The sequence below is a fragment of the Pleurodeles waltl genome, chromosome 4_2, assembly GCF_031143425.1.
Source record: "Pleurodeles waltl isolate 20211129_DDA chromosome 4_2, aPleWal1.hap1.20221129, whole genome shotgun sequence".
Taxonomy (NCBI): Eukaryota; Metazoa; Chordata; class Amphibia; order Caudata; family Salamandridae; genus Pleurodeles; species Pleurodeles waltl.
This window is the reverse complement of record NC_090443.1, coordinates 1,025,196,928-1,025,269,016: the sequence shown is the minus strand read 5'-3', so window position 1 is coordinate 1,025,269,016 and position 72,089 is coordinate 1,025,196,928. Positions and strand designations below refer to the sequence as shown.

At 47.5% G+C, this 72,089-nt stretch overlaps 2 protein-coding genes across 2 annotated transcripts in view; both read left to right on the top strand.

Annotated features, from left to right (window-relative positions):
- The window catches only part of LOC138294002 (olfactory receptor 5AP2-like), a 948-nt gene extending 376 nt beyond the window's left edge, over nt 1–572 (top strand). The window contains exon 1 of the mRNA XM_069233256.1: nt 1–572. This exon is cut by the window's left edge and continues 376 nt beyond it. Coding sequence (XP_069089357.1) covers nt 1–572 — 572 coding nt within the window.
- Nucleotides 573–39,872: 39,300 nt separating this feature from the next.
- LOC138294253 (olfactory receptor 5AR1-like) lies at nt 39,873–66,164 on the top strand. Its single transcript, XM_069233372.1, has 2 exons — nt 39,873–39,962; nt 64,699–66,164. Exon 2 carries the CDS (start codon nt 64,717–64,719, stop codon nt 65,539–65,541), a length of 825 nt encoding a protein of 274 aa, XP_069089473.1. The 5' UTR covers nt 39,873–39,962; nt 64,699–64,716; the 3' UTR covers nt 65,542–66,164.
- Nucleotides 66,165–72,089: the final 5,925 nt, after the last annotated feature.

Sequence of the window (72,089 nt, the reverse complement as noted above, 5' to 3'; positions counted from 1 at the left end):
CTGCTATCTGCCACCCTCTACTGTATCCACTTATCATCAACAGCGACGTGTGCATCCTGCTGGTGACCATCGTCTACTTGGGAGCCTTCTTCACTGCAGCAGTATACATTGGGTGCATTTTCAACACCTCCTTCTGTGGACCTAACATCATCGACCATTTCTACTGTGACCTGATGCCACTGATGAATCTCTCCTGCTCTGACACATTTGTACGAAGGACAGTGATTTTTTCAGTTGTGTTTTCCTTTGGCCTCACCTGTTTTGTAGTCACATTAGCATCATATGTCTATATCATTGCCACCATTATGAAGATCGGCACCGCTGTGTGCAGACCCAAGGTCTTCTCTACCTGCGGCTCCCACCTGGCTGTTGTCTGTCTGTTCTATGGCACTACTCTCTTCACATACCTTCAGCTTCCTTCCAGTGATTCTGTCATGCAAAATAAGGTGGTGTCTGTGTTTTACACGCTGGTAAATCCGATGCTGAACCCCCTCATCTACAGCCTGAGAAATGAGCAGGTGAAGGGGGCAGTTTTGAAGTGTCTGTATGCAAAAAGAAATGTAATTGTGTAATCCGATCCTACCAATGTTTTTGAAATTCATATGATACTTTTGGTTAAATTACACCCCCCACCCCAATGAATATCTTCATAATTGTGTGCCTGTCACTACACAGCTATCAAAGACTATCGGAAGGGCACTGTTATAAAGTCTCAGTTGTCCGATTATGACATAATTGTGTATACATGTTATGATAGGTGCAGCCTACAGCCTATGTGCATGTACTTCACAAATACAGCACCCACACAATCAACAATCTAAATTATACCCAGGGGCATCCACGTCCATGCTGTTAACTTACTTGGAAAAGGCATTTGACTGTATGCACTGTTGCTTTCCTCAAAGAATTCCTACTGAAAATGGGGTTTGGCCCCAAATTATGAGCTTATGCTCGGGTCCTGTGCGCCTCCCAGTGTGCCCAAGTGTGCATAATTAGGGTCCTATCACATAAACTCCCAATTTGGCGAGGGACTAGACAGGGTTGCTCCCTGTCTCCCCACCTGTTCGCATTGGTCATTGAGCTGCCGGCAGTCTGGGTCTGCTGTGATGCCCAGGTGTGCGGCTTTGACTGGGGCCTGCCGGCTGAGGAACGGATAGCCCTGTATGCAGATGATGTTGTGATGTATCTCATGCGCCCAGCAGAGATGGGCCCCCGCCTACTTCACATGATTGAGAACTTTGGACTAGCCTCAGGCCTAACAGTTAACCGGACCAAATCCCTTTTGGTCCCCATATGAGGAGACTACGGAACGATAATTGCCACCCTAAGCTCCCCATATGCATACTCAGCTTCCTGTATTTGGAAGTTCACATCTCCTGGGAACCTCTCCTTACCTGGAGTTTAACTTAAGCCCATTTTAAAATGATGGCGTCCCCACATTTCCTATATGCCCTTCAGAACTACCCACTCCATATCCCACAATCCAGATTCACCTCCCTAATAGCAATGGGGGGGAAATTCATATAGCCGGCAAACCCCACATGTAGCCCTGGGGAAATGTGTAGGCATGGTATATGAAGGTGGGCTAGGGATGGTTTATATATGCCTCTATCAATGGGTCGGCCAACTACTGACCATTAATGACTGGATGCATGGGGGACGAAGGGGTTGTCACATTTCCGGGAGAGCTGGCTCTTGTAGATGTCAACATCATAATGGGTATCCCAATATGGCGCACCCATTCCTGACACTCTTCCAGAGCCAAACCAGATTGTGTTCGGGGTGTGGAGAGCGGCCCTATGGATCAGGTGGGAGCGCAGACTCACCCTGGAGAGCCCCTTGTGGGATAGCAGGACCCCATCCACCAGGGCCATTTTTAAATTAAAGGGGAGGGGATCAACATTGTCCCCTCTTTCACCTTTGTTAGGCTCCTAGGGATGGGCCACATCCCCCAGGCCCACAACAAAAATTAAAGGGAAGGGGGACCGTGCTGCTCACCCCTAAGCCATGTTAGGCCCCATGGACCCTATCCCCAGGGGCCTCCTATTTAACTAAAGGGAAGGTGTGCCTTGGGCCCTCTCCTAAGCCATTATTGGCCCTGTGGACCATCTCTGTCAAGGCCCCCATTTTTTAAAGTTGAGTTGTTTGATGCCTACCTAGGGCACCCACCATATACTTGTTGGGGGCCGCAGGGGGAGGCCAAAGGCCCCTGTGGTCCTAGCTGGCTCCCCGCTTATTGGGGGTGGATCAATACTTTGAAACAGATAAAAAGTCTGCTTTCAGCGGGCAGGAGCATTCTCAAAGCTTCTACCTGCTTGCAGCAGACTTTGGCCCTCATTACAACCCTGGCGGTCAGTGTTAAAGCGGCGATAATACTGCAAACAGGCCGGCGGAAAAAGAAATGGGATTACGACCGTGGCGGAAACCGCCAGCATAGACAGCCACTTTAACACTCCGACCGCCACGGCGGTACAAACAAACACCGCGGCGGTAACCGCCAACAGCAGGCGGAACACAATGTACCGCCCACACTATTATGACACACCAATCTGCCACCTTTTCCGGGGCGGAACCAACGCTATCAAAAGCACGACAGAAACAGTACACAGAAGGGAAAACACTCACCACTCCACACCCCACGAGGAACCAGGACGCCATGGAGCCCGAATTGCAGATATTGCTGATGCTGGTCTTCCTTCTCTTCTATCAGGAGCACCAACGACAGCAGTGACTACCACGATGAGTACTGCACCTACAACACAGGGGAGGTAAAAGAGAGTGACACACACACGCAACACGCAACACCCCCGCCCCCATCCTCACCCACAACACCATACACACAAATACATGCTGCAACATTACATATACAGTACCCCCACCCCTTGGGAGAACGCAAGGACAAAAGGAAATTATTTGAACGAATGTAATCATGTGAAATATCATTATCAAAATTCAAAATCCAGTATATACAATTACGTACACCAACTACACAAGTGCGGATAGTGCACCAATCATTGTCCGTGGACCTCTGGGCCCAAAATGCATGGGTGAGGCCCACACATGATACCTGACTGGAAACGGAGAGAACACTGTTGAGGCATCAGATAGAAAATATAGAGGCACCTCAGTGGGAGCGGGAGGGGGGGGCACATCAGCCTGATGAACGCACGTCGCCACTACTGCATGAGGGGGCTTCATGCCCATTGAGGTCTCCTGGGGAGTGCAAAGCCACAGTCTCTCAAGTCTCTCCAGTGGGTGGGTTGCCCACTGCTTTATCCTGGGGAGTGCAAAGCTACAGTCTCTCAAGTGGATGTCAATCTCCACTGGTTCTGGAGGGGGCTTTGTGCCCGGAATGCTTCATCCTGCCAAGGACAGAGGTAGGGGATGTCAATCCCTTTGTGCCCAGAGTGCTTCATCGTGCCAAGGATGAGGTAGTGGATGTCAATCTCCACTGGTTCTGGAGGGGGCTTTGTGCCCAGAGTGCTTCATCCTGCCAAGGACAGAGGTAGTGGATGTCAATCTCCACTGGTTCTGGAGGGGGCTTTGTGCCCAGAGTGCTTCATCCTGCCAAGGACAGAGGTAGTGGATATCAATCTCCACTGGTTCTGGAGGGGGCTTTGTGCCCAGAGTGCTTCATCCTGCCAAGGAGTGCTCACATGCAGTGTGGCTGGTACAATTCACTCACCTGGGTGTGCGTGGCACGACATTGGCGAGGTACAAATAGCATGATACGCCATGGAGGCAGCGACATGCCCCACACTGCTGTGGCTTCGCCTTCCACCTGCAGGTGCCAACAGTGATGACAGTAATGCTGCCCATGGTCCTGCAACTCTCCTCCAGCCTCGGACGACTGACCACTGGGGATGGTAGGCATGTCAGCGGTGGTGCCACTGTCCAAGGACATCGCGGGCCGCTGCCGGTGCTGGCGGTGGGGGTCTCTGGCGGCGGTGCTGGCGGCGGGGTCTGTGGTGGCGGTGCTTGCGGCGGGGTCTGTGGCATCGGTGCTGGCGGCGGGGTCTGTGGTGGCGGTAATTGCGGCGGTGTCTGTGGTGGCGGTGCTGGCGGCGGGGTCTGTGTCAGCACCGGCTGAGGGAGAAAGCGTGATGTCTCCTGCAGCCTCGGACGGCTGCCCACCGGGGAAGAGGCTGGGGACTGTCGCAGCAGCTGTAGACGTGCCGGAGGCGGTGCATGTGGCAGTGCATGTGGCGGTGCAAGTGGCGGTGTTCGCCGCCGTACAGGTTGGCGGGGACGTGGACAGAAGGTGTGACACTGGTCCCTCAGTCGGTGCCACCATGCCCTCTCCTGACCTGCCCTTCTGTTTTTGGCCCTTCCCCACCTTTGAATGGTGCCGCAGTTGTATTGCCACTATCCCCTTTTGTTTTCGCAGAGCCCTTGGTGGATGGTGGTTTTGGCTTCTCCCTCTGGGATGTGGGCACCTTTTTCTCCTTGGCAGGTGGCGGAATGTCCTTGCCCTTGCTACGTGGCACACTGGCAGCCCTGATGGGTGGCGCACTCCATGACCCCGCAGTTGCTGGCACCACTGTGCCTGGGGATGTGGTGGCTGAGGTGCTGGGCTGGGACCTGGAAAGCCTGGCCCTAGGGGAAGGACGGGGGGGAGAGGTGTAGGGAAGAGGTCATGTTAGCCAGGAAAAGTTTTTAGACACACTGGGACGGGTAGATGGAGGGGGTTTGGGAGTGGAGGAAGAGGTGGTTGTAGAAGGTGTACATCTGCTGAATTTGGGTGAAGGTGCATGGGCTGGAGGCTGTTGTGAGGTGGATGGCTATTGGGTGGGTGTGTGCCTGCGTTTGTGTACTTTGGGAGGAGGGCTCACAGACACACTGGGAGAGGACACTGGGGATGTGTGAATGGTAGTGGGGTGGTGAGTGCATGTGAGCGGTGTGTGGTGATGGGCGTGCTGGTGATGGAGGTAGTGGCTGAGGATGTAGTGCATGCAGGTGTGAGTGGAGACGAGACTGGGAGGGAGGAGGGAGACGTGGAGGAGGGGGACACAGTGGAAGAAGTGGATGTTGGTATGTGTGCATGGGTATGGTGCTTGTGTGAGTGCCTGTGGGATGTGTGGTGCTTATGATTGCCTGAGCCACTCTTGTGTGTTGATGTGTGTGCATGCTGGTCTGATGGTGTACTTGGGATAGGCTGAGATACAGGGGATTGGGTCTGGGTGGAGGAGGTTGGAGGGGGGAGGCTGGACACAGGGACAATGGCTGCCATCAGTGCTGAGGCCAGAGCCTGAAATGCTCTCTGTTGGGCTGCCTGGCCAGCATGAATGCCCTCCAGGTATGCATTTGTTAGTAGTAAATGCCTCTCAAGTCCCTGGATGGCATTCAGAATGGTAGACTGCCCAACAGTGAGGGATCTCAGGAGGTCAATAGCCTCCTCACTGACGGCAGCAGGGCTGACTGGGGCAGGGCCTGAGGTGCCTGGGGTGAAGGAGATGCCCACCCTCCTGGGTGAGCGGGCACGGGACAGACACTGAGGGGCTGCTGGGAGGGCGGTGCTGGTAGGGGAGGTGGTGGCTGTACCTGTTGATGCGGTGGGCACAGAGGGGCCCGCCACCGCAAGGGAGCTCTCATCAGAGGAGGAGTTGCTGTCACTGGTCTCTGCTCCTGTCCCCGCCGTGGAGCTCCCCTCGCCCTCCGTCCCACTGGTGGCTTCATACTCCGTTGCTTCACCCTCCTGGGCCGAGTGGGTTGCAGCTCCCTCCTGCTCCGGTGCCAGTGCTCCTCCGCCTGATGATTCTATTGCACACAAGAACAGGGAGACCACAAAAAGGGGGGGGGGAGACAGAAGAGAGACATGTTCAGTGCATGCAACACCACTACCATTGGCGGACACAACACACATGGAGCAGCCCTCTGCACTACGCCATGCACTTATAGTTCCTAGATTTTTCACATGCCCATGGGGTACGAGGCCTAAGACCAATTGCTGTACACCTGGAAGTCACAGGAGCCTGACTAGGTGTAGATGGCTCTTACCACTAGTGGGGTTGGGGTGCCACATAGACTGCCTCACAAGGGACCTTGCCTACCAACATTGCCTTGGCCTAGGGGAACCTACTGCCCACCTCCCCCACCCAGACACCTCGTAAGGCACGTAGAGTCAGCTGAATGAGAGTGTACTCATCCCCTTGTGGCTGCTGTGATGCCCTCAAGCACCCATCCAACTCCGGATAGGCCACCGCCAGGATCCGGAACATCAGGGAGGTCATGGTGCGACGGGCACCCCTTCCACGTTGGGAGGCCATCCCCAGCTGGGCCTCCACCGTCTTCTTGCTCCAGCGGCGCAGGTCCTCCCATCTTTTACGGCAGTGGGTGCTCCGTCTGTGGTAGACCCCCAGGGTCCGGACGTCCTTGGCGATGGCACGCCAAATAGCCTTCTTCTGGTGGGCGCTGACCTGGAGGAATGGTACAGGGGAAAAGGACATTATTCACCTGGCCGGACCGTCATACTCATTGCCCACCAGTTCCCACCCATGCCATGACACACATACACTCACCATCCACACATGCAGGCCTCAGCCCCCGCCCCCCTTGTTTCTTCAAGCCACAGCACTCAAAGCAGGCATTGCCCATTCAGCATGCTCACAGTGTACTCACCTGTGTGTCTGGAGGACCGTACAGTTGTGTGTACTGGGGCAGGACCCCATCCACTAGTTTCTCCAACTCCTCCGAAGTGAAGGCAGGAGCCCTTTCGCCAGACACTGTAGCAATCGTCGCTTCCAGACACAGGTCACAGCAGCACTTGCAGTGTAGGTCCTCTCCTGTTGAAGGTCAGGTACCAAGTGAGGGAACAGACAGAAAATGGCGGTCACGTCCGCGGCGGTGCGTATCGTCACCGCCAGCGTACATCGTCATTAGCTCCTCGGACCCATAGGGCCCAATGTTAACCAATGCTGAATTGCGTCGCTGTCTTCGACCGCCCACCGCGACGGTGTACAACGCCAGCGCAGTTACCTCATATCCCCTTGTCCCACCTTGCAGGTCAGGCAGCCAACATTTCAGGGGGCCACATGGCATTAATAATAACTGTGTCACACCTATCTTGGCCTGGAATACACACAGTTACAGGCACATTGCGGATTAATACAATTTCTGCAAATTACATTTTGTGATACCTCAGTGTTGGCTGGCTCTCTGCTCGCTGTTCTCCTCCATACGGCACGTCTGCTGGGGCAGGTGATGAGATGGCGGCATCCTCCGGTGTACAGGCCCCTGGTGGACCTGTCGACAATGGAAAAGAGACACATCATAGTCACATACAGACTTGATCGTGCAACTATCCAGGAACTGTGTGCCCAGTTGGAGCCAGACCTGATGTCAACTATCCACCATCCCACAGGGATACCCTCTCTAGTACAGGTCCTGTCAGTACTCCATTTCCTGGCAAGTGGTTCCTTTCAAACAACAGTGGCCATTGCATCAGGGATGTCCCAGCCAATGTTCTCTAACGTGTTGTCCAGAGTGTTCTGCCCTGCTGAAACACATGCGCAGCTACATCGTGTTCCCTCAGGTGGAGGATTTGCCCACAGTGAAGGGTGACTTCTATGCCCTGGGACATATCCCCAACATCATTGCTGCCATTGATGGCACACATGTGGCATTAGTACCCTCACGCAGGAGTGAACAGGTGTACAGAAACCGGAAGAGCTACCATTCTATGAATGTGCAGATGGTGGGTTTGGCAGACCAGTACATCTCCCATGTGAATGCCAAGTTTCCTGGCTCAGTGCATGACGCTTACATTTTGAGGAATAGCAGCATCCCTTATGTGATGGGGCAACTCCAGAGGTACCGTGTGTGGCTAATAGGTGAGCCCAAGGACCCAAATACACTGTGAATAGGTGTCTGGGTATGGGGTTGTCCCTAAGGGTTGGAGGATGTCTAACAGTTGTCCCTCGATCTTTGCAGGTGACTCTGGTTACCCCAACCTGTCATGGCTACTGACCCCAGTGAGGAATCCCAGGACAAGGGCAGAGGAACGCTACAATGAGGCACATGGGCGAACTAGGAGGGTGATCGAACGCACCTTTGGCCTCCTGAAGGCCAGATTCCGGTGCCTCCATATGACAGGTGGTTCCCTATACTACTCACCAAAGAAGGTGTGCCAGATCATCGTGGCCTGCTGTATGCTGCACAACCTGGCTTTGCGACTGCAGGTTCTTTTTCAGGAGGATGGGCCAGATGGCGGTCTTGTGGCAGCTGTGGAGCCTGTGGACAGTGAAGAAGAGGAGGCAGAAGAAGAGGATATCGACAACCGAAACAACATAATCATGCAATACTTCCAGTGAGACACAGGTAAGAAGATGTCACTGCCTCCCACATCTCATACTATTTTGGGAGCTAGCATAAGTCTGTCATTTTCAGTAAGTCTATGGACCCTGACTTGTCACTTTGACTTTCCATTTCACAGATCTGGGTCCCACTCTGCTGTCTTTCCTCCTGGCCTACAGCTGTGTTACATTGGTATGTGAACAAGTAAATTGACATTGCTATATTCTATAGATATTGCAATTACACATTTGTGAAAGCACAGACTGACTCCAGATTGTTTTGTGATTGAAGTGTGTTTATTTCTGTGCAAATAAGTGGAGGGGGTTGTAAAATGGGCTGGGGGATAGTGGAGGAATGTCCATGGCAGAGTCCAGTCTAGTTGTTTCACAGGTGCATTGTCCAAAGGGGCATAGGAAGTGGAGCAATGGCAGTTTAAGGATGGACAGGGTAACAGAGTGGGACAGAAGGGTGACATTCAGGGGGGGGTCTCATTTCTTGGCAGGGGTCTTGGCAATGTTCTCTGTCTTGTTCCTGGATCTCAGGGACCGTTTGCGGGGTTGTTCTCCATCTGCAGGGGGTGGGGGGCTGGTGTCGTGTTCCTGTGGCGGTGCCTCCTGTCCACTAGCGCCGGCGGAGGTGGAGGGCTGTTCATCGTCCAGGCTAGTGTCAGGGGCCCCTTGTTGTGCCACTGTGTCCCTCCTGGTGTTGACAAGGTCTTGCAGCGCCCCTGCAATGGTGACCAGGGTGTTGTTAATGGACTTCAAGTCCTCCCTGATCCCAAAGTAGTGTTCCTCTTGCAGCCGCTGGGTCTCCTGAAACTTGGCCAGTACCATTGCCATCGTCTCCTGGGAATGAAGGTAAGCTCCCATGATGTTGGAGAGTGCCTCGTGGAGATTGGGTTCTCTGGGCCTGTCCTCCCCCTGTCGCACAGCAGTCCTCCCAGCTTCCCTGTTGTCCTGTGCCTCTGTCCCCTGAACCGTGTGCCAACTGCCACTGCCCCCAGGTCCCTGATCGTCCTGTGTTAGTGGGGTTGCCTGGGTTCCCTGTAGTGGTGGACACACTGCTGATTGACGTGTCCTAGGGACAGAGGGATGGGCCCGCTGGGGGTGCTGTGCTGGTGTTTCCTTAGGGAGGGGGTGGCTCTGTGGTGGCTTGTGACAGTTTCAGGGGAACCAACTGTCACGAGGTCCCAGGTGGGCTGGGCTGGTCATCTTGATCCAGTTGTGCAGAGCTGCTGTAATCACCGTGGGTCTCTTCTGTGGGGGGACTGGATATGTCTGGCACCTCCTGTCCGGTGATGTTGGGTAGGGGTCCTCTAGGGGTGTAAAAACCTGTATCTGTGTGTGCCATCTTGTGCAATGGGTGAGTAACCCTCTACTCCTGTGCTTGCATTATTGGCTTGGCCCTTGTGTGATTGGTGATTTTGTGGCCTGGGTGAGTCTCTGTACTGGACATGCTTTGGTGATGGGTGTCCATGCATTGGTGTTACATGCAGGGCTTGTTTTTGGGATGTGTGGGTTGTGTTAGTGGGGTATCTGTGGGTTGTTGGGGTGATGGGTGTGAGGGTAAGGGTGGGGTATGTGATGACATGCAGGTATAGTGGGGGTTATGGTGGTAAATATATGACTTACCAGAGTCCAGTCCTCCTGCTACTTCTGCGAGGCCCTCAGGATGCAGTATTGCCAAGACTTGCTCCTCCCATGTTGTTAGTTGTGGGGGAGGAGGTGACTGTCCACCGCCAGTCCTCTGTACAGCAATCTGGTGTCTGGAGACCACGGAACGCACCTTCCCCCGTAGGTCGTTCCACCTCTTCCTGATGTCATCCCTGGTTCTTGGATGCTGTCCCACTGCGTTGACCCTGTCGACAATTCTCCTCCATAGCTCCATCTTCCTTGCAATGGAGGTGTGCTGCACCTGTGATCCGAATAGCTGTGGCTCTACCCGGACGATTTCCTCCACCATGACCCTGAGCTCCTCCTCAGAGAACCTGTGGTGTCTTTGCGGTGCCATGATGTGGTGTGGGTGATGTGTGAGGTGGTGTCGTTTGTGATGTGTGAGGGGATGTGTTTGTCTGTGTTGTTTGAGGTGCGTGGATGTTGTGTAAGCGGTGGTGTTGTGTCTCTGTGGATGCTGCTGTTATTTAAGGTGGTGTATCTCTCTGGCCTGCTTTCAATTTCTGGTAGTAAGGGTTTGTGGGCGATGTGGGTGTGTGCTTTATATTGGATTGGGTGTGTGGGTGTGGTGTGTGTATGTGTATTAGGTGTGTGTATTTCGAATTGTCCAATGTGGTGGTGTTTTGTATATGTGTTTGTATTTTGAGCGCGGCGGTGTATACCGCCAATGGATTATCGCTGTTAAAAGACCGCTGCGTTGATTCGTGGGTCGTGATAGTGTGGGTGTATTCCTCTTGGCGTGACGGTGTCGGTTTTGCTATCGCCAGTTTATCAATGACCTTTGTTGAGGCGGACTTTTGTGGGTGTCTGTATTGTGGCGGATTCCGAGCTGTGGGTTGTAATACCTGTAGCGGAATTCCGCGGCCGCAGCGGTATGTTGGCGGTCTTCTGCACAGCAGTGTTCTGCACGGCGGTAAGCGGGATTTACCACCAGGGTTGTAATGAGGGCCTTTGTGTTTGCTCCCCGCTTGGCAGGTGTTTTGAACATGCTCCTGCCAAGAGAGAGCTAACATAGGTTTCCCTGCCTCCGCTGATGCGGGCAGAAAAAACGCTATGTCCGGGGGAAGGCTCTCCGGACATAGCATGTAAGTCGGCTGGGCCGCGTACCTATTTTAAGTGATTTCAGCCCCGGTGTGGCCTTTTGAGACTCAGGGGCTGGAGGCTGCGTGGCACCCTCCGTCCCCCATATAAACTGATTTCAGCCATAGGGGTTTCATCCACAGGGTCTCTCGAGGCTGGAGAAGTAAGACTGCGTTGGATCCTAATATACACCTATGTGGCTGTGGTTGGGCTCCCCAGGGCCTCTGGAGAGAAAGGGGTGCACGGCCCCACCTCCCCTTATAAACCAGTTTCAGTCTGAGGGTGGGCTCCCTGGGGCCACTGTAGTCTCAGTGAGGGGGGGGCATGCAGCCCCCTTCCCTTTATGAAAACAGCCACCCCAGGAGTGGGCTCCCCTGGGCATAAACTCAATACGTGCATCCCGGCAGCCTTTTTGTTCTTTCTTTTCTATCTCACTTGAGTCCAGAGGGATCACAGCATCTTGTGTCAATTCTTTTTGTTTTTGGCCCTGGGAGTGCTTCTGGGTCCCCACCTCCCTCTGCAGGGCCTGGGGGGTTGGGTATCCCTACACTTCTCCCTTATACTATTTTTATTTTTACTTCAGGACAGGGTACTAAGTTCCCGAGTCCTGTAATGGCTGCCAGCATCTTTTTTCTCATGTTCCTGGCAGCCAATCAGAACTCTCGAAGAAGCGAGATGTCCCAAAGGAAAGTAAAGCTTCCTCAGCCAACAAGTATGCTCCATTTTTGAACTGGCACTCCAGCAAGATGCTTGAGAGACTGGCCGCAATTGTCCACTTAATTTCTCAAAAACTATTTAACGGATTTACACCAAATCAAAACAAGCATTGGCAAAGACATTAGGTTTCACCTTTTTTTTTTCTTTGTCTCTAATGGGATTCCAAAATATTAGAAAACTGTTATAATAATGTTTGTTTTAAATTTGATAATGGTTAATAGTTGTTTATGTTTTGATGTATGCTGATTTAATAAAGAACAACATAAACAACTATTAACAGTTTATCAATTGTAAAACAAACATTATTATTACTTTTTTTGTAATCTCTGTAATCCAGCTAGATAGAAAGAAGGAACAAAGGCAAAACCTATTGGCATGACGGCATGCAATAAAGAAGAAAGAAGACAGCAGTGAAGACAGAAGACAGCATGCGGTAAAGAAGATGGCAGTGAAGAAAGATGACAGAAGAAGAAATGTGGTAAAGAAGAAAGAAGACAGCAGTGAAGACAGAAGACGGCATGCTGCGAAGAAGAAAGAAGACAGCAGTGAAGAAAAAAGGCAGAAGATGGCATGCAGTAAAGAAGAAAGAATATGGTAGTGAAGAAAGAAGACAGAATACCGCAAGTGGTGAAGAAGATGAAAGAAGACGGCAGTGAATAAAGAAGACAGAAGACGGCATGCAGTGAAAGAGAAAGAAGACTGCAGTGAAGAAAGAAGACGGCATGTGGTAAAGAAGATGGCAGTGAAGAAAGATGACAGAAGAAGGCATGTGGTAAAGAAGAAAGAAGACAGTAGTGAAGAAAGAAGACAGAAGACTGCATGCAGTAAAGAAGAAAGAAGATGGCAGTGAAAAAAGAAGACGGAATGTTGTGAAGAAGAAAGAAGACGGCATGCGGTGAAGCAAGAAGAAGATAGTGAAGAAAGATGACAGAAGACGGCATGTGGTAAAGAAGAAAGATGATGGCAGTGAAGAATGAAGACAGAAGGTGGCATGCGGTAAAGAAGACAGCAGTGAAGACAGAAGACGGCATGCGATAAAGAGGAAAGAAAATGGCAGTGAAGACAGAAGATGGCATACAGTGAAGAATGAAGAAGAGGGCAGTGAAGAAAGAAGAAAGAAGACAGCAGTGAAGAAAGAAGACGGGATGCGGTGAAAAAGAAAGAAGATGACAGTGAAGAAAGAAGACAAGACTGCAGGCAGTAAAGAAGGATGAAGATTGCAGTGAAGAAAGAAGACGGCATTCAGTGAAGACAAAGAAGTCGGCATGCGGTGAAAAAAGAAGATAGCGTGCAGGTTAGAAGAAAGATGATGGTAGTAAAGAAAGAAGACAGAAGACAGCATGTGGTAAGGAAAACAGAAGACGACACACTGTGAAGTAGAAAGGAGACGGCAGTGAAGGAAGAAGACAGAACACTCCATGCGGTGAAGAAGAAAGAAGACTTTGTGAAGAAGAAGAAAGAAGGCGGCGGCAAAGAAAGAAGACAGAGAAGATGGCAGTGAAGAAAGAAGACAGCAGGCTTTTAAAAAAAGAAATACCTCCAGCGTCTTAGCCAGAGTAAGGACTAGCCAGTGTCCAATGGAAAGTGACCGGAAGGAGCTCTTGGTCCAGAGGCAACCTGAAGGCATGAACGGCAAAGAAGACAGCATGAAGTGGAGCAGATGACATGCAGACGACCTGCTGGCCAATCAGAAGCACATAAATTAGAACAACTTTGGACCAAGCCAATGGTAAGATCAGGTAAGTAAGGGGTGGTTTCCAAGCCCCTTTTTAAGTTTTGTTTCTCCAAAAAAGATTTTGCAAGCACAGCGTGCAAGCGTGTGCATGCAGATGAAACCTAAAAAGCACAATCTTCGGACTAAGATCTAGTTTTTTGCCAAATTTGGTGTAAATCCGTTCAGACGTTTTTGCGTTAGTGCTTCTAAAATAAGTCAATGAAAAAATGCACTGGGATTTTGACACCCTCTTTTTTTTCTTGTTTCCTGATTGACAGATCACCCTGAAACTTTCAATGCAAAACTAGTCAAAAAGTAGCACCTTTTTAGTGAGTTTCGTGAAGATTCATCTAATGGCGCCAAAGTTATAAGCAAAAGAATAAAGGCACTTCCTATGGAAATGCTGACCAAGGTAGATAAGAAATGGTACTTAAACCTGGTACTGACACACCTGTAATGCGTATTACAGTAAAAATTGACAATTTAACAGGCCTTATGGATAGAAATTAGAAAGTATTTTCTGGTGGTACTGGCATAGTTAAAGGGTTTGAACATGAAAGTGCTCTGTTCCTCTTTGTTTCAATACGTTAAACCTTTCTTGGCAGTCACCTGATTGCCTCTTTCATCATTCATATGGATGGATCGCCACATAACAGTGGTGTCCTCCTTGAAATACAGGCATCGCCTCAGTATGAGCGCTTTCCTTTTTAGGATCGAGCGTGCAAGTGGTCTGGCCCCTGTTGTAATCTCTCGGTGGGCTTTTAACCACTCCCATGTCAGGCCCATCACTATTGTTGGTTCGTGGGCTTGCCTTTTAAAATTTGCTTATTTCATTAGTGAAAGGCATGCATACGTCATGCCTTTTCCGGTGTTTAGCCCTCCTCGAGCGCACCGGCCAACTACTGAAAACATACAAGCCTCCGTGTTTTCCGTATGGTTTCTGGACTACTTTTTATTTTGTAGGCAGCGCGATCTCACTAGGCAGTAATCGAGTGCTTATCATTAATATCAGTTTAATTCTGTTGCTTATCCAAGCGCTTCTTCGCGAATTCAAGTTTTTACACAGAGTAATCGCGCTCATTTTTTTTTATTATGACTATGCAAAGGCGAAACTGGACCCGTCTTTTTGTTCTAATTAGTCACCTTCACGCTCATGGCGTGGTGCTTTAAATTATCTCCCTTATGTGAAATTGTATTACGTTTATGTGGCAAGAAAGTCCTGTTAGGAGTTTACCGCGTTAATAGCTCTAACTCGAGCAAATGCGGGACCCATTGCATTGCAAATGCTTGTTTTTAGGATGTAGGAGAGACAAGTTTCCCAAGCCAGACTCCAGTCCAAAATAAGGCTCAAACGGTTTAATAAGTATGCGAAAAAAAAAAAAATCTGTCGTTAAAGTAAGAATAGAGATCCAGAATCGATTTTTTGTCGCAGAATGCTACATTTGGTACTGGTTCAAATATAAATCTGGTGCGGGCCAGTAAATAGGATGATGATTGAAAATCGGCGAAATAAAAGAGAAACCACAAACATGAATTACCACCAATGCCCTTTTGCAGTCTGGCGTAATGAAAAGAGCTTCTTAAATTCGGCTTTTGGGGTTCTGCTTGTGGAGTTAATGTGCCAGAATGTACCTGATGGAGGTATCCTGTTGTGATATGAGAACAGGGATGTCTGGCTTCTGATTGGTTGAGGGGCCATCAACGGGCTTCAATAATGGACTTTCGGTCTTACACCTTCGCATTTTTATAGAGTCTACTTTTTTCAATAAAGAGAACCAAATTATTTTAGAAATCTTTTGAGTTGTGACCAAAATTTGCCTGGCCGAGGTTCAGCCACACTTTAACACATCTTATAAGAACGATGTAAGGCATACAATGCTATCTAAACTGGTATGGAAGAGGTTCTATTGAAGACATTGGCGAGGAGCAGAGTGAATGAAAATAGTTACTTAAAACACGTTTTTGTTCAGAATGCCACCGCTGACAAAGCAAACACTTTAAAATGTCAAACCAAAAGCAAGTGAAATGTTCAGAAAGAGGTATTGTGTGTTTTATATCATTTTATATCCGCTCATCTGTGCACGAGGCATCCAAGTGCTACATGCCACCTCTGACACCTTCAAACAACTCTGGCTTTCTAGCCACAAAACATGGCAATCTGGGACTTGTAGTTTTGCTTTTATCATTAGGTTTGGAGCCTTAAATTGTGCGACGCCGAAAAAACACAGGATCCCTGAAATATGGTATTCAGCAACCTGACGTATGAAACTCAGCACACATGACATAGGACCTCTTTTAGTTATGGAGGTGTGTATTTGTGCCGGCACGTGGGCTCTGAGTGCGTGTTTAAGTGTGATGTAGTGTGTTATCCGTTTACGTTGATTCCTGGAAAATCCGTACATTTGAGATGTGGAATCTTTCCACTTATATATTCCTACTTTAAAAAAAAAAAGACGAAACTACCATATGTTTATTTACATTCTCCTACATTCATAAATGTATAATGGAAAAATACACCTAGGTTCAGAATGTAAAGAAATATAAACAGGAGCGAAGGGACAGCTCACGCAGGGTATGGGACAAGTGTTTCAGTTATCAGATCCTCTCACTTGCTTTACACCACAGTTTATTTCTTATATGTCAAATCTGTATTTTTGTGGGGGCTTTAGTAGAGCAGCACGCAAAATAAATTCTAATAATTGTAAAAGGGTATTTTGTTTGCTTCTTGGATACTCTTTGTTTCTACTTTGTATTCTTTGTTTGATTGTTTATATATTTGTTGGACTGTCTGATGTCTCTGCTGTTTGTTTAAACTGTCTACTGCAGTGGTTCCCAACTCTCTGACTTCTGTCAACCCCCACTTTACATTTACGGGAACCAGGGGACCCCCACTGAATCATCATTGGAATCCAGGGAGTCCCACAGAGTCATTTACTGGAAGCCAGGGACCCAGGCCTAAACGATGTTGATTATTTGAACCGCAGAACAATACACAAAAAATACAGAAACAAGCATTCCTTCAAACACATACACAAATGATAACACATTTTATTTAATTTGCAAACTAATACAATAATTAAAAAATAATTTTAATAGGAAGGTTGGAGCTTTTCTAAATTCAATTAAAGCCACACATCAGCCCTGCTATATTCTGATTGATGCACCTGCACTGTTCCCACAAATGAATCTGAGGATACTTCTTTAATTTTTAACCTCCAGTTTTATATTCCTTGACATTTACAGTATGTTTTAAAATCGTAAATTGTACATCTAGCCACTTTATTTATATACACTTTATTGATCTGTTAATATTAGTTCATTTTTAAAGCAGTCACGGACCCCCTGAGGAGGCTTCACGGACACCCAGGAGTCCCAATGCCACAGGTTGGGAACCACTGGTCTACTATATATATGTTAAGGTGTTGCTTGTGTTTAAAGAGTTACAGATTTGCTGCTGACACATGCGGTAGCCTGTAACTCACAAGTTAAAACTCAGCAAGGCTGAAACAGCTGTTCATCCTTCCTTGAGCAGTGCATTAAGTCCCACTGAAATGTAACACCTTTATTAAACGTATGTGTATATGTGGTATATGCATCGTGTGACCTGGCCAAATATACTGTAGCCTGGTGCAGAGTCAATGCATAAGTGGAATAAACGTGTAATTGGACAGAAGCTGGTTTCTTCTGATTCATTGTGATGCACTGACCTTTAAAGAGGCAATGTCTTCAGCAATTTGCTTAATTTAAGCATTGTTAGAGCAGTTCTGATTGATACAGGGATGTGTTGGTTTATGGCCTTGGTTCATATATTCTTTAAAATGGCTGAAGTGCTACATGACGCATTGTGTTGAATATAAGCTATTAGTGAAGTGTTGCTGTTTTTTTTTAACTAAGTAACAACCAATTGTGAATATTCCATCATCTTTGTAATTTAAATACAATGTCCCTCATTACAACCCTGGGGGTCGGTGATAAAGCGGTGGTAATACCGCCAACAGGCTGGCGGTAACAAAAATAGAATTATGACCACGGCGGAAACCGATCAGACAAACAGCCACTTTAACACACCGACCACCATGGCGGTAGCAGCAAGCACCACGGCGGTAACCGCCAACAGCCAGGCAGAAGACAATGTACCACCCACACTATTACGACACACCTATCCACTACCATTTCTGGGGCGGTAGCAACGACATCAAAAGCACGGCGGAAACAGAACACAGAAGTCAAAGGACTCACCTCTGGAGACTCAGTGAACAACCACGATGCCATGGAGCCCGAGTTGCACATTTTTCCCATGCATGTCTACCTTTTCCAGCATCACGAACATCAATGCTGGTGAAGACGACAATGGTGAGTACTGCCGCCTAGCACAGAAGGGAGTGAAGGAGGAAAAAGAGAGTGACACACACACGCAACACCTTCAACACCATGCACACAACCAGATGCACTAACATTAGATATCCACCCCGTACCCCTCAGGAATAATGCAAGCATGAAATGATTGGAAGAAAGTGAGTGTAATACAATTTTAGAACATTAATAAGTGCATCAATATTCAAACGTATATACATATTTACAAATGGAGGGACACTGCCCAGTCCTCAATGTCCATGGGCTGCAGGGCCACAACACATAGGCCAAGGCCCCACCTCACTTCTGCAACAACACGGAGAGAACATTGCAGGGGCATCAGGTCGAAAATACACAGGCACCTCAGGGGTCAGGGAATAGGGGGGCACCTCAGCCGGAAGATGATACAACGTCACTGGTCCTGGAGGGGGCAACATGCCCTGTGCTTGGTCCTGGGGAGTGCAAGGCCACAGTCACTTAAGTGGGTGGTTTGCCCACTGCTCGGTCTTGGGGAGTGCAAGGCCACAGTCTCTCTAGTGGGTGGTTTGCCCACTGCTTGGTCCTGGGGAGTGCAAGGCCAGTCTCTCAAGTGGGTGGTTTGCCCACTGCTCGGTCCTGGGGAGTGCAAGGCCACAGTCTCTCAAGTGGGTGGTTTGCCCACTGCTTGGTCCTGGGGAGTGCAAGGCCACAGTCTCTCTAGTGGATGGCTTCTCCACTGGTTCTGGAGGGGGCCTTATTCCCAGTGTGCTTCATCCTGGGAAGGATGGGGTGAGTGTATGGCTTCTTCCACTGGTTCTGGAGGGGGCCTTGTGCCCAGTGTGCTTCATCCTGGGAAGGATGGGGTGAGTGGATGGCGTCTTCCACTGGTTCTGGAGGGGGCCTTGTGCACAGTGTGCTTCATCCTGGGAAGGATGGGGTGAGTGTATGGCTTCTTCCACTGGTTCTGGAGGGGGCCTTGTGCCCTGTGATGCAGATCTTAGGGAGTGCAAGGAAACAGTCTCTCACCTGGGTGTCACACCTATAGGATTTGCAGGGTCCGGGACGCACTACAGCCCATGGAAGCAGGACTACACACTGCCCGCCGGCGGTGGCTGCTGCTCAGTGGTGGCAGTGGCGGGGCTGGTGTCGGGGTTGGCAGTGGTGGGAGGCTCCAGCCCTTCCCCTGCAGCCTCGGACGGCTGCCCACTGGGGCTACTGCTGCTGGCAGTGGTGCTGGTGACGGTGCTGACAGTGGTGGGGGGAGGCTCAAGCCCATCCCCTGCAGCCTCGGATGGCTGCCCACTGGGGGTGCTGCTGGCAGTGGTGCTGGTGGCAGTGCTGGTGGCAGTACTTGCAGTGGTGGGGGGAGGCTCCAGCCCATCCCCTGCAGCCTCGGACGGCTGCCCACTGGGGCTGCTGCTGCTGGCAGTGGTGCTGGTGGCGGTGCTGGCAGTGGTGGGGGAGGCTCCAGCTGATCCCCTGCAGCCTTGGACGGCTGAACCACCATGGTTGGTGGTGGGGACTCCAAATGATTCCCAGCACCAGGCCTCCTGTCCTTCCTGCCTGCAGGTGCAATCCCCTTGCCCTTCCCTTTCGCAGCTGGTGGTGCCTCCTTGCCCTTCCCTTTCCCAGCTGGTGGTGCCTTCTTGCCCTTCTTTGATGCACCCGGTGCAGGCAAACTTTCAGTGCTGTAAGTCTATACACAAATAATAATACGCAAAACAGACCACAGCACACAGTAACAACAGTATGACACAAGTATTAAGATCCGTAGTGCATGGTTTCTGTTGAATAGAAGAAGAGGACAGGCACGTCGGTGTTCACATCTTTCCTTGCAAGATAATCTCTTCATTTCTAGGCGAAGTTACATTGAGTGAAAGAGAAAATCGCTCCAGAAACACTTTCAGTGCTGCTGGCTGGTTCCCAGGATCCTCTCCCACCTGCAGTAGCTGCCGACACTACTGTGGCCGTGGACTGGGTTGCTGAGGTGCTCGCCTGGGTTCTGACCACCCTGGCCCGACTTGAAGGATGGGTGGGAGGTAGGGAAAAGGTCAACGGTGGAGAGGAAAAGCTTCTTAGGGACATTGGGGGGGGTAAGAAGGTGAAGGTTTGGGAGTGGAGGAAGAGGAATTGGTAGTAGGAGGTGTCTGCTGTGTTTGGGTGCAGGTGTGTTGGCTGGATGCTGTTGTGAGGTGGATTGCTGTTGGATGTCTGAGTGCTTGCGTTTGTGTACTTTGGGAGGAAGGGGCACAGACACAGTGGGAGAGTACACGGGGGACGTGTGCATGGATGTGGGGGTGGTGACTACCAGTGAGGGGTGTGTAGTGATAGGCGTGCTGGTGATGGAGGTAGTGGATGAGGATGTAGTGCATGCAGGTGTGAGTGGAGACGCTCCTGGGAGGGAGGTGGAGGACGGGGAGGAGGGGGGCCACAGTGGAGTCAGTGGATGTTGGTATGCCTGAATCTGGATGGTGTTTGTGTGAGTGCCTGTGTGATGATGTGTGGTGCTTGTGTTTGCCTGAGCCACTCCTGTGTGTTGTCCTGTGTGCATGCTGGTCTGCATGTGTGCTTGGGATAGGTTGGGGTTCAGGGGAATGGGACTGGGTAGAGGAAGTTGGAGGGGGGAGGCTAGTAACAGGGACAATGGCTGCCATCAGTGAGGTGGCCAGAGCCTGGATTGATCTCTGTTGGGCCGCCATGTCAGAGTGAATGCCCTCCATGAATGTATTGGTTTGTTGCAAATGGGCTGCCAGCCCCTGGATTGCATTCACAATGGTTGACTGCCCAACAGAGATGGATCGCAGGAGGTCAATAGCCTCCTCACTCAGGGCAGCAGGGCTCACTGGGGCAGGGCCTGAGGTGCCTGGGCCGAAGGAGATGCCTACCCTCCTGGGTGAGCGGGCACAGGAAACACGCTGAGGGGCTACTGGGAGGGCGGTGCTGGTACGGGGGGTGATAGCTGTATCTGTAGTTGGGGTGGGCACAGAGGTGTCCGCCACCACCAGGGAGCTTCCATCGGAGGAGTTATCACTGTCAGAACTGTCCCCTCCTGTCTCCACCGTGGTGCTCCCCTCGCCCTCCGTCCCACTGGTGCCCTCGCCGTAGGTGGAGTCGGCCTCCAGGGCCATGTGCGATGCAGCTCCTTCTGTCGCCAGTGCTTCTGCTCCTCCGCCAGATGATACTAATGCACAGAAGGACAGGGTGACAAAACAAAAAGGGGGGAAGAGACAAAGGATATACTTGGTCAATGGGTGCTCCAACAGCACTGTTGGCGTACACCACACACACACACACACACACACAGAGGGAACAGCATACGCACTAGGCAATGCACTAACAGTCACAATGCTAGTCACCAGGCCATGGACAGGAATACCTAACGCCAATAGCAGCATACCTGAGACCCACAGACCCCTGCTCAACAGTGGATGCCTACTAGCTTGGTTGGAGGTGGTTCACATCATACCCTGCCCAACATGGGACCTACCCGGCAATGTCTGGCCTGGCCTAGGGGCACCCACAGGCCCACAACCCTCACCTGGAGACCACCCCACCATGCCCAAGTAGTATTTTCGGAAACTGTACTCACCCCCTTGTGGCTGCTGTGATGCCCTCAATCGCCCATCCAGCTCCGGATAGGCCACCGCCAGTATGCAGGCCATCAGGGGGGTCAGGGTTCGACAGGGCACCCCTTCCTCATTGGGAGGCCATCCTCAGCTGGGCCTCCGCCGTCTTCCGTGCCTAGCGTCTCGGGTCCTCCCACTGTTTGCGACAGTGGGTGCTCCGCCTGCTGTAGACACCCAGGGTCCGCACGTCCTTGGCGATGGCACGCCATACACCCTTTTTCTGATGGGCGCTGACCTGCAGAAAAATAACATAGAAAAAGGTATCGGTCAGACCGTCCGGCCTGTTACACTCATGTCCCACCATAGCCCTCACATCCCCTTACTCACAGACATTGCCCACCATACATGCAGCACGCTGCCCAGGACCCTTCCACCTACCCCCCCTCCCCCTTACACGAGGCTCTCACACACAACACTCCATGCATTCATGCCTCATGCATCGTGCTCACAGTGTACTCATCTGTTGGTCTGGAGGCCCATACAGCATTCGGTACTGGGGTAGGACCCCATCCACCAGTCTCTCCAACTCCGCAGCGGTGAAGGCAGGGGCCCTTTCCCCAGTGACAGGAGCCATGTCGGCCGGTCACAGCAGCACTTGCATTGTAGGTCCTCTACTGTGAAAGTCAGGTAGCAAGCGAGTGAACAGATAGAAAATGGCGATCAAATCCGCGGCGGTGCGTACCGTCACCGCCGGCGTACATCACCATTGGCCACTGTAACCCATAGGGCCCAATGACGACCAATGAGGAGTTGCACGGCAGTACTCAACCGCCTCCTGCAACAGCGCACAACGTCAGCGGAATTACCTCATTTCCACATGCCCATCCACACAGGACAGGCGGACACCATTTCGGGGGGGGTGAGGGAGGCAGGCCATAGATCCTAACTGCGTCACAGTTCAAAATTTCACATTCTGGACATATACCACCAAAATACTGTAACAATCACAATATGCATTGAACTGTAGTTGTTACAATGTACAGATAATGACCAGCTGCTCATTCTTTTGCCCCATAGATTTCACCTGCACCATCAGGTACTTCAGGAGGAGTCAAATCTGCATTACTTTGATCCAACTCAACTTCACTTTCGGCTACTTCAGGAAACAAGATTTGTTTTATCTCTTTTTCCAAATCATCTGCTTCCGGGAGAGTCCACCTTAGACTTGACTCTCCTGCTACATCCACTTCCACTTCTGCTGATATAGGAGTATCAGGATTGTCCTCAGTTTAATCTTTCAGAGGAGTACCTGGATCTTCACCAGTTTGCACTGCCTTTACTTCTGCAGCCTCTTGTTCGGTCTTTGTCACTGGCTGTTCTGCTGGTACTCTCAGGAACACTAGATCTTCATCATCCAAAGGATATGGCGCTTTACGAGTGTAGCTGGCATGGATCCAGTTTGGAATTCCAACACACTTCACAGCAGTTATTGTAACTAGAATGACCTGGAAAGATCCCTTTCACCTAGGTTCCAAGCAAGCTTTTTGCACATGCTTCTTGATCACCACCCATTCACCAGCCCGAAGACTGTGACACTGGCCTTGGGATGGTGGTACGGCTGTACCTTCCACCTGGTGAGACAAAGAGCGAACCACATCAACTAGACCCTTGCAGTAATCCAGCACCAATTCATCTGTTATGTTTACAAGCACATTTGCAGGAACAGCTGGCAATCTCATGGCTCTTGCCGTCAGTATCTCATGAGGCGAGAGACCAGTCTTTCTGTCAGGTGTACTTCGCATGCTCATCAGAACCAAAGGTAACGTTCCAGGCCATTTCAGATCAGTGGATGTACACATCTTTGCCAATCGAGCTTTCAAGGTTCCATTTATTTTCTCTACTAATCCAGAAGCTTCAGGACGGTAACTATAGTGCAGCTTCTGCTCAACGTTTAAGACTGAACATAGTATTTTTATCACCTCGTTACTGAAGTGACTTCTTAGATCTGATTCTAGAGAGGCCAGAAAACAAAATCTTGGCATCAACTCCCTAAGTAACAGCTTTGCTACTGTGAGGCTATTATGAGTAGTGTAGACTTCAGTCCAATGACTAAATTTACAGACAATCATCAACACGTATCTCAAACCACCACACACAGGTATCTCAATTAAATCCATCTGTATTCTGTTAAATGGGCCACCTGATCTTTCAATGTGACTCAAATTGACAACAGTTCTCTTTCCCACATTCATTTGCTGGCATGCATCTTCTGCAACCTGTCTAAATTTTGGATTGGACCAGGATTGCTTAAATGTTCGAATCATTGCATCTCTGCCAATGTGAGTTTGACTATGATAGTATCTAGCCATTTGTGCCAGTAGACAGTTTGGGAAGACTACCTGTCCTTCATTTGAAACCCAGATTTCATAAATTTCTCTTTGATTGCAACCCAGTTTTTTCCAAAGTTTTTTTAATCATCTGGAACGTCATCTTGTAATTTTTGTATTTCTTCCCGAGTGTCAACCATTAGCAGCAAAAAGCTTTGCAATGCCTTGTCAGTATCTGTTACATTATTCCATTCTTCATTTAAAGTAGCACAATTAAGTGCACAAAATCTAGCAAATTGATCAGCATATGCATTACCCATAGAGATAAAAGCATTTGCTTTTCGATCAGCAGCACACTTGACAACTGCAACCTTCTCAGGTAATTGTAAAGCTTTCCGTAATTCATGAATCTTGTCCCCATTTCTTATAGGGGAGCCAGAAGAGGCCATGAAACCTCTCTAGAACCACAGTTGCCCAAAATCATGAAGTACACCAATCCATACTGGCTGTCTGTAAAAATCGTTATTTTAAGCTGTGTTGAAATACAGCATGCTCTAGTAAGAGCAACAAATTCAGCCACTTGGGCAGAAAATATTTCTTGAAGCCATGAAGCTCAAAGTACACCTAAGACGCTGCACACAGTATAACCACATCTCAGTTTTCCCGCATTGTCTCTTAAACAGGAACCATCAACACAAATTATTTGATCTTTTTTCTCTAATGGTGTATCATGAATATGAGGTCTGGGTTTGGTGCACAGCTCAGTAACATCGAGGCAGTCATGTTCTACTTCATTTACATTTTCAGATTCAGCAATCTCTGTAGGTAGCAAAGTAGCAGGATTAAGCACTCCGCACCTTCTAAGGGTTACATTTAGGGACCCCAAAATCAGTAACTCATAGTGAGTTAACCAAGCATTTGTCAAATATAGAGTCTTGGTCCTGGTAAGCAAGACCTCAACGGAGAGAGGGACCAGAACGGTTAAAGGATGTCCCATAACAGTGCTCTTACTTTGGGCACGGCTCACACCAGCCGCTGCTACCTGCTTTAGGCAGCCGGGTAAAGAGGCAGGAGCCAGATCGAATGTAGCTGAAAAATGTGCTACAGGATGATTTATGCCACCATGTACCTGCGTTGGGACAGAAAGAGCACAACTATCACATTCATGACAAAACAGTGAAAATGATTTCGTGTAGTCAGGCATTCCCAGCGCTGGTGCGCTGCACAGACTCTCCCAGCTCAGTAAAAGCTTTCATATAATCTTCATCGGAGGGCACAGGATCAGTGATATCTTTGTGAGTCAATTTCTGCAAAGGCTTGGAAATTACTGAAACATTGGGAATCCATTGACGACAGTAACTCACCGTTCCCAAAAACATTTGCACAACTCTTTGAGTAACAGGAGGGTTGATTTGCAATATACCTCTAACTCTTTCTCGAGACACTTTCCTGGCACCTGTCTCCATTTGATGTCCCAAGTACTTTACTTCTTTCTGACAATACTGTAATTTTGCTGGAGACACTTTGGGGGTGATTCTGATTGAGGCGGGCGGCAGTAGCCGCCCGCCTCGCGGGAACCGCCATATGGCTGCTCCGCGGTCGAAAGACCGCGGAGGCCATTCAGGCTTTCCCGCTGGGCTGGCAGGCGACCGCCAGAAGGCCGCCCGCCAGCCCAGCGGGAAACCCCTCCCCACGAGGAAGCCGGCTCCGAATGGAGCCGGCGGAGTGGGTATGTGCGACGGGTGCAGTTTGCACCCGTCGCGTATTTCAGTGTCTGCATTGCAGACACTGAAATACACTGTGGGGCCCTCTTACGGGGGCCCCTGCAGTGCCCATGCCATTGGCATGGGCACTGCAGGGGCCCCCAGGGGCCCCGCGGCACCCCCTACCGCCATCCTGTTCCTGGCGGGCGAACCGCCAGGAACAGGATGGCGGTAGGGGGTGTCAGAATCCCCCATGGCAGCGCAGCAAGCTGCGCCGCCATGGGGGATTCCAAGGGCAGCGGAAAACCGGCGGGAGACCGCCGATTTTCCTTGTCTGACCGCGGCCGAACCGCCGCGGTCAGAATGCCCTGCGGGGCACCGCCGGTCTGTCGGCGGTGCTCCCGCCGACCCTGGCCCCGGCGGTCTGAGACCGCCGGGGTCAGAATGACCCCCTTTATGTCCATTTTCACCCAGATGATTCAATAAGGCAATAGTATCTTGCCTGCATGCTTCTCGTGTCTTTGAAGCAACCAATAAGTCATCAATGTACTGAACCAATGTAGATTGGAAAGGCATTTCCAATTACTTTAAATTATTTTTCAATATTGATATGGATTCTGAAAAGCCTTTTAGAATTCTGCACAAGGAATAAACACGATTGCAGGATTTAAAACAAAAGAGAAACTGGCTATACTCACATAGAGGCACTGAGAAAATGCTTGTGAGAAGTCCACTACTGTGAACCATTCTGCGTCACCTGGAAATTGGAACAAAAAGACTGCTGGATTAGGTACCACTGGACAACATTTTACCACTGTGCCATTAATTTTTGTCAAATCCTGAACTATGTGAAACTTCCCACTGGGTTTTTGCAAACCCATAATAGGTGAGTCACATGGGCTGCTCAGTACTTCTTTCAAGACCCCTTGCTCAAGAAAATCTGCAATTATAGGAGTAATTCCTTCAATTACATCTGGTGCTATGCGATACTGAGGAGTTTTTGAGAAAACTGCATTAGGTTTGTCTGTAACTTTAACTGGTTCAGCAATGCAAATCACTGTTAAGATATTACTTTCTTTTCAAAAGCCTTCGCAGCCCCTTGGCCGCACTCAATATTATTCTACCAAATGAGGCAAACCCAAGTAACCCTTGGACCTGGGTAATTAAATCAAATATCAAAAATCTTTGGTCCTCAGGGAGAGGTATAAGCCTACACTTCCACAGCACCTGTAACTTTCTATTAAGAGGTTATTTATAACCAAACATACCATTGTTGAATTAATATACATTACTTTTCATTTTTATCATCTTTAACAAAATCATTTTTCAATTGTAAGAATTTTTTTCATTTCTAAATCATGAACCTTAGGTGCTCCCAAAATATAACGGTGCAGTGCAGTGATTATAGTGATAATTTGAGTACAAAAGTGTTTGATACAATATTTACAACAATGTGATTAAAAACCAAGACAAAACAGTGAACTTCAAAAGGACCCCTTTATTCCAGGTGTCTTGAAGTGACGTTTATGTTAAACCACATTTAATAGTCAACGTTTCGACCCTATATAGGATTAATTAAAGGGTCATCTTCAGGACTAAGATTTTTTTTATGTTGGTCGCACCAAGGTCAAAACAGAAACAGATTTCTTCAATATTTGCACCTTTAATCTGATTTGTTCTTTTTACTTTTTTATTGTGAGTCAAAAGACATCACTCACCTATATTTGTAAGGTTTTTTTTCCCTTTAATTCCAATGATTTGTTCAAGTCAATAAAAGTTTTCTAAAAATATAATAATATAATAAACTTATATGGCAGGGTAATCAAATAATACCTCATTTAATTTGAACTAATACGCAATTTAGTCTTTTTATAATCTCAATTTATTTATTTATTAATCTTTTCTATCACCTGATGACTTCATGTAATAAAATCCAGTAACTTGTTATATTAAATTATTTAAAAATGCCACACAAACTTAAATATCTGTAAATACCTCTTACTCACATGATTTTCACTGTGTTGAATAAAATAATCTAATCATCTAATTATCCACTGTCGTTGCACAGAGTCATATATGCCCTAGTTTCTTTTTGGAGCACTCTGTAAAAAAACAGGATAAATCTCCATATTTAACACTCAACTTCCTCTAATGTTTCCAAAAATTAATTGTTTTATTCATTTATTTAACTAAGAGCATAATGCCTCGTTTTTGTAATAAAAGAATTGCCCTTTACAAAGAAACGCTTTTCTACTCCACTTAAAATTGTATCCATATAGAATATATCAAAGTATTCATGCAAAATTGTAACAACTTTTTGTTACAATGGGAAACTCTGAAATAGTATACCAAATATTTAGTTTGAAGTTTACTACATCCATACAGAACGCCAGCGTTTATACGCTGACACTCTGTAACAGATTTAAGATTCGTAATGCTTCTCGGAAACTAAAAAGCATCTAATCTCCTACTTACTAGTTTTATTCTTTGTTGTGTGTGTCTTAACACAGTCACCTCTCGTCTAAACAGCCGAGCGCGTCTCCGTGTTCGGTTTAAATAAACACCGACCCATGTGACGCGCATAGTTCTCTTTACCCGCGCTTTTGTTTAAAGGGAACAGAGCCTTACTATTTGTTTGTTTTTGACCGGACACCCAACCTGAAACGTCCTGAAAATGTAGACTAATCAGCACCACTTCCTGTCGAATCAATTCTCATCAAAATGAAAGACAGAAAGTTCTTGTAGGAGGCTGGACTGGCTTGTAGTGAGCACCAAGGGGTACTTGCACCTTGCACCAGGCCCAGTTATCCCTTATTAGTGTATAGGGTGTCTAGCAGCTTAGGCTGATAGATAATGGTAGCTTAGCAGAGCAGCTTAGGCTGAACTAGGAGACGTGTGAAGCTACTACAGTACCACCTAGTGTCATATGCACAATATCATAAGAAGACACAATACACAGTTATACTAAAAATAAAGGTACTTTATTTTTATGACAATATGCCAAAGTATCTTAGAGTGTACCCTCAGTGAGAGGATAGGAAATATACACAAGATATATATACACAATAGCAAAAATATGCAGTATAGTCTTAGAAAACAGTGCAAACAATGTATAGTTACAATAGGATGCAATGGGGAAACATAGGGATAGGGGCAACACAAACAATATACTCCAAAAGTGGAATGCGAACCACGAATGGACCCCAAACCTATGTGACCTTGTAGAGGGTCGCTGGGACTATTAGAAAATAGTGAGAGTTAGAAAAATAACCCTCCCCAAGACCCTGAAAAGTGAGTGCAAAGTGCACTAAAGTTCCCCTAAGGACAAAGTAGTCGTGTTAGAGGAATAATGCAGGAAAGACACAAACCAGCAATGCAACAACTGTGGATTTCCAATCTAGGGTACCTGTGGAACAAGGGGACCAAGTCCAAAAGTCACAAGCAAGTCGGAGATGGGCAGATGCCCAGGAAATGCCAGCTGCGGGTGCAAAGAAGCTTCTACCGGACAGAAGAAGCTGAGGTTTCTGCAGGAACGAAAAGGGCTAGAGACTTCCCCTTTGGTGGACGGATCCCTCTCGCCTTGAAGAGTTGTGCAGAAGTGTTTTCCCGCCAAAAGGACGCCAACAAGCCTTGCTAGACGCAAATTGTGCGTTTGGCATTTTTGGACGCTGCTGGGGCCCAGGAGGGACCAGGAGGTCGCAAATTGGACCTGAAGAGAGAGGGGACGTCGAGCAAGACAAAGAGCCCTCACTGAAGCAGGTAGCACCCGGAGAAGTGCCAGAAACAGGCACTACAAGGATGCGTGAAACGGTGCTCGCCGAAGTTGCACAAAGGAGTCCCACGTCGCCGGAGACCAACTTAGAAAGTCGTGCAATGCAGGTTAGAGTGCCGTGGACCCAGGCTTGGCTGTGCACAAAGGATTTCCGCCGGAAGTGCACAGGGGCCGGAGTAGCTGCAAAGTCGCGGTTCCCAGCAATGCAGCCCAGCGAGGTGAGGCAAGGACTTACCTCCACCAAACTTGGACTGAAGAGTCACTGGACTGTGGGGGTCACTTGGACAGAGTCGCTGGATTCGAGGGACCTCGCTCGTCGTGCTGAGAGGAGACCCAAGGGACCGGTAATGCAGCTTTTTGGTGCCTGCGGTTGCAGGGGGAAGATTCCGTCGACCCACGGGAGATTTCTTCGGAGCTTCTGGTGCAGAGAGGAGGCAGGCTACCCCCACAGCATGCACAAGCAGGAAAACAGTCGAGAAGGCGGCAGGATCAGCGTTACAGAGTTGCAGTAGTCGTCTTTGCTACTATGTTGCAGGTTTGCAGGCTTCCAGCGCGGTCAGCAGTCGATTCCTTATCAGAAGGTGAAGAGAGAGATGCAGAGGAACTCGGATGAGCTCTTGCATTCGTTATCTGAAGTTTCCCCAGAGACAGAGACCCTAAATAGCCAGAAAAGAGGGTTTGGCTACCTAGGAGAGAGGATAGGCTAGCAACACCTGAAAGAGCCTATCACAAGGAGTCTCTGACGTCACCTGGTGGCACTGGCCACTCAGAGCAGTCCAGTGTGCCAGCAGCACCTCTGTTGCCAAGATGGCAGAGGTCTGGAGCACACTGGAGGAGCTCTGGACACCTCCCAGGGGAGGTGCAGGTCAGGGGAGTGGTCACTCCCCTTTCCTTTGTCCAGTTTCGCGCCAGAGCAGGGCTAAGGGGTCCCCTGAACCGGTGTAGACTGGCTTATGCAGAATTGGGCACCTCTGTGCCCAACAAAGCATTTCCAGAGGCTGGGGGAGGCTACTCCTCCCCTGCCTTCACACCATTTTCCAAAGGGAGAGGGTGTCACACCCTCTCTCAGAGGAAGTTCTTTGTTCTGCCATCCTGGGCCAGGCCTGGCTGGACCCCAGGAGGGCAGCTGCCTGTCTGAGGGGTTGGCAGCAGCAGCAGCTGCAGTGAAACCCCAGGAAGGGCAGTTTGGCAGTACCAGGGTCTGTGCTACAGACCCCTGGGATCATGGGATTGTGCCAACTATGCCAGGATGGCATAGAGGGGGCAATTCCATGATCATAGACATGTTACATGGCCATATTCGGAGTTACCATTGTGAAGCTACATATAGGTAGTGACCTATATGTAGTGCACGCGTGTAATGGTGTCCCCGCACTCACAAAGTTCAGGGAATTGGCTCTGAACAATGTGGGGGCACCTTGGCTAGTGCCAGGGTGCCCTCACACTAAGTAACTTTGCACCTAACCTTTACCAGGTAAAGGTTAGACATATAGGTGACTTATAAGTTACTTAAGTGCAGTGTAAAATGGCTGTGAAATAACGTGGACGTTATTTCACTCAGGCTGCAGTGGCAGGCCTGTGTAAGAATTGTCAGAGCTCCCTATGGGTGGCAAAAGAAATGCTGCAGCCCATAGGGATCTCCTGGAACCCCAATACCCTGGGTACCTCAGTACCATATACTAGGGAATTATAAGGGTGTTCCAGTAAGCCAATGTAAATTGGTAAAAATGGTCACTAGCCTGTCAGTGACAATTTGGAAAGAAATGAGAGAGCATAACCACTGAGGTTCTGGTTAGCAGAGCCTCAGTGAGGCAGTTAGGCACCACACAGGGAACACATACATGCACACCTATGAGCACTGGGGCCCTGTGTGACAGGGTCCCAGTGACACATACATATAGGCCACAACCTTATGAGCACTGGGGTCCTGACTAGCAGGGTCCCAGTGACACATAACAAACATACTGAAAACATAGTGTTTTCACTATGAGCACTGGGGCCTAGCCATCAGGATCCCAGTGAGACAGTGAAAACAGTGACAAACATCCTGACATACACTCACAAACAGGCCAAAAGTGGGGGTAACAAGGCTAGAAAGAGGCTACTTTCTCACACAACCCCCCCCCAAACGAAGGACAATAAGGCTAACCTTGGCCAGTTGAGACTTTATTGTCTAAGTGGTGATAAGTAGAGAGTAGCTCTGCAATAGACTGGTTACTCCCTTTATCATCCACTATATGGTTACTTCCCTGTGGGGATGTAAACCACCCTGTTTGAAGTTTTTTAGCTAAGCAACAATGTGAAGATGTATTTTCAGAGTTTCTATCAGTAAGTTTTAGTTTAGAGCAGTGGGAATTGTCCACTGAACCTATTTGTAGTGATGGAAATGCCAGACAGGGATGCTGTCTCAGAAAAGCCATAGCTGGGCAAAAACGTTGTCCATATGGCTGGAAGAGAGAACAGGGATGCTGTTTCTCTTGAGTTGGAGCAGGGCAGGGATGCTGTCCTATGAGCTCCACACTAGGGCAGGGATGCTGTCCTAAGTGTTGTGAGGCAGTGCAGGGTTTCTGCACTAAAGTTTCTCTGGGAGGGTTGGAGGGATGCTCCATGTTAACTAAAATGGTGCTCTTTTTCTCACCAATGTTAGTTATCCCACAGAGAGGTACTTCTACCTCAGGGAGTACAGTTTTGCCAACTGATGAGTCCCTTGGAACAGGTGCCACCCCAGGAGAGGTTTCTCCCACCACAGGAATGGTATCCTGAATGGTAGGGTGGTTAGGGGATACTGTGATACCCTTTTTACCTGTTGATGGAGAGGGATCCTGAGTTTTCAGGCCTTCTCTCCTTTGCTTTTTCATTTCAGTAGAAATGAGAGGGAACAATTCCTCTGGGATGCCCAGCATGGCTGCATGGGCATAAAACTCTACATCAGCCCAACCTGAGGCCTCTAGGTCATTACCTAAGAGACAGTCTACAGGTAAGCTAGGTGATACCACCACCTGCTTAGGGCCAGTAACTCCACCCCAACTAAACTGAATTATAGCTAAGGGAAGAAACTTAGTGGAGTTATGGACATCAATAATCTTATACTGTTGTCCAATGATGTGTTGATCAGGGTGCACTAGGTTTTCAGTCACCAAAGTGAAACTGGCACCTGTGTCCCTGTAGGCCAAGGGCTCAACACCATTTATTGAAACTGTCTGCCTGTACTTATCCATTGTAAGGGGACAAGCAGCCAGTGTGGCAAGGCCAATGCCACTAGGTGTGACAGAAACTGTCTTGGGACTGACTACCCCAGTTTCTATGATGGACCCATAAGTGAACCCAACTACACCCTTTGTTTGACTGTTGCCAGCAGTCCCACCACTAGTACCACTACTGCTAGGGGCACTAGAGCTTGATGTATTAGTGGTGGTAGGCTCAGGGGGTTTACCTGGACAGGACTTATCCCCTGGCCTATGGCCTCTATTTTTACACACAAAGCACCAAGGCTTTTTAATGTGTGTGGGTTGAGAAGAAGAGGAAGAATTAGTTTTATCCCCACCCTCTGAAGAGTGTTTAAGATTTGAAGTGGGATCTTTGGTTTTACCCTTATCCCCATGCTTATCTTGAGATTTTTCACCATCTTTCTTCTTATTGCCATCTTTGTCACCCCCTGTATGAACTTTTCTGTTCACCCTTGTTCTGACCCATTTGTCTGCCTTCTTTCCCAATTCTTGGGGAGAGGTCAGATCAGAGTCTACCAGGTACTGGTGCAACAAATCAGACACACAATTATTAAGTATATGCTCTCTCAGGATTGTGTTATACAGGCTTTCATAATCAGTAACTTTACTGCCATGTAACCACCCCTCCAAGGCCTTCACTGAATGGTCAATGAAATCAACCCAGTCTTGTGAAGACTCCTTTTTGGTCTCTCTGAACTTTATCCTGTACTGTTCAGTGGTTAAGCCATAACCATCCAGGAGTGCATTCTTAAGAACTGTAAAATTATTGGCATCATTTTCTTTCACAGTAAGGAGCCTATCCCTACCTTTTCCACTAAATGATAGCCATAGGATAGCAGCCCACTGCCTTTGAGGGACATCCTGTACAACACAGGCCCTCTCAAGTGCAGCAAACCACTTGTTAATGTCATCCCCCTCCTTATAAGGGGGAACTATCTTGTGCAGATTCCTGGAATCATGCTCTTTTGCAGGATGACTATGGGGAATACTGCTGCTGCCACCATGGGTATCTAAACCCAACTTCTGTCTTTCCTTCTCTAATTCAAAAGACTGTCTATCCAAATCCAGCTGTTGCTTTTTAAGCTTCAGTCTGGTTTGTTCCACCCTCAACTTATTGAGTTCCCTCTCTAACATTCTGTCATCAGGGTTGGTGGGAGGGACATTCCTAGAAACAGAGCTATGATGGGAATGAACAGAAGGAGACCTGTCCCTTACAGAAGCCACCCTAACAGCTTGGTTAACAGAAACATTACTACCAGTATGGTGAGAATATATGCTTTTGTTATGATGTGAGACAACACTATTTGTATGGTGTGGCTCATCATCATTCCCAACTATGCTAGACGGTCTAGTAATGGGCAGGCTAGGAAGTTTCTTTCCTGAATCTTTTCCTGGGGGAGTCCCTGAATCAGATTGAGAACTATTAGGTACTTTTTCAACAGATGAGGCACCTATGGCCTTATCCTGTTCTCTAAGCATGTTAAGTAACAGTTCCAAGGAAGGATTCTTCCCTACACTCAAACCTCTCTCTATACAGAGACTCCTTGCTCTTTTCCAGCTAAGGTTGTCATATGCAAGTTTGGACAGATCAACAGTTTGGCCTGTGCCAGACATTTTTAGAGAGAGTTAAAGTGATAGAAAAAGAGAAAAAAAAATTCAGAACTTCTTGGAAAGACAGAAAAAAACTTTTTAAACTTTTTAAACTTTTAAGAACTTTTTGAAAGTTTAGAGGTACTTTTCAGCACTTAGAAAAGAGTGAAAAGAGGAAATGCAAAACTTTTTGGCTATGTGTATATACACTGACCTTGTTTTGTATATTTTTCTCTTATGAAAAGTACAATGACAAGAGTGGTAAGCAGTCTCAAGCACTTATCCCACCACTGCACAACCAATGTAGGAGGCTGGACTGGCTTGTAGTGAGCACCAAGGGGTACTTGCACCTTGCACCAGGCCCAGTTATCCCTTATTAGTGTATAGGGTGTCTAGCAGCTTAGGCTGATAGATAATGGTAGCTTAGCAGAGCAGCTTAGGCTGAACTAGGAGACGTGTGAAGCTACTACAGTACCACCTAGTGTCATATGCACAATATCATAAGAAGACACAATACACAGTTATACTAAAAATAAAGGTACTTTATTTTTATGACAATATGCCAAAGTATCTTAGAGTGTACCCTCAGTGAGAGGATAGGAAATATACACAAGATATATATACACAATAGCAAAAATATGCAGTATAGTCTTAGAAAACAGTGCAAACAATGTATAGTTACAATAGGATGCAATGGGGAAACATAGGGATAGGGGCAACACAAACCATATACTCCAAAAGTGGAATGCGAACCACGAATGGACCCCAAACCTATGTGACCTTGTAGAGGGTCGCTGGGACTATTAGAAAATAGTGAGAGTTAGAAAAATAACCCTCCCCAAGACCCTGAAAAGTGAGTGCAAAGTGCACTAAAGTTCCCCTAAGGACAAAGTAGTCGTGTTAGAGGAATAATGCAGGAAAGACACAAACCAGCAATGCAACAACTGTGGATTTCCAATCTAGGGTACCTGTGGAACAAGGGGACCAAGTCCAAAAGTCACAAGCAAGTCGGAGATGGGCAGATGCCCAGGAAATGCCAGCTGCGGGTGCAAAGAAGCTTCTACCGGACAGAAGAAGCTGAGGTTTCTGCAGGAACGAAAAGGGCTAGAGACTTCCCCTTTGGTGGACGGATCCCTCTTGCCTTGGAGAGTTGTGCAGAAGTGTTTTCCCGCCGAAAGGACGCCAACAAGCCTTGCTAGATGCAAATCATGTATTTGGCGTTTTTGGACGCTGCTGGGGCCCAGGAGGGACCAGGAGGTCGCAAATTGGACCTGAAGAGAGAAGGGACGTCGAGCAAGACAAAGAGCCCTCACTGAAGCAGGTAGCACCCGGAGAAGTGCCAGAAACAGGCACTACAAGGATGCGTGAAACGGTGCTCGCCGAAGTTGCACAAAGGAGTCCCACGTCGCCGGAGACCAACTTAGAAAGTCGTGCAATGCAGGTTAGAGTGCCGTGGACTCAGGCTTGGCTGTGCACAAAGGATTTCCGCCAGAAGTGCACAGGGGCCGGAGTAGCTGCAAAGTCGCTGTTCCCAGCAATGCAGCCCAGCGAGGTGAGGCAAGGACTTACCTCCACCAAACTTGGACTGAAGAGTCACTGGACTGTGGGGGTCACTTGGACAGAGTCGCTGGATTCGAGGGACCTCGCTCGTCGTGCTGAGAGGAGACCCAAGGGACCGGTAATGCAGCTTTTTGGTGCCTGCGGTTGCATGGGGAAGATTCCGTCGACCCACGGGAGATTTCTTCGGAGCTTCTGGTGCAGAGAGGAGGCAGACTACCCCCACAGCATGCACAAGCAGGAAAACAGTCGAGAAGGCGGCAGGATCAGCGTTACAGAGTTGCAGTAGTCGTCTTTGCTACTATGTTGCAGGTTTGCAGGCTTCCAGCGCGGTCAGCAGTCGATTCCTTATCAGAAGGTGAAGAGAGAGATGCAGAGGAACTCGGATGAGCTCTTGCATTCGTTATCTGAAGTTTCCCCAGAGACAGAGACCCTAAATAGCCAGAAAAGAGGGTTTGGCTACCTAGGAGAGAGGATAGGCTAGCAACACCTGAAAGAGCCTATCACAAGGAGTCTCTGACGTCACCTGGTGGCACTGGCCACTCAGAGCAGTCCAGTGTGCCAGCAGCACCTCTGTTTCCAAGATGGCAGAGGTCTGGAGCACACTGGAGGAGCTCTGGACACCTCCCAGGGGAGGTGCAGGTCAGGGGAGTGGTCACTCCCCTTTCCTTTGTCCAGTTTCGCGCCAGAGCAGGGCTAAGGGGTCCCCTGAACCGGTGTAGACTGGCTTATGCAGAATTGGGCACCTCTGTGCCCAACAAAGCATTTCCAGAGGCTGGGGGAGGCTACTCCTCCCCTGCCTTCACACCATTTTCCAAAGGGAGAGGGTGTCACACCCTCTCTCAGAGGAAGTTCTTTGTTCTGCCATCCTGGGCCAGGCCTGGCTGGACCCCAGGAGGGCAGCTGCCTGTCTGAGGGGTTGGCAGCAGCAGCAGCTGCAGTGAAACCCCAGGAAGGGCAGTTTGGCAGTACCAGGGTCTGTGCTACAGACCCCTGGGATCATGGGATTGTGCCAACTATGCCAGGATGGCATAGAGGGGGCAATTCCATGATCATAGACATGTTACATGGCCATATTCGGAGTTACCATTGTGAAGCTACATATAGGTAGTGACCTATATGTAGTGCACGCGTGTAATGGTGTCCCCGCACTCACAAAGTTCAGGGAATTGGCTCTGAACAATGTGGGGGCACCTTGGCTAGTGCCAGGGTGCCCTCACACTAAGTAACTTTGCACCTAACCTTTACCAGGTAAAGGTTAGACATATAGGTGACTTATAAGTTACTTAAGTGCAGTGTAAAATGGCTGTGAAATAACGTGGACGTTATTTCACTCAGGCTGCAGTGGCAGGCCTGTGTAAGAATTGTCAGAGCTCCCTATGGGTGGCAAAAGAAATGCTGCAGCCCATAGGGATCTCCTGGAACCCCAATACCCTGGGTACCTCAGTACCATATACTAGGGAATTATAAGGGTGTTCCAGTAAGCCAATGTAAATTGGTAAAAATGGTCACTAGCCTGTCAGTGACAATTTGGAAAGAAATGAGAGAGCATAACCACTGAGGTTCTGGTTAGCAGAGCCTCAGTGAGACAGTTAGGCACCACACAGGGAACACATACATGCACACCTATGAGCACTGGGGCCCTGTGTGACAGGGTCCCAGTGACACATACATATAGGCCACAACCTTATGAGCACTGGGGTCCTGACTAGCAGGGTCCCAGTGACACATAACAAACATACTGAAAACATAGTGTTTTCACTATGAGCACTGGGGCCTAGCCATCAGGATCCCAGTGAGACAGTGAAAACAGTGACAAACATCCTGACATACACTCACAAACAGGCCAAAAGTGGGGATAACAAGGCTAGAAAGAGGCTACTTTCTCACAGTTCTGGAATCTGAGAGGAGCCACAAATTTCCTTCCACCCAGGGTTCCCCCAAGTCTCCCGATAAAAATGGTACCTCACTTTTGTGGGTAGGCCTATTGCCCGCGAAAGAAAATGCCCCAAAACACTATCTACCTGTTTTTGCGGGGGGCACTTGTGTTTTTGGTCCTGGGCTCAGCAGCCATCTAGGGAAACCTACCAAACCCAGACATTTCTGAAAACTAGACACCCGAGGGAGTCCAGGGAGGTGTGACTTGCGTGGATCCCCCAATGTTTTCTTACCCAGAAACCTCAGCAAACCTCAAATTTAGCTAAAAAATCACATTTTTCCAACATTTCTTTGTGGGATTACCGCACTGGGACAAATTTCATACCACTCAACGTTCCCCTCAGTCTCCTGGTAAAAATGATACCTCATTTGTGTAGGTGGGTCAAGTTCTTGTGAAAGGGAAGAGCCAAAAACATTTCGATATTGAGGGGGAAGCAAAGGGTGTACAAAAGGGCAGTTTAAAAAAAAAACATTTGTAGGCTGACAAGTGCAGCAGAATTTTTATCGGTATAGATGAGACAATGCTGGGTGATAGGAATTCTGTGGATTCCTGCAGATTCCAGAAGGTTCCATCACAAAAATGTGGGAAAAATGTGTGATTTCCAACCAAGTTGGAGGTTTGCAGGGCATTGTGGGTACAAAAATGGTGCGCAGTGCATGTGAAACACACCACCCTGGAATCACCCAGATGTTTAGTTTTCAGATGTGTCTAGGTCTTGTGGATTTTTCTTCGTGGCAGTGTCCCAAAGTCCATAAAGTGTAGCCCTCACCATTCCAAGTGGGACGATTTTGAGAGTTAGCCAGGCTCTCATGGGCCAAATGTAAAACCGAAACCCAAAATAATCAAATGTCTTCTTGCTTGTGTGGGATAAGATGTTTTAGAGTACGGGCAGAGCTGAAAGACTGTTATTCCCTTCAGTTGGGGTGGGGCATAACCAGGCCCATACTGGTTGGTAGCCACCACCCCAATATTTTTAGTTTTTTTTATATTCCCTGGCATCTAGTAGACTTTCTGCCCCCCTGGGGTTTGGATCAGGGATAATTGCTCCATTTGCCCACTGGTGGGCAGAACAACTTTGGCCCCATTTATTTGGGGTGGGGGTATGGCCATACCCCCACCCTTTTATTTTGGAGAAAAAAAACTTCCTGGTCTCTGGTGGGCTTTCTGCCCTCCCTTGGGGGCAGATGGGCCTTCCAAAAATAGGCCCAACTGCCCCCAAGGGGGGCAGATATGGCCAACAGTAATGTGCCCCCATGGGGAGCGACCCTAACCCAAGGGGCTGCCCCTCTAAAGAAAACACACGCATACACACACACCAAACCCTGGTGCCTAAGTGGTTTCTGCCACCCTTGGGGGCAGATTGGCCTCCCAAAAATCGGCAGATCTGCCCCCAGGGGGGGCAGAAATGGTATAAATACAATTTGTATTTGTATTTGTAACCATTACGTCCGCAGCTCAGAAGGGGTTAAGAAACATTCTAACTGTAACACCCGAAACTGTATCTATATGATCCGATGTCCCTGCCAATTACGTTACGTAGGGATGACAACACGGCCCAGTTAATATAAGGATCAACGAACACTGCAGTAATATCAGGTGTGGACGTGCTACCACCAAATTAAGCACTCATTTCTGTGAATCCAATCACACACCAGATGACTTATGGTGGGTAGTACTGGAATCTGTTAACCTCAGTTACAGTTCTCAGTTTCTTTTTGAGAAAGAGCAATGCTGGGTGTACAGGTTAGAGACACACATCCATGGGCTGAATGATGACATCCCTTGGACCTCTTTCTATTAGGATCCTGCATGCATACATTTAGATTTCATAGTATTCTTCCTACTAAGATTTGGATTGACTTTTAGCTAGCCCTTTCCTCTGGTGACTCTAGACAAGGTTATTATCACTTATTTGTCTCTTATGTTAGTGGTGCGACCTGAAATTTTTTGGTCTTCACCATGAAATTGCTTGTGTTGAATTGAAGTCGAACCTTAGTCTCAGTATTTTTATCCTTTGATGAATCCTATTCGGATTGAGTATTTTCAGATAACTATTGAGTTTGTACATTCGTCTCCTTTTGGTTGAAGTTATTGTACACATACCTGTCTATTTGTTTTATCTATATCATAATTTTTTCCTTTTCTGTTGATCAAAAATTGTTTATTCTAATCTACCATTTGTTACTTAGATTGCCTCTACAGTCTCTGTGTTCGTATCCCGAGTGGGGCACGATCGGCTTTATTTAGCCAACATCTTTTCAGAGAAGGGCGTTCAGCCTTGAGTCCTTCCTTCATTTAAGTTACACGGACGTTTTGGCTCCTGCCCCGCCCCTCTGCAGAGAAGCCTTGCCTCTCTTCTGATTGGTTTGCGTTCTTGCCGGGAACATCTTAACTGAAGCACACACCTCCCGATTACCATTTTCGGGACAACGCGTGCCGGGTAGATTGCCAGTTACGGACACGCACATAACATGTAAGTGTAACTTATTGGATGTTACCTTTCCTTGTCCTGGGGTTGCGGAATCCCTTGTTGTGCTAAGACGCCCATGATATCATTATGGGTGGTGACTATTGTGCATTAGCATTTATGCTTAATTTTCTACTAAACTAGACCGGGTGTCTCTACCCCCGCTTTCTTGATATATCATCAACTGGACCAGGTCACCAACACGATTTATAGTAGGATCCATTTGTTATCAGCGGATGCCGTTTCCTATGATGCACTAATTTCTGAGTTCTATAGTCAGCTGTCACGGGAACACATTCCTGTATTTTAGCGATCGATGACTAAACCCTTAAAATCCTGGGTTGGTCATTGTCTGGTCTCTCTTTTTTTAAATTGGTTTTACCCCGTTGTTTCTGCTTTATGCATGTCAGGAACTACATATTGACTGCTTTAACCCTCTCTTCTGAGGCACGAAAGAGGGTCTTTTCATAAAGTATGATGATTTGTCCTTTGAGAATCGAGCATTGCTCTGCCTTGCACATGTACCAACCCGCTTTTTGGGTGTAAACATTCTTTTCAGATGCAGTTTTCATTCTTTACCCTATTGTGTCTTTTCGTTCTCGGTTTTTGAGCCCATGATTGTTAATGTATCTCCTTTGTTGAGACCATGTAACTTTGGGGATTTCTTCCAGAGGCTACTATTATATTAATCTACTATTGAACTTAGACTTTGATTCTGATCAACTACATAGATACTCACTAATTTTTTGTGTTTAGAGTTGTGTGTCCTGAGGTCCGCTTGATCCCATGGAACTCGTTCCCTAGGAGGGGAGGGGAAGAATTAATTATCGTGCCTAATGGTGCATGCTTGTGGCTACCTACACCCATCACCTTGTTTGTCACAAAACACTTCTGGATGTTTGTAACAGTTGGTGACAAGTTTGTCCTGATAATATTTTTTCATTATGACAATTTGTTCTTTCTTTGCATAGGTTTGCTTATTTATGCCATTGATGATGTAGTGCTTATGTAAGTAACTTCTACACTTCAATAACCCATTGAGGTAACCTAGCAGAAGAATTAATGTGATTACTGGTCCTGAAGTAGCTCCGCACGATCCGTAGGGACAAAGAGGGCGCAAAACATGTTGACCGCTTATACCAATTGTAGGGTAAAGTGCCCTTAACAATTTGTCTTCTCATACTTGTCGAGAGTGGGGGAACCTTACTCCACACTCACTCTCCATTTTTGTTTTTAACATTGACCAAGGCCTTCCACTCTAATTAAAACTAACTTTGTAGGAGGTCCTTGAGCCAATTTCAATCTCTTTTTTCTTGTGTTCTCTTCTGCTTCTTTTTCTTTAGGGTAGGTTTAAATATATTCCTAACCCCTTTTCACGGGTACATACTGGTGTTCAAGACCTCCGGCTAAGTGCTTCCTCCGGGGGCCCGTCAGACATTGCAGCGCCGGTCTGATGTGGTGCGGGCCCTATGATGAAGCATGACATCATATGGATGTGTGAGGGCCCTCACTTTCTAATACTTGTATTGCCGGTATTGAACCTGTGCCTGGATGTTTTGTATTGAGGAACTGTGTACTTCTTTTTGATTTGCTTTTTTAAAATGACATCAACAAAAAATATCACCACCTTCCTAGCTTTCAGAAACAGGTAGAGAAGAAACAATAATTTTGTCACTGCCAATTTCGCGTTTTCTAAGCAGTGGCCAATGTTTCTTATCTTTCTTTCTTTTTTTAAAGTTTGGCAAAGGGATCAGACTAAAAATACAAAGAGGTTTCTACCTACTGGCACACTGTGAGAGAAAAGGTGTCAAACCTATTGGTGCAACCAGAAAGCTATACATGAAAACTCTGAATTCAGGAAGGTGTGATGTGTGCAGATGGCCCAAAGCTGTCCCAAGAAACTAAGGGGGTCATTCTGACCCCGGCGGTCCTTGACCGCCGGGGCCAGGGTCGGCGGGAGCACCGCCAACAGGCTGGCGGTGCCCCGCAGGGCATTCTGACCGCAGCGCTTTGGCCGCGGTCAGAACAGGAAAACCGGCGGTCTCCCGCCGGTTTTCCGCTGCCCTGCTGAATCCTCCATGGCGGCGCAGCTTGCTGCGCCGCCATGGGGATTCAGACACCCCATACCTCCATCCTGTTCCTGGCGGTTCGCCCGCCAGGAACAGGATGGCGGTATGGGGTGTTGTGGGGCCCCTGGGGGCCCCTGCAGTGCCCATGCCAATGGCATGGGCACTGCAGGGGCCCCCGTAAGAGGGCCCCACAAAGTATTTCAGTGTCTGCTCAGCAGACACTGAAATACGCGACGGGTGCAACAGCACCCGTCGCACCTTCCCACTCCGCCGGCTCCATTCGGAGCCGGCTTCCTCGTGGGAAGGGGGTTTCCCGCTGGGCTGGCGGGCGGCCTTCTGGCGGTCGCCCGCCAGCCCAGCGAGAAACACAGAATACCTGCAGCGGTCCTCCGACCGCGGTGCGGTATTCTGGAGGGGGGAACTCTGGCGGGCGGCCTCCGCCGCCCGCCAGAGTTAGAATGACCCCCTAAATGGCGAAATTTTAAAAACAGTGGAAGTAAATGAGAAAAATTGAATTCGGTGGCAATTTTTTGTTCTTTAAGTTTTTGCACTGAAGACAGAGCTCAAAAATATATACCCTTATACCCATTAGAAACCTGCAGTTGCGGAAATATATAGGGACCTTTCCATAGTCTCTGTACAGTGGCAAAGGTGCAGCTTTACTGGAAAATAAGGGGTGGTGGAACAAGAGACAGTTGGTGAAATTGACCCAACAGGCCAACATTTCAGGCAAGAAGAAAACACCTGGCTTTCGGTCTAGATTGGTCACAAGGTCTGCAACCTGCAGTTGAAGGTCAAATGGGTTGTGATGGTTTGACCGCTAGTGCAGGTGGTAAATCTACACATCGCCCTGCCTTAGCAAAATGTAGTTCACTTGAGGTGAAGGTGCCAAATAGCTTCAAAGATTTTGTCATGCACTAACCTGTCACCTCCTTTTCTCCTAGGTTCATTATTTAATACCTTCCTCACATTCTCTTCCATTCCGAGTATAGCAAGATAAGTGTACTGCTTGTTGATTGGCTACATATGCACCGCATTTTGTTTTATTTTCTTATCTTTGTTTTGTTTCAATTTCTTAGGGGAAGGTGATTTACTATTGCATGTGGTTATAATGATGCATTTTAATATTGTGATGCATTTGTGTTATTGTTTGAACTTGCCTCGTGGTTGTAGTTCGGGGAAGCCAGACAAGGTTTCCACGGTTCTTGGTCAGTTGTCACTGGGATCTGACTGGTCACCGCGCATTGTGGCATGTATTGTGACACTTAAAAACCATAGTAAACTGTACTAAAGCTACGGGGTTGCTTGCCACTGGTTTACCACAGGCCAATAACACATTTGCTAGGCCACTGGCTCCCAATACTGCAGTAATCAACCATGGAAAGTGAGCAGAAATTAGGTGTTTAGGGATAGTTTTGACAATTTTAGGGTATTCTGAGTAATACAGCTTATTGGGATCCATGATAGCCACACCATGCAGGAGTCTGCTGGATCTCTTGTTTTTTTAGAAATGCCTAGGGTTGGTAATGTACCCTGGGCACCTGCTTCTGTTGGCCCAAATACTGAGCCTTGGCCCTTGAAACATGAGAGGAATGTTTTTCAGCCTCAGTTTTGACATATATGGGGCATGTTCCCAATTGGTTACCACCAGGGCAGCAGAAAGGCTTACTTTCCCTGCAGGGTAGGGGAGAGTGGGTGTGGCCTGATGTAAGTAATTGAAACAAAAAAAAGCTGTGGAACTCTACTGTCCTTTCTCCTCCTGGTGTGAGAAGACTGGGGATATACTCTATGTCTGTTATGACCCCTGTGGGGTGGGGGGTTTCAGAAAGACTGTATGGACTTCAGATTTACCCGGAAGGACCACCCCAATATTTAGAAACATTTTTCTGACTTACTAGTGTGCGATCTGCCTATCTGCGATGAACACTGGGGTAAAGTCCTGAATTGCTATCCAGAGGGGAGCAGAATGACTGTATGACCGACCCACCCTGAGTCATGACAGATAGGCCACTCACCCCATTGATAAAAAAACTATAAACCTCCTTGGTCTCCAGTGAGGTTTCCTTCCCCGAGATGGTCCAACTGGGGATGAGGCCCTCAAGTCCAGTAGAAAGGCTGTTTACCCCTTGTGTATTAGTGAGTTTTCTGTTAACCTTAGCTAGGCACATTTGAGGCATATCCCGGTTTGCCCCTCCTCCCCCAGGAGGGTAGAAAGACAGTGTGGACTTCGAGAGTGGCGGAGTTCAACCCTTCGCCATGACAGGCCAAGCTCCCACTCTAATGATAAAAAGAATACATCCTATCACAACTGGGCTTTCTGCTGCCCTTGGTTGAGCAAATAATAAGTAAATCCCCAATTAAGCCAACCCAAGTGGACAGAAATAATTATTTGACCCTAGATGAGAGGGGAGAGGGGTGAGCTTGGGAACTGCTCTACAACTTTAGTTTACCTGGTCATCTAATGGTAAGGATCCCTGCTCAGCGACTGCCCTCCTGTAGTGATTCCTTGGGTGGAATCCACTAGAGATAGGTGACACTATACCACAAGAAAGAGAAGAGCATTTACAGCAGTACATTTCCCAGAATATTACATGGTCGGGTTCTGAGCACTAGGGGGATGAGTTATGACCTTGAATACTGAGGGAACAATGTACTGTGTGTTATTGACTAATATATTGAAGCCCCAGGAGGTGGAAAGGAATTGATTCTGCTCACTCCATGGATAGTGTGAAAGGCATGGAGTTCATGTCGTTTTTATGTTTAATTCCATTGGTATTTTACTTACTAAATCACAAAAGCATCAGTGCATTTATATTTGGCACTGAAACACAGCAAAGAAAGAATAGTTCTTGGAAAACCGCTGTCCTCTAAAACACAGTTTCACTCCCATACAAAAGATGTCTGTGTTTCAAAAGTAGTGGTCAAAAGGAATGCCTTAGTATTTTGCATGTGTAACAACTGTTCTATAACACCATCCCTGCTTGTGCAAAAGTACCTGAACGTAAGATGATAGCAGGCCATGGGTTAAACACAAAGAATGTTTATCCCACTTCCTGTCATTACCAAGGTCAAAAGTTCAGTTCCAACTGGTCTTGTTAATTTTGTTCACTAGGGATACAATTTGTAATATAGCCTGGCAGTCTAGATGTTCTAGACTGGTCACATAAGACCCGACCCGGAAGCGGGAAGAGGTTCTGGGGGAGCAGGGGAATGGGAGAGAGTTAATAAAGACGGGAGCGAGAGAGACACATCTCTCGGCTTCCAGCAAATATAGACCTGGTATGCGTCTGGGATAATTTAGTGCTGCCGCGCGTGCCCAGCACCCGTAACAAGGGTGGGCCCGTCCCCACGCCCTGCATAAAAGAAGAAGGGGCAGAGGAATCAGGGCCACGCTGCAATTGCGCACAACGCTCGAGTGCCAGACCCCACGTGGCAACTGCTACTCCAGACCTGACAGAGCTGGTATAAGTGTGCCCCGGAAAGCTGCCGTAGATTAAACATCCCCAGGACAGGACGGCCATCACTATACTTGGGAGAGCAACAAGCTGGCACCAAAATACATAAAAAAAGGGGACACGAAAAGAATGAAGGCAAAGCAAATGAGGTGACACTACTTCCACGGAGGTGGCGGTTGCGCTCCACCAAGACATTTGACCGCAGAGCAAAAGGGCACATAATCACTGGCCGTACCCCACGAAAGGTACCTACAGATTGTGCCAAATCACCAGCGTGGACGTCAGCGTTGTGTACAACGGCCTGCTAGAAAAGTAGGTCTACGGTAGCCAACAATAGACACAAGCGGCATGCCCATCATGACGAATGAACCAGCGACAACCACCCACCAACCACCACAATGCACAATGACATGTGCGCTCCCGTCATTCAGTGAGCTCGCAGATCCAGCCACCGGAGTCACTGAGATGGAAGGTATGGGTCGGACGCCCAGAGAATTACTTTGTGGCCACCTGTGAAAAGGACAGAGCGGTCAAGCGGTTCCTGCTCCTCCACTTCGTGGGAGACGAAATATACAAGCTTTTTAGACATCTGTCAAACACCAGTGCCTACAATGATTACGACGCAGCGGTGATGGTCCTGAACGCACACTTTGATCCACAATTGAACCCGGATTTCGAACGGTTCAAACTGCGACAAGTAAGACAGAAAAAAGGGGAGTCCATAGATCAGTTTTACACCCGCCTCAGGGAGCTGACAAGTACCTGCACCGAAGATGACCAACAAAAAGTGTTTTGGGCGCAGATCATACAAGGGTGCAGGAACAAGACGCTGAGAGGCCTGATCCTGCGACAACTTAATATCATCCTGGATGAAATCCTAATCATGGCATGGTCCCATGATTTATCTACAGCTAGGGCGGCTGAGATGGATATGGCAATGTCACACATGCCAGAAAAGACCCTGGTGGTCAAAGCAGAACATGCAGACGCAGTACACCTGCAACAAACAAAGAGGAAAATCAGGCCATATGACCCGCCAAGCTAGGAGGACGATGTGAATAATGTGGGATGGAAGAGCACAACCCCAGAGCCTGTCCAGCGCAAGGGAGAGCCTGCTCCAACTGCGGAAAGATGAATCATTTTGCAGCCATCTGCAAAAGAGGAATGAGGGGAAGAAGAGAGAGAGGGAGGCGCCTACTCATCAGGGCGAGCAAACAGCTATCACTAGAGGATCATGTAGCAGAAGGTGCGTGCTGCTCAGCACCGTGCCATACACTAGAAGCCTCCTCTCCCGGAAAAGATGAAGAAGAAGAGGTGTTTCTAATATAGTTTACCAAAGACCTGAAATGACGCCGGCAACCCCAGCCCACATTTTTTAAAAAATATATTTTTATTGATTTTCTTGTCAACAATTGAAAAATACACAACTTGTCCCCCCTTGCCCTCCCTTGCCCCTTCCCCTGTGCCTGCTCCAGTCCTTTGTTACTTTATGTTCTTCCCCCTTTTTTTTAAATTTATTTTGCTCCCCCCCCCCCAGCCATTGTCCCCCATAGTCCTATTTAGGCTTGCTTGATACAGTTGGTATATGTATATGCCATTGTTGCTAGTCCTCTGTGGTATCTGATTCTTCTGATGATGCACTTCGTTCCTCAGAATCATTTTGTGGGTTTTTCAGGCGATCGAGCAGGTCATCCCATCCCCGGGTCCCTTCTACACTTCCTGTCCCTTTTGCTACTTCTTGTGTAGGACCTCTCCCTCTGCCTCAGCCCATTTGACTAGTGTGTCTTTCCATCTTGGTATCTGCGGGCCTCTTGGGTCTTTCCAATGCATTGTAATCTCCCTTTTCACTAATATCAACGCTAGGTCTATGAACTTATTCGTGATTTTTTTCCGATGTGGTCTGGGGAAACCCCCTAGTAGTATCACTGTTGGGGTGGGCGGGAGTCTTCTATTTGATATTGTTGTGATAGTGTTTAATATCTCCTCCCAGTAGTGTTTCACTGTTCTACACGTCCAAAGCATATGCACTAGGCCAGCCTCTTGTTCCGTCGCTGTTTCTTTGTCTCAAGGCTGAGGGCTTTTAGTCTATCTCCCTTGCTGTATTACCTATACTTATAGCCTCGTATAGGTATGCCTGGGTCTTTTCCCCGACTTGGTTCTGGTCCGTTCGTTGTCTTGTGGGCTCTGGTTGCCATAGCCTTCTGCGCCATTGCTGGCCGGTAGTCCCCCTGGTTCACTGATTGTTAGGGTATAGTTAGTGTATGTCTTGGGGGTCCATCGCCCGGTCCCCAGGCCTGCGTCTCCAGCCTCGACCCTATGTGCCTCTGCAGCTTCCTCTCTCTCCGGGTCTTAGGTTGTTTCTTCGCCGGAGCCCTCCACTTCTCTCCTCCAGCATGTGGGCCTGGGTAATTTCCTTCATCTGCCTTTTTGCCTCTCGTGTCGGGCCGTTCCCTGCGGCCCGAACCCGATCTTTACTGCCGCTTCTCTCGGGGGCCGTCACCTTTCCCCACGGTGCCGTCGTGTGGCCCAGGCCCAGATCCGTCTTTCCGCCCGCCGCTTCTCATCTGCGGTGCGGCGATCGCTTCCCTCTTCTACCCGCTGTGTCTTTGCGTGCGGGTGCCGCTCCCTTCCGACAGAGCCCGTTTTCACTTGCTGCTCGCCGCCTGGGCTGCCATTTTGTGGGGCGGTCCCGCCGCGCAGCTCAAGTCGATCGTACTTCTACGTCTGATTCTGCTCTTTGCTTCGCGACCATCTACCACCTCGGGGGTTCCCCCACTTGCCGCACTGTTTTTTTGGGCGAAGGCCGGGGGTCGGGGATCAGGATAAGTGCTTATAGTTTGGAGGCCGTCGGGAGCTCCGCTTTACGCGTGCTGTTCCATCGGCCTCAGGCCACGCCCCTGACCCCAGCCCACATGCATGATTGAAGTAGCAGGGTCCCCTGTCAAAGCTTTCATTGACACTGAAGCCTCAGTAAATGTGATGGGTGTGCAACAATATCACTGCCTCCTTCCCCCTCCACCATTGACGCCCTCACACACCAAAATATTCACATATGGGGTTGCACACCATTGACGCTCCAGGGACGCATGGCAGTGACCGTGCAGGCCGAGGGCCAAACAATCAACACCACCTTCCATGTAGTCGAAAGGGATGCAGACACCCTCCTTGGCAGCCAAGCGGCAGAGGCACTAGGTCTAGTTATGTTTACGAACAGCATTAGAGAATGGCAAGTAGACGAACTACTAATGACATTTCCTTTTTTTTTTCTTTTCGGAAAGGAAAGAGAAATGATTACATTAATTTACCAATTTGGTCCATAGCATAGAAAATCAAAAATAAATACATAGTCAAATTGAAAACTCGATTTACATTCCGTTGAGGGGCGACACTTTAACCACAACCATCCAAATATCCATTAATGAGCCAGGATCTATTTTTGAAATTGCCCCCATATTGCCTTCCCTTTTCCCCTCGCCGATCTTCCCTTCCCTTCGTACAGAGCAACTGCAAGGTGATACACGGATAACAATTTGCCCAGCCACTGTTGCCATGATGGGGGTAGTGGGTCCAACCATGTAGAGGAGATGCACAATCGATAAACTGCCATAGCCATAAAAACAAAGGCTCTGTGCCTTTACCCTGCTTTCTCTGCGACCCTCAAGACCATAATATCAGGGGTAAGATCGACTTCATATCCCACTACTCCTTTTAACACAAGCTGAATACCATCTTTCAATGCCATCAATTTCTCACAAGTAGCAAACATATGGGTAATATCAGCTCCAAATACCCCACACCTTGGGCAATTTATCCCTTGTAATCCACACCATTTAGCAAGATGAGCTGGTGTATAATATACATCAAACACCGTCTTATAGTGCTGTGCTTGTAGCGAAGAAGACAGTAGCATGGTATATCCCAGCTCCAGTGATTTAAAAAAGTTGATACCCCCATCTTCAAGCTTGTCCTCCCACTTCTTGCTATGTTTCTCTAGATCATTGCGCTGTTATAACATCAATGATGTATAAATGAGTCTAATTGTTATATTAGGTTTTTCGATTTTATCCTCCAAAAAGGGATTGCTTATGAATCCCTGTGCCCCCCCCCATTTTTTTTACTCAAAAAGTCTCTTATCTGTAAATATTTAAAAAAATCCCTTTGCTCGAGTCCAAACTGTTCTTGAAGATTCTCAAAAGACTTAACCCCAAAATCATCAAAGAAGTCTCCTAGCCTTCTTATGCCTAGCGAAGCCCATTTTGCAACATAGTTATCTTTAAATATTTCAGGCAAGGACGGGTTATTGTTTATTACAGTATAGTGATTAAATCTTCCTAGCCGATTCTTCTTCCGGCATGGTCTCCAGCATCTAAAAGCAGCCTCCAGTACCTTATATCGTACTTTCTTGTAATACCCGGGTTCGTGAAAGGTTAACAAACTTCCATTCGCTATTGGTCCTACCAGCAGCTCATAGATGTTTGGACAATATTCTACCCCAGTCTTACCCATCTCCCCCCCATTAGTGGGCGCATATACTGAAAGACTGCTGCGAGTTGATACAATTTCATATTTGGAAGAGACCACCTCCCCTTTCCCCGAGGTAAAGACATAAACTTGGTTGCCCTTCTGCATTTGCCATATGCCCATATAAATCTCATTACTAGTCGATCTATCACCGCAAGCCGGGAATTTATAAAGCTCAATGGAATAGCGCGGAAAATATACATCAGTTTAGGAAGGAGGATCATTTTAACCATATTACATCTTCCCATTATGGCCATATGTAGATTATTCCATCTGTTCAAATCTTGTTTAGCTTTTACTAATATCGGGTCCAAATTCAAATGAACAATCTCTCCTACCCTTGGGGTGATATCAATGCCAAGGTATACTGCGTGATCAACCATCCGATTATCCGGTGTACTCACATGTCTATTAGTCAGCAGCTGGGTTTTTGCTCTGTTTAACAGATAGCCAGAGAGCATCCCAAATTTGTTCGTCACCTCTTCTATTTCTTTCAATGCTACATCTGGCTTAGAAGTTATAACAGCTATATCATCTGCATATGCCAAGACTTTTGTGTCCCAGCCGAACCAACAAACTGGCAAAATCGTTCTATTCCCTTCTAGTTGTCTAAGCAAGGGATCTACATAGATAGCAAATAACAATGGGGAGCATGGACACCCCTGTCTGGTGCCCCGCTTCACTTGAATACATTCAGATTGCCCTCCCATTAGCTGTATTCGCACCCCAGGGGACCTATAAATAGCTTTCATTGCTAAGATAAATTTCTTCCCAAACCCATAAGCTTCCAATACCTGCCACAGATAATTCCAATTTACCCTGTCGAACGCTTTCTCAGCGTCTAACAGCACGACAGCCATAGATTCTTCCGCCACTTCTGTGGCATCGAAAAGCGTAATGACCCTCTGAATATGTTCGGTAGTATCTCTCCCCGGGATAAACCCATGTTGTTTGGATAGTCGAGCGGCAAAAATCTTTGAATAAATCTTTACATCGCTATTTATCAATGTGATTGCCCGATATGAACCTGGGTTCTGTGGGGTCTTCCCTTTCTTCAAGCAAACCACCATAGTAGCCATATCCCAAGATGACGGGGTTTTGCTACCATTTTGCACTTGAGTGAAAAATTCCATCATCAAAGGAAACAAGAGTGTTTTGAAACTTTTATAAAATTCTAAGGGAATTGCATCAGGGCCAGAGGCTTTCCCCGTGGAGAGATCACTCATTGCCATTTCTAATTCCCAGCTGTCGATATGTCCCTCCACATTCAAGTAGTCTTCACCTGACAGTTTACTAGTCTCAATTGAACTAAAGAACTCCAACATCTCTACCTCTGTACACGGAGGTGTAGCGTCGCACAACTCCATATAATACCTCTGAAACACTTCCCTGATCCCATCCGCATCTGTTACTACTCGTCCTTGTTGATCCCTGATTTCTCTTATAACCCTGGTTGCTGTTTTATGGCGTGCTCCCACCGCCAACAAGTACCCAGACCTCTCTCCGTATTTGTACCTTTCAGTGCGTTTAGCCAAATATTTTTCCGCTATTCTCCTTGCTGTAGCCTCGTTTATTGCTGCTTTTACGATAGCAATCTGTTCCTGAGTATTGTTTGTGTCTTCCTCCCTTTCTATAGCTATGATCAGCTGCCTTTCTACAGTGCTAAGCTTCGTGTGTGTATCCTTCATTGAAGCTTGGGCAATTTTCTGTCTCCTTAGACTAAAACTTAAGGTTTCCCTCCGGACTCCTGCCTTTAAGGTGTCCCAGACCGTTTCAAGCGGAGCGGTCCCTGATTCATCTCCAAGAATTCAGTTATCCACTTCCTCATATGGACACAGTATTCGGGGTCCTTAAGAAGCCCTCTTTCGAAGGTCCACCTCCTAATCTTATGCTCAAGACCATCTAGATCCAAGTCTATAACTAGTGGGTTGTGGTCTGACATGAACTGTGGATACAATTCCATCCCAGCTCGCACTAGCAAATCAGAAGATGTCAAAAAGAAATCTAGCCGAACCAACTTTGCGTGAGGGGCCGAATAATAAGTATACCCAGGATCTGGTTCGCGCAGCGTTACCCAGGCATCCAGTAACCCTAACTCCTTCTGCAACCCTACCATAGCGTTATATACCCGTGGTTTATGACCCTGATATCCCTTAGATGTAATAGCTAATAGATCCTGCAGTCCATCCCAGGATCCATTAAAATTGAAATCCCCACAAAGAATATAAGGGGGGGGCATCCTGCTAACTCCACTGCTAGGAAATCCATTACGCCAGTATCATCTGTTACTCCACCATATATAGAACATAGGGTAAAGCATCCTTTTCCATAGTGACATTCTGCTATCGCCCATCTTCCATTCTTGTCTGCCCTCTGTCTTACATATTTTAATCTATTACTCTGATCTAGTATTGCCACCCCTTTAGTCTTAACACCTTGTTCTGAACAGACAACCACTCTCATACCCAGTGAGCCTAAAATTCCACTATTGTTGTATTCCACATGGGTCTCTTGTAAACAGCATATGTCAGCCCTGAGGATTTTTAAAATCTTCTGCAATTTTTCGTCTTTTTGGGGATCATTTAATCCACAAATATTGATTGATGCTATTCGAAGCCTAGTCATTTTTTTTTCTTCATTTTTTTCTTCCCCACCCTCTTTTCAAACACTTCTCTATCTACTTGAATCATACCTCGGGTATCTTTCTTCTCTCTTTCTGCTTCATTAATTTTACCAATCACATTATCCCTTTCTTTTCTGCTTTTTTTCTTCAAACCGTCCCTCTGTGCCCCCTTTCCACCCCCCTCCCCAGTCCCCACCTAACCACCCCACCCTCTCCCCAAGAGGTCTGGTCGGGACCTCGCCCTCCCATCCAGCCACCCCCCACCCTGCTGAGCAATCAGACCACTGCTGGCCTGCATGTTGGTGTCACGTAGGAGTGTGCCGCCCGCCGCCACGGACTACCGTATTTGAATTTCACATATCTGCCCCTCGAGTTATATCACCGAGAGGTTGATCCCTCACTTCTTTACCTCTCTAAGCCCCAGTAGATACTCTTTTGCCTGAACCTCTGATGTGAACACTCTTCCTTTACCATTCACTACTGTTTTTAAACGAGCGGGGGCCAGCAAATAGGCCTCACCTCCCTTGTCCTGAAATGGTTTGATCAACTGTCGACACCGCCATCTTCGCTCGACAGTTGTATGACAGAAATCTGGCCGGGTAAAGAAGGTTATCTCTTCAACACTACGTGGGGCATTTGGACGAACTTTATCAAATATGGCCTGTCGTAGTAAGTAATTTCTGAAAAAGACTAAGATGGCCCTAGGATATTTGGATTCTGCTAAGTGCCCCCCCTCTCGACGGACTACCGGGAACCCGTGAACACGCTGAACCTCAGTTTCCCAGTCCCAATTGCGAGCTTCGGAAAGGCCCCCCATAGAAGCTTGATCATATAGGCCTGAATATCGCTCCCCTCCACTCCTTCATTAATACCCAAAAAGCGTAAGTTATTTCTTCTCTGCCGATTCTCGTGGTCTTCCAGTTTCCACATTATATCAGTCAGTTGTCCGTCCTGTGCTACACACTGTTCTCTTAGGGCCTCGACGTCCGCTTCAACTGCCATCGTCCTTTCCTCCATTGTGTTTAACTTGGCTTCAATTTCAGCACATGACTTTGCCACCTTGCGAACCTTTCCTTGAAGACGCTTTGTAGCAACCCTTGCACGGCGTTTCTCTATCCTAGTCTCTGTTTGGAGTTCCTTGATTGAATTATATATTGACTGCAACATCCCTGACTCGATACTTATAGTGCATGTGTTACTTGCCAGATCGCCTGTATTCCCTTCAATGCTGCTATTGTTCATCTGCTGACCATTTGCAGCGGATATGTCTGTTAGTCTGATACCTGATGTAAGGAAATGCCTCCTTGGCATGGTTACCCCCTAACTTTTTACCTTTGCTGATGCTAAGTTATGATTTGAAAGTGTGCTGGGACCCTGCTAACCAGGCCCCAGCACCAGTGTTCTTTCCATAAACTGTACCTTTGTCTCCACAATTGGCACAACCCTGGCACTCGGGTAAGTCCCTTATAACTGGTACCCCTGGTACCAAGGGCCCTGATGCCAGGGAAGGTCTCTAAGGGCTGCAGCATATTTAATGCCACCCTAGGGACCCCTCACTCAGCACATGCCCACTGCTTCACAGCTTGTGTGTGCTGGTGGGTAATTTATTGTAAAATACATCCAGAGGGCATCTTAGAGATGCCTCCTGAATACATACCCGACTTCTAGTGTAGGCTGACGAGTTCCTGCCAGCCTGCCACACACCAGACATGTTGCTGGCCACATGGGGAGAGTGCCTTTGTCATTCTGTGGCCAGGAACAAAGCCTGTACTGGGTGGAGGTGCTTCTCACCTCCCCCTGCAGGAACTGTAACACCTGGGGGTGAGCCTCAAAGGCTCACCCCTTTAGTTACAGCGCCCCAGGGCATCCTAGCTAGTGGAGATGCCCGCCCCTCCTGCCACTGCCCCCACTTTTGACGGCAAGGCTGGAGGAGATAATGAGAAAAACAAGGAGGAGTCACCCACCAGTCAGGACAGACCCTAAGGTTTCCTGAGCTGAGGTGACCCCCTGCCTTGAGAAATCCTCCATCTTGAGTTTGGAGGATTCCCCCAATAGGATTAGGGATGTGCCCCTCTGCCCACAGGGAGGAGGCACAAAGAGGGTGTAGCCACCCTCAAGGACTGTATCATTGGCTACTGCTCTCCCAGACCTAAACACACCCCTAAATTCAGTATTTAGGGGCTCCCCAGATCCCAGGAAATCCGATTCCTACAACCTCAAGAAAGAAGAAGGACTGCTGACCTACAAGCCTGCAGAGAAGGAGGAAGACGACAACTGATTTGTCCCTAGCCCTAGCGGCCAGTCTCCAACTTCGAAAACCTGCTCCAGCGACGCATCCGACAGGGACCAGCGACCTCTGAAGCCTCAGAGGACTGCCCTGGACTACAGGACCAAGAAACACCTGTGAACAGCAGCCCTGTTCAAATCCAGCTACTTCTTTCCAACAAAGAAGCAACTTCCAAGGACTTCACGTTTCCCGCCGGAAGCGTGAGAATCTACACTCTGCACCCGACGCCCCCGGCTCGACCTGCAGAAAACCAACACCTCAGGGAGGATTCCCCGGCGACTGCGAGCTCGTGAGTAACCAGAGACGACCCCCCTGAGCTCCCACAGCGACGCCTGCAGAGAGAATCCAGAGGCTCCCCCTGACCGCGACTGCCTGTACCAAGGGACCCGACGCCTGGAACCAACACTGCACCCGCAGCCCCCAGGAACTGAAGGAACCCAACTTCGATGCAGGAGTGGCCCCCAGGCAACCCTCTGCCTTGCCCAGGTGGTGGCTGTCCCGAGAAGCCCCCCTGTGCCTACCTGCACCGCTAGAGTGACCCCGAGTCCCTCCATTGAAACCTATACAAAACGGACGCCTGCTTTGTTCACTGCAACTGGCCGCCCCTGTGCAGCTGAGGGTGTACTTTGTGTGCCTTCTCGTGTCCCCCCCCAGTGCTCTACAAAACCCCCCTGGTCTGCCCTCCGAGGACGCAGGTACTTACCTGCTGGCAGACTGGAACCGGAGCACACCTGTTCTCCATAGGCGCCTATATGTTTTGGGCTCCTCTTTGACCTCTGCACCTGACTGGCCCTGAGCTGCTGGTGTGGTAACTTTGGGGTGCTCTGAACCCCCAATGGTGGGCTGCCTATGCCCCAAACTTGAGACTTGTAAGTGTTTTACTTACCTCCAAAACTTAGCTTATTGCCATTTTAACAAAGACTGTACATGATATTGTTTTCATTCAAAGTTCCTAAAGTATCTAAGTGAAGTACCTTACATTTAAAGTGTTTAATGTAAATCTTGAACCTGTGGTTCTTAAAATAAACTAAGAAAATATGTTTTTCAATATAAAAACCTATTGGCCTGGAGTAAGTCTTTGAGTGTGTGTTCCTCATTTATTGCCTGTGTGTGTACAACAAATGCTTAACACTACCCTCTGATACGCCTACTGCTCGACCACACTACCACAAAAAAGAGCATTATAATTATCTACATTTGCCACTATGTTACCTCTAAGGGGGCCCCTTGGACTCTGTGCACACTATTTCTTACTTTGAAATAGTATATAGAGAGCCAACATCCTACACCTGAGTAATCCCATTTAAGTGTCTTACTACCACTGAGTGTGGAGAGCTGAGTGCCCTCACTAGGGCCTGACCACTCTTTTACAAACTTGCGATGTCGCCACTGTCGTACTGTATGCTCTTTACTTGACGATATGCGTTCCTTCTCGGAGGATATGCTGCTGCCAGATTCGCTCAGATTATGCTCACTACTGGTGAGATCAGACTCCTCTGTTAAGGAGTCAAATTTGTCACCGCTGTCTTTAGCTCAATCTGAGGGTTATATACTATTTCCAATTTTCCTTGTCACCAAATTTGGCACCACATGGTTCAAAGCTTCCATATTTAATGTAGTGGTTATATCGCCCTTATCACAGATCGCCTGCCCCCTAGCTGAAATATCAGACCGTTGTATTTGGTGACCATTTTCACTGATAGGGAATCCACTTCCCCTCTTTTTTGCCTCCTTTGTAACCACTCCATTGTCCAAAACACCTGGTCGGCCATCGTCGCCCTTGACACCTTGTGATGCCTTTAAGAGAGATTCACTATCTTTGATATGAGCCCTCTCCCTGCTGGCTCCCGAAGGTACTGCTTATACTACAAGTTGGCAGTTTGCTGGAGGGGGCAATGAATGCTCAATATGACTTTCTTGTACTCCTACTGCAAGAAAGGATGTAATTGTGGGCTGAATTTTGTCCTTCCCCCTGACATCCGAAAGGGGAGTGATACCATCATCATTCTTGACGTCCCTGCCGGGACCAGTTATGTTTTTCCTGCCTAATTTCACCGTTATCGTGATAGGGCACCTAGCTGCCCCAGCTGTGTCTCCTTTATCCTTCCCTGCATGTGTTATCTTGGCCCCCTCAACTCTCCAGAGTTCCAGGCAATTTTTGGTGCCATGTTTATTTTTAAAGTGCTAGGAAGTATTTTCACCAACTCGCCCAGTCCTGTTACTAACGCTATTGCATTCTGTATCACCCTCCTTAGAACACACCTCACAGTTTGACTGAGCGCATGCCAGGAATCTTTATGAGGATGACCAGCAATACCCAACTGAATAGCAGACAGCATTAGAACTCCCCTGCCACTACCAGAATGCTCATTTTGGCATAAGCGCTAGTTCCAGCTCCTGTAGAGAGCATGCTCCAGCTCCAAATCTCGATTGCACGCAATAACAGGCCAGTGAGGTTGTAAAGGAAGAGGAAAGCGGTGCTTTCCAGCAGTATCTGGTTATATCCTACTTGGTATGCACTCTAAAGTTCCGTTAAGTGCTACCGCACCACGTCCTAGTGTACTTATTAAACAATGTTGATTAAAATACCTAGTGCCTCTTGTTATGTCCAGCAGCTCCAGCCTTTGCCCTTTCCTCCCCTCCTCTTACTTGCATTTTCTTTTCTGGGAAGCCGGAGATGCCAGCGTTGGTAATAGTGCTGCTTCGACGGTCGCTTGCCAGGGAGGGAGCGTGCTCGCGTCCCCCGTTCCTCACGTTCTCTGCTGTGGCTCGGGGGAGGTCAACCCGGAGGCGCGATGGAAGCTGAGACCTACGCAGCTCTCGTCAATCGTACCAGAGCCTGTCCTGACTTTAGGGCTTGATGCTGCCAGGGTCAGCGCAGCTGCTTGCCGGAAAACTCCATCGCTTAATCCGGTTCGAGTAAATAAATTTCAGAAAGAAGCGGCCGGAAAGCTGCAGCGCAGCTTCACCTCATCCACCTCGGTCGCTCCGCGCTCTGCCGGCGTCCGGAGTGGGTGGGGCCAAGTGGCCCTTAGCTACGCGTCAACCATCTCGCTCTGGTGAAGTTACTAATGAAATTCCCAAAACTGTTCACAGGACTCGGGTGCCTCAAAGCACCTCCCATCAATCTGCATATCGATAAAGCCATGAAGCCGGTTGTCCTACGGCCCCGGTGAATACCATTCCACCTGAGGCCGTTAGTAGAACAAGAACTGGCCAGCCTCGAAGAACAAGGGGTCATTGAAAAAGCGTCTGGTCCCACCCCGTGGGTATTACCAATGGTGATCGCAGAGAGGCCGAAGCAGCCTGTGAAAATTCGGCTCTGCATCGATATAAGACTCCCCAACCAGGCTATTAAGAGAGAGGCACACCACCCCCACAATAGACAATATCATAGCTGATTTGAATGGGTCCAAGTGGTTCTCCAAGCTAGACCTGAACGTGGGATACCACCAGCTCCAACTAGCAGAGGAAAGCAGACACATTACAACATTTTCAACACATGTGGGTTTGCAATGCTACAAACGCCTGAGCTTCGGCATATCCTCGTCGGCGGTGGTATTCCAGGATGCGATTCGACAGACATTGTCTGGGTTACAGGGTGTTATGAATGTCAGTGATGACATACTGATTTACTCCGCAATGGCCAAGGAACACCATCAGCACGTGAAGTATACCCTCCAATGGCTATCGGAGCAGGGACTCACCCTCCACAGAGGCAAATGCATGTTTTTTCAAACGTCGATTGAATTCTTTAGATACTTATTCAACCAGGAGGGTATCCAAGTGGACCTGCGAACGTCCAGTGCCATTAGGAAAGCTCCCGCTCCAAAAAAAACTGTAACAGAGGTACAGAGCTTTCTGGGAATGGTGACATATTGTGGCAGATTCATCCCAAAGCTGACCACTCTGTCAGAGCCACTCCAAGCTCTCACCAAAGCTGATGCACCATGGACATGGGGGAGTCACGAAGAAGAAGCATTCCAGGTGATCAAAGAAGCTCTTCCCTGTGAAACCACCATGGCGTTTTTCAACCCCAAAAAGAAGCCTGAGCTCCTGGTTGATGCAAGTTTGGTAGGTCTCGGTGCAGTCCCGGCCCAAGAAAATGAGCCGGGCCGGTGGGTCCCCCTATCCTATGCCAGTAAGGCTTTAACAGTGACTGAACAACGCTATTCTCAAACCGAGAGGGAGGCCCTAGCCATCAAGTGGGCACGTGGTCATTTCCACTTCTACCTACAAGGAAGATGCTTCAGGGTGGTCACCGACCACCAACCACTCATTCCTCTGTTCAAGGGGAGCGACCCACATCCGCCTGCACAGATTGAAAGATGGGACATCCAGCTCCAACACTACTGCATGGATGTGGTGTACCAACTGGGGGCCAAAAATCTGGCAGACTTCCTGTCAAGGCACCCGTCGGAACAGGCTCCAACCACCACCACCAAGGACGAGGAAAACACGGAGACCCATATGCAAGCACAGGGGAGTTGTCCCAGGGCACTCAGCACAAAAGAAATTGCAGAATCTGTCTTGGATGATGAGTTGTTGCTGCACGTGAAACGAGCATTGGAGGGCGAATCATGGCACAATTTCCTCCAGGACACGAACAACTGGAAGGCAGCCGAACGAGAACGGCTAATGAAACTGTGGAGGGTCCGGTATGAACTCAGCACGACGTCGGATGGCCTGTTTCTCTGGGGACACCAACTAGTAATGCCACGACAGCTACAACTGCGGGTGACCCTGCTAGCACATGGAGGACATCAAGGGATGACAAAGATGAAAGCGCGCCTGAGGGAGAAGGTGTGGTTCCCAGGTCCTGAAGAAGGGGTTGAGGAGTGTGTGTGACAATGCCCGGGTTGTCAATTAACGGCCATCCCGGAAGTACCGGCCCCAGTCATCACGGAAGAAGCCTGTACTACCCCATAGTCACAGGTTAGTCTAGACTTTGGGAGTTTTCCGGATGGCCAGATCACTCTCGCTCTTGTAGATGGATATTCGAAATATCCAATTGTGGAGGTCATCGCATCAACGGAATTTGCGCATGTGGGCCTGACACTTGAGAAAATATTTGCCATGTTTGGTCTCCCAGAAGAAATCAAAACAGATTATGGGCCCCCATTCCAAGGGGCTGAGTTTCAAGAGTGGATGAGGCATCTAGGCATCAGACATCGCAAAATCACACCACAATGGCCCCAGGCCAATGGGGAAGTCGAGCGCTTTAAGCGCACACTCAATAAGACACTCAGAATTGCCATCCTGGAAAACGGTGACCCGGAACTTAGGCTTCATCAATTCCTCTGCGAATATGGAGAGACCACTTACTGTACCACTGGCCGGACCCCATGGGCACTGATGCTTGCTGGGCAAAGGCGAGATACCATTCCTATGATCCACGGTGGTGGCCTGCTCCCTATCGCCCAGAGCAAACGCAAGCCAAGAGACAGAAGATAAATGATATGGCAAGCAAAAAGAGGTGTGCTATGGTGAGAGACATCTGAGTCTGCGACCGGGGGATCATTAAAGACCGGAAGCTTGGATGGAAATTCCACACCCCCTACGAGCCAGGAGTATGGACTGTGACCGAGGTGGCTGGAACTATGGTAACAGCTGAGAAAGGGACTGAACAAGTGAAACGGAACATCTCATGGTTTCGAAAGACTGAGTCTGGACTGCTGTTGGAGAATCTGGAGACAGAGGACCCGGTACCAGAATGGTCAGCCAGTGAAAGTCGGGGGCATGGTAGGGAGGACAAGTCGTCGCTGACAGATGAACTGATCCCTCTGACATCATTGGTGACTGGTGCCCCGGCGACCAGATCACAGCCTGGGAGGTACAGTCTGAGATGCAATCCCCGAAGACTGAGAGACTTCGTGTGTGCATTCAGTGAGTAAAAGTTTCGATCCAGTTGGGGAGGGATGGGAAAACAGTGGCTGACATCAAGGCGGATTGGCCTTGATGGGCATCAGGCGCTTCCTGTAGGGATGGGGTCTGGTTTTGTGTACTGGGGACCGACTTCGTTACTGGGGGCTGGTTTTCCAGCAGTGCGGCAATATTGCCCCCCCTCCCTTACAACCTCCCAGAGAAACTGTTTTTTGAAATTTGTTATGAGTGTATAAGCACCCAAATTCGTTTTATATGCAGCAGTTTTCAGGCAACAATAAAAGTGTTATACCTGTGGTGATTAATGTTCCTGCTAGAGAGCAAGAGATCAGAGTTTTGTGTAGTGGCAGTTGTGACTCATCATAAAGTAGAACAGAGGGTTAATGTGTCTGCTGAAAAGAATGTGCACCATGCAGGTATTTTATGTGCATAGGTCAGTGGGTTACTGCTTTTGTCACAGAGATCCTTTTGTTGCTTGCAGTTCATAAGTTCCAAGTGTAATATAGCACAGTGACCTATGAAGTGTCATCAAAGAGCTGTATGCAGACGGCATTGTACATGTTAAAAGGTCATGTATTTCCCAGTCTTTCATTAACCTAATGTTTGTAAAAAGGGTTTGGATAGAAATCAATTTTTATTAGCAAAGCCAATCCCAACCACTGTGGTACATTTTAAATCCTGAGTTTGTGCTTTTCCAGACCAAGCACTCTTAGAAAAGTCCTACCAATACGGACTACACATGAGTCCTACACCTTATTGTTCCCTTTTGTCTTATGTAACATTTTCTATGCACTGATTTACACATGTATGATTCATTTTCTCTGTATGTGTGTGTTGTACATTGCTCCGACACCCTATACTGGTATGAGAGGCGCTATAAAATGAATGGAATACATGAGAAAGAGTGATGAGGGGCACTGTTGGAGGCTGATAGGGAATCATTGATGGCCCAACAAAGATTGCTGCACTGTCAGTCATCAGCACTAAAGCTGGCCCTGGCCCTCCCTCAGCGAGAAGCGTCCTGCCCACAAATATTCACAAGTTGATCTTGTCTTCCAGATCAGACTCTGAAGATAATAAATGGCTAGCGTGAAAGACTAATTTGGCTTTTAAGGCTTTTACGATTTGATAATTGAGGAATATGTGTATTGTAAATCATGGCAAAACAAACTGTGGTGTGGGATGGGATCTGACTGACCACGATTCCCCTGAGGAGTCTTTTTGTCATGCGCCCGGTTGCCACACTCATCTCGGCCACAGATGAGGCGCTGCTAGTTAGTGGAAAACCCAGATTAGGCCGACAGGAATCACGTGGTGTGGAATCATACTTAGTACCCACAATCCATGTGATCCTGTCTCCCAAATCCAGTAGCCTCATTAGCATAATGAGAACCTACGCGACAAGAGGATGATATTATTAACAAACTTTTCCTTCCTTGTTAATACATCAATACAGAAATTGCTTTTCAACATGCCTGCAGTACCTTTTTTTGAACTATGACACCGTGACTTATTGAAAGGGGGCAGGTGCATACTTAACCACACACTACACCAGCTTAAGCGGGGGCGCTACAGGGGCAGAATCAATAGTTGTATGACCCTTCTTAACTTTTAGCTCAGGCTAGGAGGACAATGCAAGTCAGAATGAGAAAGGGTGACAGAGAGAAATTACAAATATTAAAAATGGCAAAGAAAAAAATAAGATAGAGGCAAATGAAGCGAGACAGTATAAAGAAAAGAAAGAAAAAACAAACATGAAGGAAAGAGGGTACAAAGGGACACAGGAAGTAAGGAAAAATATGTAAAGGAGGGAACAACAAATTAACAGAAAAATGAAATGGGAGAAAGAAGTAAAGCAGTAAAATATATTGAAATGGAGAAGGAATGTGACATCAAAGGATTGGCGACTGAAGGAAAGAAGAGATGAAATAATTAATGAATGGAAGGAATACAAAAAGAAAACACGCAAAGATTGTGTGAAGGAACATTACAAGCCTGATTCGACTGAAGGGATATAAAGAAGGATGAAAAGCTAGAAAAGGTCAGATTGAATGAGAGAGGAATACGCTGGAGGGAAGAAAGAATGAAATATGGATAAAAACAAAGGACAGATGATGGAAAGAAGTAAGACAAGAAATACAAATGGAAAGAAAGAAGATGGAAAGGATGAATGAAAAATTAAAGTCAGTACTGGCAAATGTGTAGTTTTTGCCCAAGTTCCTTTAAAATCTTTCTGCAAGATTCGTAATGTTGCACCAATCTCGGCAAATTATCCCAAGAGGTACAATTCCCATGGCACTTCTGAGGAAGAGTTCTGATCACTCAATTATTTGCACATTTATTACTATATATGGGGCAAAGTAGGGGATATTTTATTTTTCTGGCTACTCCCTTGAAAGGGGTTCTTAACTGTACTCGCATTGACATTTTAGATGCAGACTTTGTAATTGGACCTTTAACCCACACACTTGAAAAATGCCTATTTAAAAACTGTCTGGGTTAGGTATCGTGGTGCACTTTAAGGTCATCATTTACTATGTGTTGTAGAATGCACAATTTTTGCAATTTTTTCCCAAAATTTTCTTGGGGAGAAGACTCCCCCAAACCACCCTTGTAATGGACAGGCTCGCTCGCCGCGCTCACTCGTTACGCACCGTATGGGGGCTGGACTAACAAAATTTGCTAGGGCTGCTTTGGTTTCCCAGTCCGGCCCTGGCTGACATTTATTCAAGCATTCCAGTCACCACCTTGTGCTTGTTCTGTGGAAGTGTCTCACCTTTTCTGGGCTGCAAGCAGGTGTGAAAGCACTCACGCTGCACTTCAGTTGCAGAAGTCACTAGTGAAACTGTTTTATTTTAAGGCGGAAAAATAGCAAGCTTATAAAAATACTCCTGAAACATGCAAACTACATTGACTAATGATTTTTATTTTAACTAATTTAGGAGAATGAAATTTCCATCTATTTCAATGCCAAAGTTGGAAATAAATAGTCTTGGGAAACTGCACAAGTTTGCCAATGTGTAAAAAGAGGCAGTTTCCCTGGTATTCCAGCCCTTCAAAACAGGGGGCCTGATTTAGATATTGGCAGGCATGTTACTCCGTCACAACAGTGACTGATATCTCCTCTGCCAAAATATAAATCCCATAGGATATAATAGGGTATTTTGGCAAACAGGATATCAGTCACTGATGTGACAAAGTAACTCGTCTGCCAAGTTCTAAACCAGGCCCATTGTTTGAAATGTAAGGGTGTTACTTGTACTTTATATTTGAATGCTATGCAGCATGGCCTACCCTTTACTTGGTGCAGTGACACGTAAGTAAAAAAAATGTTAAATTCAGTATTTTGAGCAAAAAATGATTTAAATTGTCCATTTGATGGAGGTTTTACCTGCAATGTCACATGACCACCTTCAGATTAGAGAGCAAGAGCATTGCTATGGTCTCACATGTGGTATTAGACTTTTATGTCCTTTGCACTGGTAGTGCACATTTATCCATGAATTGCCCATAAATTGTTACCATATTTTAGGGAGAGACACATGGAATGAAACACTGACAGCATTTTTTTCACTGTTCATTGTTCAGAGGTCCAAAATGCCAGCTAAATGGGTTCATACAATTAAACTAATCTAGGACATGCAGGAAGGACTAATTTCCAACATAGAAGAAATACGAATTACTACTAGTATGAAATATAGACTCAAAGAAAAATTACATTTTATAATGTGAAATTATAATTTTGGAATTGTTGTTACTCCTGGATTATATGTGATTTCTATATGACACCTCTGTGTGCATGCCTTACAGTGTGGAAGCCTTTATAGAAAGGCTATAATCATTATAAATAAAAGCAAAACTAATCAGGAGAGTTCAACTAACCTACTGCATCTTCTCCCACCAGGCAACGGTGAATAATAACATGGAAGTAAAGAACCAGACCTCAGTGACGGAGTTCATCCTCCTTGGACTCACCAATGAGCTGAAACTTCAGATTCCACTCTTTGTCCTCTTCCTCCTGTTCTACCTTGTCACCGTAGCTGGCAATATCAGCATTGTAGCATTAATTGCCGTTGAACCGCGTCTCCATACCCCTATGTACCTTCTCCTCAGCAACTTGTCTTTGTCAGATTTCTGCTACTCTTCCGTCATTGCACCCAAGATGCTTGTGCACTTCTTCTCTAGCAGGAAGGTGATCTCCTTCAATGCATGTGCAGCTCAAACTTATTTTTTTGGTGTATTTGCCTCTATAGAAGGCTACATGCTGGCCGCCATGGCCTATGACCGCTATGCCGCCATTTGCCACCCACTCTTGTATCAAGTTATCATCAGCAGGAAAGTATGCATCCAGCTGGTGGCCACCGTCTACCTTGGAGCCTTGCTCACTGCGGCGGTGTACACCGGGAGCACCTTCCACAATTCCTTCTGTGGACCAAACACTATCAACCATTTCTTCTGTGACATGATCCCGCTCCTGAAGCTGTCCTGCTCTGACACCTTTGTGGGAAAGACATTGATCTTTGTTGTGGGCTTCATCTTTGGTTTCACCTCTCTTCTGATCATGATCATATCCTATGTCTATATTATGGCAGCTATTTTGAGGATGCGTACCAATGAGGGGAGACCCAAGGCTTTCTCAACCTGCGGCTCGCACTTGACCGTCGTGTTTTTGTTCTATGGGACAGCTCTGTTCATGTACCTGAGACTTCCCTCCAGTGACTCAGTCATGCAAGATAAGGCTGTATAAGTGTTTTATACACTGGTAAATCCTATGCTGAACCCCCTGATCTACAGTCTGAGAAACCAGGAAGTGAAGGAGGCGCTCTGGAAACGTGTAACTTGCAATTACAGAGTAGAATTATGTTAAAGGAAATTGCAAAGATTACCTTTTCTGTCTACAAATGTTAACAGCATGCATCAAATGTTAACAGTGAACTTTGACTGATATAATATTCTAAGTATCTTCTCTGGGTCACCTTGTATGTATGCATGTGGTATTGTTATAGCATAAACGTAGCCAAAAGAAAGCAGAGTTCTGTACATGGTCAAAGGTCAGCTTCAAGTTAACAAGTGTTACCTGATGGATACGAGGATGTTGTTCCAGATCCTGGGTGCCTATATGTAACATGGCTCCTGCCTTGTTTTTTTCTTTTTTACACTTCTTCATCTACGGTTTATTAGCCCTGGCTGTGGGAGTGCTAAGAACCACCTGAGCCGGTGAGGTTATCAACGAGATAAGAGGTGTGCTGCCAGTAACTGCTTTATTTGCTTATCTTTAAATGCACACCTTTCCTGGATTGATTTCTAGTTTTTCTGTCCACATAGTCATGAAACATCATTATACGCCTTGATTGTTAATATATCATAGCTCTGCCCCATGGCAGCTCCTTGTGGACTGCTGCCATTGTTAAAGCGTGGATTTTGTTGATTCTAGAGTTTGTGGTCAGTAAAGGTATGCCCTATACCAGTGGTTCCCAACCTTTGGTCCGGGGACCCATGGAGGTCTGCATAGCCTCCTCAGGAGGACTGCGACTGCTTAGAAAATGAAATAATATTAACAGATTAGGTCCCCAGCTTTCAGTAATGGCTCAGTGGGGGGGGTCCCCCCGAATCCAAGAAGGATTCAGTGGGGGTCCCCGGGTTCCAGTAATGATAAAGTAGGGGTCCACAGAAGTCAAAATGTTGGGAACCACTGCCTATACAAAATTAGTGAGTGTTTATGAGTGACACAGGGTGAGCACCATTTCCATGCAGACATTCTCACAAAAAAAGCAAAAGTCTTCCATCCCAGTTTCATTCATCACTGCAAATGGACCCAACCAAAAGTCGTGCATTGTGTGGGTGTTCTTGCTCAGAGAGGGTTGGCCTAGTGGAGAGGGCCTGGCCTTCCATCTGACCCCCAATAAACCCTGCCAAATACAGAGTACTGGGACCTCTGTGGCTGTCATCAGTGATTTCACCAATGAAGTAATTTGAGATGTCATCACTTATGTCATCAATGATGTCATATGTAAGGTAAGCAGTGTGTGATCGCAGTCAGAGTTATGGTTTTAAGGTGATGTGTTTGTTTTAACCATGACTGCGCTTTTATGTGTTTTAACAGTGAATTTATTATGTTATTTAAATACATGTTAGGGTTTTTAAAACAAATGCAACCATAACTTCACTTTTATGTTTGTTTTTTAATGGATTTCTGTTGTTATTTATCATATCCTGCATCAAACCCTGTGACTATCTCCTATCTACAACCAAACCCCACTGTGCACGGGCATCGGCTGTGTGCGGCGGGAGTTGGTGCTATCATTGGCCATTAGCCATCCCTGCACCCAACCCCCACTGTGCACCGCCATCGGCTGTGTGCGGCGGGGATTGGCCGCTAACACTGGCCATTAGCCATCCCTGCACCCAACCCCCACTGTGCACTGCCATCGGCTGTGTGCGGCGGCGGATGGCCGCTATCACTGGCCATTAGCCATCCATGCACCCAACCCCCGCTGTGCACCGCCATCGGCTGTGTACGGGTGGGGTTGGCCGCTATCACTGGCCATTAGCCATCCCTGCACCCAACCCCCGCTGTGCACCGCCATCGGCTGTGTGCGGCGGGGGTTGGCTGCTATCACTTGCCATTAGCCATATTTGCACCCAACCCCCACTGTGCACCGCCATAGGCTGTGTGCGGCGGGGGTTGGCTGCTATCACTGGCCATTAGCCATCTCTGCACCCGACCCCTGCTGTGCACGGCCATTGGCTGACAGAGGTTGGACACAGGGCCTGGTCCTGTGGCTAACACTCTTGCAATTAGATGTACATCTTACCAAATGTGTGATGTCTTCTCTCAACCACAAACCTATAACCAGTTCACCAGAGGTTTATGGCCAGCGTGCAGTGTACAGTGTGGCTCTGGCACCCTCATAGGTTATTTAAAATGGTTTATTGCGCAAACATTTCCTTTTTTTGTTGTTAAATAGTTTTTCACCAACTTACAGGGATGGAGAAGCAAATGTCACCCACAGTGACTTCAGATCCCTCCACCATCTGCAAAGCACTCTTACTACCAAGTGGTGAATGGTCATAGTATAAACACTTGTACATGCAAATTAGAATGCTGTAAAAAGAGATTTCACAAAAATTGTTTTTAAAGAAGAGAGTTACAAGGACCTGCCTTGGACAAGACACCTGCTAATGATTCAGGAATTCACAGTGGCTTAGGAATAATCATGGTGGAGATGGCCTTTAGGGGGTAAGAGCCATTGGAGGCTGGCCTGTCATTCCGTCCACCTAATTTAGATGAGTGGAATTAGAGGTTACTGCCAGGAAAATCCTGCTGTAAAGGTCAGAGAAAACTCCTAAATGCTCCACTCACCATGGGAGAGGCCTCCCATGGCGAGGGGAGCATTTTATTTTTTATTATCAAAAAAAAAAAATCCCATATAATATTCCCAATTAGTCCTGTATGATATTAAATGGGGAGGGCCACATGCAATATTTTAATTATTGCATTATATCAAAGTGAAAGCCCCAACTTCTTCCTCTGAAGCCAAACAGCCCATAAAAGTTTGCTTATGTCAAAAACACCAAGGGGGCTAGTGAACATTCCCTGAGGCAATATGATAGTGCCTAAAGCCAAGATTCAAACATAACAGCCTGAGCCACTTCATTTGAGCCCTTTTGTACTTCTGACAAAATAAAATGCATGTTCTATATTTTCAATTGTATCTTTGCAAAATTTGCAGGTACCTTGATCATCAGAGCTATTATTCCATTTGTAGGTGAACCTGTTATTGAATAATACCTCCAATCTCAATTTAATGTACAATGTTCCAGCCTGTTGGGCAATGATGTCATCCATTAAAGGTTCAAAAGCAGGGATAGATTTATAATTCAAAAAAACTATCTGTCTGGCCATTGGGTTTGTGCTGGTATTGGAAAGCCTTTTGGTTTCGGGGAATCATGGATGCATCTGCTAAGATAGTTTATAACACACACCTTGGTCGTATCCCCTCTCTTATATGTATGCGTTCCGTAAGCTCTCCTTCAGCACCGCATTGCACCTTGGCATAATTCTTTTCACTGAGTCATATAAGGATGTTTCGTACGTGTTAGGGATGCCTCTTGAACTAAATGTGGTCCACAGGTATTGTTTGGGAACGAGGTCAAAAGCTGCCCTCAGGTTGACAAATGCCACATACAAGTGGTATTTCCACATGATTTAAGTAATATTTGGTCTATTGTGCTAACTGTATGTCGAAACCCTGCTTGCAAGAGAAGATTGTATCTGAAATTTGTCCATCAACCCAATAATTTATCTATAATCTGGCAACAAAATACCTTTTGCAAGTTATCAGTCAGACTGATGGGGCAATAGTACTGAGGGATACTCCTAGGATAATTTCCTCATCATGCCATGAATCAGTGTGACTGACCCCAGTCATCATTTTATTAGACAGTAGGTTGATGTAAAGGCCCATATCGTAATCTTGGAGCGGTAAGAGTCCTTAGGAACCTTGTCAGGCCCGGGTGCTCTCTCTGGTTGTAAAAGTTCAATGGCTCTGATTGACACTTTCAAGGGAATAAGGAGCATCAAGAACTACTGGCCAGTTTTCATTTTGCAATTAGGTGACCTCAGGTGGGGCTACAGCAGCCATCAATGACACACCATTGTCCATATCGTGGTCAGAATATAAATCAGCAATGTGTTTTCTGCGTGGATGAGTTTGTATGAAATATTCTAAGTGATTATGATGAAGCTACCATGGGCTATGATTTCCCAAAAGTCGGATGTGTCTCTTCTTTTTGTTGCTTCTAAAAGATTGAATCAATTTGCATCAATCCAGTTCTACCTGTAGATGGTCACTATGGGTTTGTACTTGGGTCTAGCCCCTTTGATCCTCTCTGGATCACGTGATTTGACCACTTGCAAACCGAAGGGTAGCCTTAGTTATCAAAACTTTTGAATGTTTGACCAACTTGGTACAATAGTTTTTAAAGCATTGAACCCTGAAGAATGCAGTTGTGTGATGGTAATATCCCTACTGTGATAGTCAACACAAGGGCCTAGGATGGTGTCAAATAAGTCATTAATTTATGTTAAATTGTTAAGTTTGGTTGTACGTTTTTGCCATTTAAGAGATCTTCTGTTGTTCCCAAGGGTTAAACGTCCCAGATGACTTGTGAACAACTGTAGAATCAAAGATCCCTTAGTGTTAGATGTAAAGCATTATGATCTCTATCTTTTTTCCTTTGGGAAACTTTGCAGTCATTATTATCACTAGTGACCCAGCTACTTTCTAGTCTCTATTAGTGTAGTAGCCACAGTTTGAATAACAATTCTTAAAAATTGAATTCAGAACTACAGTCATTTTATTTGAGAGCTTAAGATGACTCACTCAAATAAAAATAGGCATATTTATTGAAGGTTTACTACACATTCCTGTGCTTGGTGCACCAAAACCCAAATGTGGTACTTACTCTGCCATGGTAAGTTATCTTTTAGTAACCTACAGCCACCGTCCATCCTCCTCTATTTACAGCCTGGAGGGCATGACTGTATTTACCGGCCTTAGCATCTTCAATGCAAGAGGAGGATGTTTCCTCATACAAAGGTATCATCCACCCTCTTCTGGCATGAGCACTGTCTTAGAATGATAAGTTTTGCAACCCTGACCAATTATACTTCTTACTTATTAGGCAAGAACTATTCAATCAAATCCACTAAAGTGGAGGTGGAAGAAAATATATGTCTGAAATATGAGTAAAGCTATTTGAAATAGGAATAAAAACATAGGAATTTCAACCTAATCTACACTATAATCTAAAATCCATCTCAATGGAATGAAATATGTTGAATTTGAAAGGACATCATTGATGACAAAACTATATATATATTTATATATAAATAGTCACTTAAAAAATCAAAGATTACAGGGAGGTTACAGTTAGGCTCACATTTTAAACGTACCAAACCATAGAAATTCACCTGTGATAGAGTTATCTCAAGTAACTATAACTCATGCCCTAAGGTAACTATAACTCGCCCCGACATGCACATTTTTTTTGTCAAAAATGTTACTGCAAATATTACATTGATAAAATAAATGATGTTATCAAAGATGTCATGAGTGCCGTAATTTGTGGGGTAATTAGCAGTGCACGGCGAGGGTGTGAGTTAGGGCAGGAGTTATGGTTACTTGAGGTAACTCTAACCATAACAGGTCAATTTCTATTGCTTTGTACGTTTAAAATGTGAGCCTAAGTATAACGTTCCTGGAATCTTTGTTTTTTTAAGTGAATTACTAACCTTGCATCACACACGGCCAAAGGCCCTGCATGGTAGGGTTTTCCACAGGACCTGGCCTGTGGCCAGCCCCTGCAGTCAACCCCACTAACCAACCAAACACACCCTGTGCATGGCCTTGGGCCATGCGCAGTTGGAGTTGGCTGCAGGTCTGTGTGGACTCCTCCCCTGGCCAATTTTAGCCCTGGGGTCTCCATCCCCCACGGCTCGGTGTTATTTTTTGGGGGGCCGACCTCAGCTCTGGGGACCCCATCCCCTGGGTCCCGGCCATGTCACCTGGTAGCCCCCCAGGGTACCCAGTCAAAATGGTTTGGAACCGCAGGGGAGCCTGAAGGCCCCCTCTGTCCCAGCTGGCTCCCCACTTCCTGCGGGAGCCAGCATTGATGTCACAGAGAGGGACCTACTAAAGATGCAGCTTCCTCTTTGTGAGAGCAATTGTTTACTATGTTTCTCTGCCTGCATGTCTGAGGGCAGGGAAACAGAGGAAACCTCCACTCCCAGCAAGTGAGAGCTGTTTGACAGCTCTTATTTGCTGGAATCGGAATGTTTGCTCTGATTTGGCGGGAGCTGTCAAAGCTCCCGCCAAGTCAGAGGAAACAGCTATGTCCCAGAGGTGGGCACCCCAGGACCTAGCAGGTGTCGGTCCTGGGGGTGGCAGTCACCAGTGCCATCTAGGGCACCTCGAGGGGGCACACACAGCCTTCCTCTATCTTAAACATCCCTGGGGAGGTTGTGGTCCCCAGGGCTGGGGGTCCGTGACGGACCCCCTTCATTGTTTAAATTCAGCCCTGGGGAGGTGGCAGTCCCCAGGGCTGCGGGGGGCCACAAGCCCCTCTGCACCCATAAATTGTTCCTGGGACTGCGGGAGCCACACACCCCTGCTCTCATAATTTGTTTGGCCCCGGGGAGCTGTTGGTCACCAGTGCTGCGGCTGGCCGTGCTGCCCCTCGCATTCACAATGTATTTAGCCCCGGGGAGGAAGCTCCCCCTCCTTTATTTTA

What these genes read in the sequence shown, in the direction of transcription:
- LOC138294253 (XM_069233372.1), top strand. Translation starts at nt 64,717, where the DNA reads ATGGAAGTAAAGAACCAGACCTCAGTGACGGAGTTCATCCTCCTTGGA.